The 72089-nt window shown below is 38.9% G+C and overlaps 1 protein-coding gene across 3 annotated transcripts; it reads right to left on the reverse strand.

The window, feature by feature from the left end:
* Window positions 1-4550: 4550 nt before the first annotated feature.
* Window positions 4551-47027, reverse strand: ERCC6 (ERCC excision repair 6, chromatin remodeling factor). 3 transcript variants are annotated; one of them, XM_009087324.4, is made up of 21 exons: window positions 46875-47027; window positions 45654-46087; window positions 43125-43245; window positions 41541-41649; window positions 39177-39903; window positions 31997-32122; window positions 28059-28217; window positions 24144-24279; window positions 19126-19296; window positions 18504-18680; window positions 17026-17142; window positions 15539-15634; window positions 13533-13751; window positions 12701-12811; window positions 12168-12287; window positions 11081-11175; window positions 9364-9509; window positions 8582-9277; window positions 7765-7966; window positions 7366-7444; window positions 4552-6939 (listed from the first exon to the last, which is right to left on the reverse strand). In XM_009087324.4, the coding sequence occupies exons 2-21, from the start codon at window positions 46082-46084 to the stop codon at window positions 6511-6513; spliced, it is 4467 nt and encodes a 1488-aa protein (XP_009085572.3). In that variant the 5' UTR covers window positions 46085-46087; window positions 46875-47027; the 3' UTR covers window positions 4552-6510. The 3 variants fall into 3 exon arrangements, with proteins under 3 accessions (XP_018766362.3, XP_009085572.3, XP_018766363.3); XM_018910818.3 differs by lacking the exon at window positions 46875-47027 and adding an exon at window positions 46629-46774; XM_018910817.3 differs by lacking the exon at window positions 46875-47027 and having other exon boundaries at window positions 4551-6939; window positions 45654-46210.
* Between the last annotated feature and the right edge of the window lie 25062 nt (window positions 47028-72089).

Below are 72089 nucleotides of genomic sequence, written 5' to 3' on the forward strand. Positions count from 1 at the left end.
CATTCCCGTCCCGCAGCCTGCGGAATGCCCGGGATCCCCGGCACATTCCCGTCCCACAGCCTGCGGAATTGCCGCTGGTGCGGCCCCGGTGTCGGGGGCTTGGCCGGGCTGCAGGACGGGGGCTGCAGCTCCCCAGGCTCAAACTCCGGCCCTGCAGCTGCCCAGGGGGAGGGGGCTTTAAAGACAGAGTCCGGGGTTCTTCTAGTGCAACAAGAACAGCCAGGCTTCGAAGTATTCAGGGATAGGGGCAGGAATACGCATTCTAACGAGCTATTTTAAGGCTCAACTATTTCTCAGAGTTAACTAGCTTTCAACAATTTGCCTTTTTTCCCACCCCTTGCTTGATGAAAGGGATTCCACACCCCCAAAGAAATACTAAAACGGAAAAACAACCCAAACTAACCAACCCTAGCCCTAAGGATCCTGCATAGTCGTCCTTTTCAAGGCAGTCTGGCAACTTACAGAGGAGCAAATCCTGATGGTTCGTGCAGCAGTGCCTGTTCTTCTTGTGCCACATTGCACTGTGTTCTCTTTCCAGGCAAGAAAGTACTGGGAGGTATTTTGTGGGGCAGATAAAAATGTCTACTGGCTCCTCTGCTTAGCCACAGGATGTTAGACAGGAGTATTTGCACTGAGCAACCAGATGGACCTATAGGATAATAAGGTGGGGACAAAGAGGCCACAGCTCCCCACAGTCCTGAATTTTTGCCTCATGAAGTGCAAAAGATGAGTGGAGGAAAATGAGAAGCAGTGATGAGTTAATCACACCAGTGTAAAGAGCACTGTTGCTGCACGTAAAGCTTCAGCCAACTTTGAACCTCAAAATTCTCCAGCTGTCTTTAAAGGGCTGCAGGTATCTCAGCTCATGACTAACAACAGTGCTGGATAAAATACTGCCCATTCAGCTACCTGCCTGAGAGCTTGGAAAAAGACTAGTAAGTCAGGAGAAGTCATCACTCCACTGTTTTTCAGTCAACCTAAAAAGCTTTGCTTCCACTCCACTGCTTCTTCACATTCTTATCCTCACAAACCCTACCCTGCCCTTGGGTCTCTTCATTTACTCCCAGTATCCTCTCTAGGCATATACCTTCATTTTTACTCTCATGGTGCTGCTTCCAGACATTAATGTCTGGGAACACATAGCTAGGGTTCCCAAAGAACCTTAATTCTGCCCCAGAGGCAAAGATTTATGAAAAAAATCCTCTCTGTTTAATATAAGCTGGGACTACAAACAACGAAATGCCTCTATCATAGTGCAACTGCAGAAATTTCAGCCCACAGTTAGCCAAATGTAACCCACTGAGTGCTGTGTTCTTTTATTTTCATATTTCTGATTAGGCAAACAACATAATGAAAGCCTCTCTCCCTATTCTTCTGTAAGACTGCATGACTCACCACTTATGTAAGCCTTATGCAGGAGTTGGTCATAGCTCCTCTGATGATTCTAAGTCCTGGTTTGTAATTAGTGCAAAGCTTCTACCTCCGTTTTCTGCACAATAAAAATAGGTTCTCTCAACTTAGGTGTTGTGAGCAGTGTGGCTTTGGGAGTCCAGGAAAAGCTGTGAATCTGTAGGGAACTATGATAGGTAGTTAACTGAAAATTTTAGGTGGATTCTCTGGAGTTCAGCATTGGCATTGCTTTCCCTTCTCTCTCAAATGACAGGATGAACAGCTTGTTGTGTCTGGACACTTCACAATCATCTGGCTCCCAGGTATAGTGTATGGGTAAGAATGGGGGTATTTATTGTATGGCCTGCCACATGGTCTTTGATGCCATTGTGGTGAATATAGCATAGCAATATTGAAAAAGTATGGTTATTGCATGGGTAGAACAGGCTTAACACAGCTGCCTGACACTTCCCATGTTTTCTGTGCTGGTTCTGTAGTTCCTAATTTAATGACTCACAACAGGTCTATTCTTTCTGGGGAAAAGAAGATTACTTTTCTGCTCTGTGAATGAAACAATGATCCTCTGCAGTCTCCCCTGTGTTTTCCAGGCAGGGAGCAAGAACATGAGGTGTTTCACTCAGTTCCATAGCAGCTTAGGCCCATTTAAAAAAAGAAAAAAAGAATGGCCCTTGCATGAAAGATGTCAGGCTCCTCTTTACCTTTAGTGGTAGGAGTAGTAGCAAAACCACACCCACCAGAACAAGTTCAGAATTACTAAGGAAAGCTTCATCTACTAAGTTTCAGCTGAAGGCACAGGACTGTACCACATCAGCAGTACTGTGTGAAGTAGGAGAGGTGACATCACCTCAGAGCCTAGAATAGCATTCCCGTGAGGGCTGGGTAGATGGAGAGAGCCACTGAGTTAGTAAGCATTTAGTATATTCAGCATTTAGTCTCAATGTTGGAACATGGACATTATAAATGGCCCTAAGTAGCAGAGTGTTTTTACCATGTATCTAATAGATAAATAAATATCTCTCCCAGAGAGATAAACTCCCAAGTGCAGACTTGCCAGCACATCCTGACTCCTGACATGTGCCGTATGCAAGGCCTTCAAAAACTGCACTCTCAGCAATTTTCTATGATAGTTTTGTGTAACTTAGAGCTGCTGGATTAATGATCTAGACAATAAAATACCATATTACCTGTTTTTCCAACCAGGACTTCTTTGTACTGTGCCATCATTTCTTGAAGCATTTTTGAAGGACCTGAAAGATGTATTGTTTCCCTCTTAAGACTGTATCCACCAGACGGAGAAACCAATGCAGGAATTAGAGTACCCAGAGGTTTATACCAGAAATTCCAGACATTCCTGTTCCTAAAAAGACCAAGCAGGTAGATTACTCCACATTTTAAATCAATCTCAGTGACTATGTTACCAAATGTAAAACACGAGGAAAAGTTAGGAAGAAATTTAGTAATTTCTTAGCCCATACATTGGAAACATGCCATATTTGGATAAAATTGCTATAGGGTCTCTTCATATTTAAATTTTCCACCATCTTTATATATCTTTTGAGAAGGCACAGCCACCAGCAGCACAAGAGGCATTGCATCATTTTTCCTTGCTGAATCACTGAGATACAGCTGTTCCACTGTTCCTTAACACCTCCTCCCTTCATGAGAGAAAACTGCTTAAACTGTAATGACTAGATTTTACATATGATCACGGCAGTATGCAAAAGGAATTCAATTTGGATATTATCCCACCAGTTTAATTATTAACCTACCCCGTTCCTTATTTTAAAAATAAAATTATTTTAGGAGAAAAAGAAAATAACAATTAAATTTGTTTCTTCTGTTATAGCCTATTGAAAGGCAGAGAATTGAAGCAGTAGAAGACAGCAACATTTAGCCAAGCTGAGCAATCTTGGAACCAAAAGCAAAGTTGACCTTATGACCTGAGTACAACTGTCTATAGGTGACTGTCACCTGAAGAAAAACTTGCAGATGTAAACCCCCACTTTTTTATAGCTTTATTTGGAAGGATGACGTTTATTATCTGCAGCAGCCTCAATTCTCCACATGGTGCAGCCCTTTGAGAAGAGGCTGAGCCACAGACAGAAGTTAGGCATTTAAAAGTACCATTTTTAATCACCATTTCTAACCAATCTGTCCATTCAGCAATTTACATTTCTTTTGTGGTGGGTCATTATAGACCAGAAAAGTCAAAGGCCTACAACCTTTAGCTAAGTCTTTTTTCCCTATATCAAAATTTAGTTCTATATCAGGGATGTGTTGGTTGGCAATACATCTTCAGCAAAAGGGTAAACACAGGAGAGTAAGCACTTGGAATAATGTAAAAGGAGGATGGGATAGAAGGACAAGGGATAACATCTTCATGAGCAAGAAGGTTTTTTTACCTCCCCCTTTACAAATATGGCTTGAAACCAGAAGGAACAATTATGATGTTTTAACTTCTGCTGTTAAAGTATCAATTCAGCATGTTTTACCTAAGCAGTGTTCACAGTTCCCACAACTGCTTACTGAGAAATCGAAGTTTCAGCTGTTTAGCTTTGTAGATTTTTATTCAACATCTAAATTTTGATTTTTCTTTATCCCCTCTTTTTACTGAGGTGAGAAAAAATATAAGAACACATGCATTCCACATGAGTGATTTTTGGAATCATGCACAAATAAAGTAGCAACTACCACCTACAGCACTGAGTACTTGGAAACTGAGACAGATAAAATACAAGATTTGTTTGACTATGTAACATTGTTAGTGAGGAACTGCTTCAGATATTCTGTGAAGACATGAAAGGAACTCACTTTTCACATGTAAAGCTAAACAAACAAAAATCAGATGTTTTATGGACTGAAATAATTTTTCTGAAATAACTACTACATTAAAATGTATAGTAGCTATATTATATTCTTGAAAAACTTTTACCTATAAATCAGTAACTCTTTAATCACATATGCTTTTGAGATCAACTACTTACAAATATTTTTTGAGTATTATATTAGTACTTCTTCAGTCCTTAAAGATTTTCAACAAATGCAAGTACTGGAAAAAAGCTAGTTAGGATGCATAATTTGAAATTGTATGGATAATGGAAATATAATTAAAGACAATATGAATCATTTGGTCAGTGCACAGCATACAGGAGAAGATGCCTCCCTGCCCACTTTTCCCAGTGCCCAATGACTTCTAGAACACACTTTTGTTTTTCCTTTTTTAATAAGTCCAAAAAAGCCAAGAATTTATAAAAAGTACATGCAAGTCTATTTACATTAACAAATCAAGAAGCTGCAAACTCTCCTTAGTATACAGGAATGATGTCTTTAAAATTGGAGTTTAAATTAAACAGGACACCAAAACTAACAGCTAAGGTAACAACAGCAGCTTTGCAGACTGCTGAATTCCTGGTTTGCTGCTGGAATAAGTAGAGATGGGGACATGGCACCTAAACCAATTCACAGTCTGTATAGATTTGAAGAAAACAGAAAATTGCTTTGTTTTTACTCTTCTTCTGATCCATTTCAAGTCATATCAACAGCAGTTGCACCCCAAGTTCCTTGTTTCACCTTTTTTTGAAAGAGGGAATGTAAGTGAATATAAATGGGATCAGAGAAGGAGATGTTAGGAGAAGTCCCATCTTCAAATGCTATTAGGAAAAGCCAAGAAGCACCACTTCTTGGAAAGCTCTACAGACCCTTTATCACTGAGCAAAAACAGGAGAAAAAGCCATTGGAAGTTTCTCTAAAAGGTTTTTTTTTTTTTTCACAAAAAGGAAGTTTGTATTCTTGTTTCACCATTCATCTTTGAATATTTGCACTTCCACTTAAAGTAAACAAGACAATTTCATAGTAAGCAAAAAAGCTAAAACTAGCTCAGCTTTCCATAGCTTAGGGATAGGAAGGACATTAGGCATATGTAACTATTCCTAGTTTAAGCCATACAGTAATTCACTGTTGCTGCGACAATGAGGTTTTCTTCTCAAAATCTGTCCACATTTTCCACTTTAAAATTTCCTTGTGTAGCACACGAGTACCTTGAAGACAGACCCAATGTTGTACTTGGATTTGCTACAAATAACTGGTATTAACCCAACTGTCAAGAAACTTTGTTTTCCCTACCCATAGAAAATGAATGACATGTAACTTCTATATATGCTCCAACTATACCCAAAAATGATTATGGTGAGTAAAACACAGTCGCACCCTTCCCCCTCTGACCAGCTAACACCCCAGTCTATATCAAGGTATAAAATTTTAAGTGGTAGGAGGTAACTGGCCATAAATCACAGTGAAACATATGAACATTTAGTAAGATTTCAATTATAAGTCCACAACCTGTGACAAACATAACAGTTATTGTTGCCTCAGTTGCAAGAAATACCGTAGAGCAAGCACTTGCCAGTGGTGTATGGCAATGTAACTGGATTGCTGATTATGGTGTTAATGGGTGCCCTGGAATTTAGTAAGTTTTCCATAATTATCAATTGTCAGTTAACTCAATATCCAGCTACACTTTCCATTTTTTGTGATTAAACCTTCATGGCATTAGAATTATTTCCCAAGTTAGTTAAACATTACAACAAAATTCTCACTACTGATGCAAGTTACAGAAAATTATTCTGATGCACTTGTCAGTACAAGTGAATCTCTCATGCTAACTAAAATCACCTCCCCTCTGCCCTTTTTTTTTGTGATGGCACACTGTGTGCCCTATGACCATTCAAGTAATAAACAGGAAATCAAGGAAGTAGTTTTGCAGAATTTCACAGAAATCAAAGTTTTACTATCCATGGCAACATCCATGGATCTTATTGTAATAAAAGGTCAGTATATGTTCTTCATCCCATTTATATTAAGATTTCTTTTGAAGAAAAGGTGCTGATAGTTAGTATTGTTTCATCTATGAGGTAGATGGCACTTTTATATAAATAGTATAAATCAGAAATTAAGTTAGCTTTAAGCCTGTAACAAGTCCTGCACCACTGACTGCATTCAGGAATACAAAATACTGCAAAATTTTCAAAGTCACACAGTGTTCCTCCTTTGAGAGGAGAATGGTGGTCAGCTGGACAGAGAGGTGCCTGCACTGATCAAGGGTCATCGGAATTCTGGCTTTAGCCTCCAGACCCCTTCCCCGTTTGGGCTCCTATGGAAGGTGCAGATATTGCGGAGCAGTTCTCTAAAGACACAGGAGTGCTCTGCAGGCAGCTTGGACTCAAACTCCTGCAGCAGCTCCCGAGTGCTCGCCTCGCCATCCACGCGGGCCTGGAAGGCCAGGAAGTTCCGCAGATCCACAAGCAGCTCATCGTATTCTGTCGAACCCTGGACTGGGGCGGGTGCTGGCTGATGATTCTCATCACCCTCATCCCTTGTCTGCTGTGGTAAAACAAGGTGGTTTCTTGCCCTCATACGAGCTAATAGAGATGAAGAGTCCAGAGCACTGGATGATGATTCTCCAGATCTTCCATTGAAGTGCTCACTGGAACTACACTTCCTTATATTTTGTTTCTTTATTGTATCTCCATCCTGCAAATAAAGACACAGACCATGGGGAGAACTGCATTTTGAGACCCACAGAATTTATTAAACAAAATCTGCCTGTTGTTTAGACTTAAATAACAAACACCACCACTCAGAACTTGGTCATCTGAAATATACCATTAAGAGGTAATGTATTCAGGTCTCAACTTTGGAACTTAAGAAGCAAAAAAAAGTTTTGCTGGTTTTGAGACAGATAAGCAAACAATGGTGCAATTTGTGACTGTTGTATCTAACTAGACTTCATCAAAACAAAAAAATCAAAGTTACAGGTAACTAAAAATTCTGGAATTTTTAGTTACCTGTAATCATACACAAATGCGTATGACATATCTAAGTCAGGTTTATTGCATAAATCATAACAATTTACATATATCAGGTATTGAAACAGAAATGTTAGCTTGTGCTTCTTACCTTGTGCTTCTTTGCAGGTGATGCACAAGTGGAATGAGAAGAAAGCAGCATGGAGTTTCTTTTTTGGCCAAACCGACTCCTAGAAACCCATGAAAGAATTAACTCCATGAAACATCCTTCTCAAAATGACTATGATGGTTTTTCAAAGACAGACTGGGTTTTTGTTTTAGGGTTTTCAAGAGCCCTAAAGCTCTCTCTTCTACTATGCAACAATAATGCTTTCTTTGTACTTCAGAATGGACTACCTATGCTTATAATATGCTTTCATGTCTATATTAAATATAAAACATGCACATGGCTGATACATATTACTGCAAATACTAAGACAAAAAAATGTCTATCTTTAATATCCTAAGCAACTCCTCTGTTTTTGGGAAGCAGAGTGAGAATGGAACTCACTTTATTCCTGATGGTGCACCTGAAAGACCACTGGTGCCTGTCCAGGTTGGCACACCAGAAGCAGCTCCTAAACATTGCTGACGAGAAAGTCTTAGGGCTCTCAAGGCATCCTGGGCCACTCTGCTCGCTTCTGCTTCCTCCAGCACATGATCTGCACTGGAAGCATCCATAATGGCATCATGCTTCATAACACTGTGTACCCCTAAAACCAGAGGATAAAAAAGGTGAAGGAGGACATCTCTTGATTTATGTGAAAGTCAAATATTCACTTTTTAAGTGAATGCCACAATTTTTCCTTCTTCAGGGTGATTATATTAAGCACATCTGTATAGTAATTTCTAATGAGAGAACTCCTTTCTTTATCAGTTAAGTAATCAATCTGACAGCAAATCACTTCTGGTGTGCTGATGAGGTCATTAGTCACAACAGACCTGGCAATTATGTGGGCAAATTGATCATTTCCATTGTTATGGACAGGACAGACAGAAGTGAAACCCTTGTGTAAATGAAGGTTGATTACATCCTGGAAATATCCAGGAGAAATACTGCATATACTTCTATATCCAGAAATGTGGATCTCTCTGAACAGTTTGTGCCAAGGTAACTAGCACATTTGTAACTGGAATTAAAGTCAACTGGAATTAAAATGAAATTATATTTAAATTATAAAATGAACATTTTAAGTTTCACTAAAGTAACAGAACAAATATGTTTTTTATTGTAGCTCTAACCATCAGAGTAACAGATCTGCTCTTTCCCTCATTTGCATAGGTTTTATATACCTCTGTTTAGTCAGCAGCCAAACAACAACTGTTACCTGATTTTTTAAAAAGTTTCTGCAAGACATAGTCATCATTCTTCTTTGAGTCTTGCTCTTCACTGTTCTCCCTTCTGTACTGCTTTTGTTTCACTAGATGAGGAATGCGCTTTCCTTCAAATTTGGCATCCTTGTGATGTTTCTTCTTAGACTTATCTCTGTGGCTCTCATGTGACAGTATATCCACCTTGTGCTTTGTTTTTGAGATACACTTAAAGTGATTATTATCAAATTGCCCATCTTCAGTTTTAGCATCCTGCTTTTCCCAAGAGCCAGCTGCATCACAAGTGAGGCTAAGATCTGTCCTGGCATCTGCATTAGCTGTACCACATCCCTCACCAGCCACCACGGCAGTCAGACCTTCTGCATTCTCTGCAGACCCTGCACTGCATGGCACTGACTGGGACATGCATTTGTCATCACTTTCCAAGCATTCCTCTTTGCTTTTATTGAATGAATTTGTATCAGCGGCACTTTGTGCATTATCTTTTGCGTAGATATTTTGGTCAAAGGCTTCCAAAGTTCCCTTGGTTTCCTCACTTGTCTCTATTGCTTTAGAAGAAGAATCTTTCATGTGTGTGGTGGAATAGGAATTGGAGGACTTCTTCTTGCGTGAGCTGCTTTCTGCAAGATGGACATCACATTTAGCAGTGCCATTAGCAGGTGGCTTTGGGACTTGAACATCTGAACCAGTACCTGAGGGATGAATAAAATTAGTATCCTTTTAACAAACAATTAAGACATTTTTTCTTCCAAACAAACAGGAAAAAAACCCCATGTACCTGCAAAAATTGCACTTGTTTCTGTCCCCTGAGACACATCTGGGCTGTTCAGAGTAAATAGTTCATAAAGATCATTTGATTTGAAGAAGCGATTTTGCTTAGGGTCTTTCAGCACTCTGTTTGTTAAAAATTGTTTGAAGATTTGTCTAAAAAAGAAAACAAATATTTGGTGCATGAAACAATGTCTAGCTATGTTTAAGTACTGAGTACAGTACTTAAACAGAAAACTATAAGCACAAACATTACCCTGCAGAACAATTAAGCAGTGGGAAGATGATGTTAGTTTCCAAAAGACCATCTTGAGTTAGTAACTTTCAAACAACCAAGTAAATTGTTAAACACAGGGATTTATTATTTTGCAACAACCCCATAACACAACAGGTAACCACTATCCTGAGATGTCCTATGAGGCATCCCTTAACTAAGCAATAAATAACTTCACAGCTAGAACTTTTTTGTTCATTAAAATTGAAAAGCTTGCATATGTAACAATAAAACAAACAGAAAGCTCCTGAAAGAAGAAACTACAGCTTGTTAAAATGACAACATTTTATGGGTTCAATTGATTGAAGGAATCAAAAGCAGCAGAGTAGCTCTGTCTGATGGTGATGACTGGATGACAGACACTGAAAAGGGGAATCAGACTTGTGGCTGAGAAGAAAAGAGCCTGCCTACAGAGGACCAAAAGGAACAAATCCGTACAAAGCTGCAAGAAATCTTCTAGTATTGGTAAAAGTGCTTCTGTGCCATGTCTGTAGTACATAGTGCCTACAGCAAAAGCTGTTTTATTCTGTACAAAAAGTACATCCCTAAATGGAACTGGAAATAGTTCTCTCAAACAGTTTTATCACACTTTTGGTTCTGCTGAGATTAAGCTGGGAAACTATTTTTAAATTCAGTGGTCAAAAAACTAAGTTTTCATTTCCAGGCAAGAAAACACAGGAAAATAGTAAGCATGGGCATTTCATTACTTAGAGCTTTTTGTTCTTCTGAATTTTCCAGGAGTGTATTTCAGTTCTGAAGAATGAAGTCTAGACACAGGATTCCCATGTACATTCATCTGGAATTCATGTGAGTGAAGCTAACTACTGAGAAAGCTGAACGGAAAAGCAAACCAAAAAGATTTTATTGATTTTGAAATACAAGCACTTCAAAGGCTTTAGCTACACTTTGGAATAAATAACATGAATATGACTGGTAGTTATTGGGATTTAATTCTTTCACTTTGGAATGAATTGGGAATAAAATCAAATTGGGTTTGCACAGTAGTAAATAGATCTATGTACCACATACATCTTGATACATCCCAAGGAGAATATAAAGAACTTGATGATTTGAATTTGCATTTCAGACTAGTTAAGTCTCATGTTTTGAATAAGGTGCTCACTGTTTTCTGTCTATGCCTCATACTATGTTTTACAGTGAATCCTGGATGTGCTGGACACAGCTGCTGGAACAGACTGATAAGGTACATTTAGCACATGGATCTCGCTGCTAGGGATGGAGGAGTACAGCTGGGAGTCTAGTATGAGAAAAGGTTCTCCATTCCTCAAAAGAAACTTTTAAAAGTTTTCCGTGATGTGCCCACCATGACCAAGGTGGGGGATTAGAAACAATGTGTGGACATGTACAGTTATGTCACTGTTACACCACCTTGGATTTGCTAGAAGCATTTTCCTGAGCATGCAGCTGTATCCAAGAAATCATTCTGACTGACCTGTGGTATATCTTCTCCTCAATAGTCCCTGCAGTGAGCAGCCTGTACACAGTCACCTCTTTCTTCTGGCCTATTCTCCAAGCACGTTCCCGAGCCTGGAACACAAAAGGTTTGGTTACCAGATATGAACCTCTCCAACATGTCTGACAGAGAGGTAATGACAACACTATTTCAAACTTAGTTTGGACATTTAACAAATATTTCTAGAGCATAGGATAATTAACTCAGCAGGAGAGGAAAAAGATCTCCAATTGTACCAAGAAATCTATGCAAAAATTATCAATACATTATGTTAAAATCAGAACTTTTACCTAGAGTATGTATTTTACATTGACTTATTCCTGAAGGAAATTTCCCAATAGAGTGTTAATACACACCTTTCCTTTGAACTTTTCTTCTTTAACTTAACTGAAATCTTTCCTACAAACATCTTGAACCAACCACTAATACAGAGCACTCTAAGTCAGACACCTGCAGATCTCAGAGCTTCATAGGATTTCTATAAAAAAAGCTTTTTCCTCTCAAACTTGTAAGCACCATATAACTGCTACATGATTTGATAAATCAGTCTTACCACACTGTGAGATAAGATGAGATAATGAACAACTTCTAAAAGCTTAGAGCAGCTCTCTAAGGTCACAGCTACATATCATTATCTAGTGAGAAAGCCAATTTGAGCAGCATCTGCTCTCCTCTTCTCACCCTGCATTATGACCACCAACAGTCCTGCTTGTTCAAGAGCCTGCACAGCTGTACTATCCCTTCAGAAACATCTGGTTTATTTATTTTAAAAACAGGCCATTTGAACTATTTGTTTGACTGCACTGTAACTGACTACATGAATCAACAATACTGAAGAGTGGTAAGGTGTAACAGCATATAGGGGATGTGGTGGGAACCACTTAAATTGGCTTTGCCACAATAGTAATCATAATGTGGAGCTGCATCCTAAGTAACCATTGCTGGGAACAGCAACTTAGGAAAGAGCAACAGAGTGCTTTAACACTGTTTGAGGAGATAAATGTAATTTCGTCTTCAGTTTTATTTCAACTCAGCTGGTAAACGGAATGTAATAAATCAAACTCACCTGTGTGTCTACACTAGGATTCCAGTCAGGATCATAAATAATAACCCGGTCAGCACCAACCAAGTTAACTCCAATGCCACCAACACGAGTTGTTAGAAGAAAAAGAAATATGGATTTGTCCTGTGACACAAGAGAGAATTTACTTAAGCAAGAATTAGCAAAATGTAACATTAAAAAAAAAATTTCCTGGATTATTTTATCAGCATTATAAGCAAAGATGCAAAGAAACACATTTCTTTGCTCATCTAGTATTTCTTTTGACAAATAAAAGTAGTCTGATCTAAATTTCGTTTATTGTTATCCAATAAAATTGCTTTTCCCCCTTCTCAAATGTTTTTCTTTCCTTAGCAGAAAACCCAACTTGTGTACGAAATAAGAGATTACTTTTTTCCCCTCTCTCACAAAGACAGGGGCTTCATTTCAGTTTTGTATCTCCAACCTGAAGAAGTGTATTTAAAAACAGAACAAAAAGGAATGGAAGAACTCAATCATACTCATTAATATGCATTCATGTGTGGGATGGAACATCTCACCTCATTGTATTTTGTTACAAGAGGCTGTCTGGAAGCTACTGCTGTGGTGCCATCCATCCTGAGGTAGGAATAGTTTCTGTATCTCACAAAGACTTCAAGTATCTGCATCATCTGTGGTGATGGAAAAGATTTAATGAAATCCAGATGTGAAGACTGAGCACCTGTATGATGAACCTGTAAGAATTTCTGGCACTAACTGCAGTGTCAATCAAACAAACAACGACAATGAAAAACTTGAAACACTTTCTTAAACGACAGAAAAACAACTTATAAAAATGGGGCAAAAAAATTTCACAGCTGAATGCAGTGGAATATTTGAGTTTGGTTTGGAAGTCTAGGGCCATAGCTTCAAGACAATTAAACAGGCTGGTGTGCAGCATCCCAAGGAAATCCACAGAAGGAAGACAAAACTGTGAGTACACAGGAAAAACAAAAGGTCACTGCCTGTGCCACTGTCCCAAAGGGAGCGATTCTGAGGATCAGAGGTGCACAGGAACTAGATAGAGCATGCAAAGTGACACCAACTGTGCCCTGGAACTACAGCAGGGACAGCCTGGTACCATGTGGGCACAACTGATAAAGCTTTGACCTAGTACATTGAAACCAGCCCACTGCCACATTGCTGCGTCATTTCAGTAAAGCTTACTGATTTTGGGAACTGGTCTCTGATTATTCCAAAGACATCAGTCATTTCAGTAACTTTTTCAGTAAGATATTGATTTTATGAGAAAGACACTACAAAAGGTGGTTCTACTTACAGGTTTTTTGGAACTCTCATACACGTTTTAAGTAATAGTAATAGCTAAAACTAAAAACAATTAGCTCATCTTACCTGTCTTGACTGAGTAAAAAACAGCACTCTGTGACCTTGCTTGTGCCATATTTTCAGCAAGGATTCTACCACTATCATTTTTCCAGAACGTTTCCAATATCCAAATTGATTTGGATCCTCTGTTTCAGCATCTGGCACACTCTTCAAAATTCTGGGACTATCAGCAACAAAGTCAGGGTGATTGCAAATCTTTCTCAAAGTTGATAGTCCTAAGAGAATCTAAAGAATACAAGAGAAAAATATTTCTATTTTCATGATGAATACTTGTCTATATGGCTTGTGGAAAAAAAATAAACAATAGATTAATTCACTCACCATCAATGTTTCTTTTTAAAAATGTTTCCATGCTAATACTTGCTTAAGGGAAAGTTTTAGGAAAAATCAGTACAAAAGAAAGTGATTGAAATTTTATGTACTTGTGAGCCTATTCTGGTGATAATGTTAAGGGAATTCTGCAACAATATCTGCACTAGTAAAACCAGTCCCTCCCTAGCTGTAAGGCCACGTTTTTCTCACTCAAAAGGAAAAATGCCACCAATTTGTTTCTTGAAATCATGAAATTATCATGTCTTTCCTTCCAACTTCTATCACATTAGCAGGTAACTTAAGACAGACCGTGAGGATAGTCAGTGTGCCCACCAGAATGCATGATAACAAAGAATAAATGAATTAACATATTTGAACACACATACAAAATAGAAATTACCACTTTTGATGCCACGTTAGGAGAGTTCTATTCAGTTATTCATTCAATAATATTACAAGTGTTATTTATACTTCTGAATATTCTGAAAAATGAACTAGCTTGAAACAGGGAATCCCTCAGTCTTTTAGCATTAAAACTGGATGAGCCTGACCATAATTTATGGTTTGTTTTTACAATGCTGTTTTTCAGCTGGGATTTGCTGTTGTCATCACAGAATATCTAATAAAAGCATTGGCATTTACTGTTCAAAATGTTCAGATCCCTAGTAAATACAATAGCCAATTTTGTAACATCTTTGGTAAATTTCTGCAGATAGTCTTGTACAAGCCATCTCTAAAAGAACAAGCTCCTTAAAGAAATTTTCACTGGGATAACTAAAATAGCTATGTACTTGAAAAAACTTGCCCACTGTACCTTTTTGAGATCTGGAAAACTAAAAAAAGTCAAAACAGTAATAAGATCAACGTATTCTGTGTATGGGACTGCAATACATATGGCCACGCTGACCATAACCACTGACTGGAGCCACTGGGCATGCAGCAAGAATGGATTTCACAGCTCACAAGACAAGAAAATACGGTGAATTAAACATTATAGCCAACACATAATACCTCCTACAAACAAGGGCTAAAATGGAAGGGAGACACATCCGTTGCATGCATAAAAACGTCAAACAAACCAGATGTGTGCAACGTAGGATTCACAGGGAATAGCAGATTCTACAGAGGTAGCAGCAGCAGCCAGCAACTGAAAATGTACCCCAATTATGCCTTTCACTTGGCCACAGCAATTTCAACATGTACATTGCGAGGATGGAGGCAGAAGATGTTGAGAAGTGACTAGTAAGACAGTAATAAGGATGTTTGCTTATTTGCTCTGCTTTCTGTTAATACTGTGACATCATGAACTATTGCATAACGAAGTTATTACACATGAATTGTACTCTCAGGAGTAACTGTGCTTTTCCTCTGCTTCACTTGGGGAATTAGTTAAAAGCATGAATACAGTTACCTACAACAGGTCATCCAAAAAGCCAGAATTTGTTGCCAAGATCACAAACATACTGTGAAGCTCATTCCATTCCTACTTTTATCTGGTCATGTCATTACATATAGATCACTAACTAAAATATATTTCATCTAACAGTTCTGCAAAAAAAAAAAAAGACAACTACAAAAACTGAATAGAGATCAGTGTGTTTGCTTCCCTTACTGCTCAGAATTCAGCTAGAAGAGTGCAAGGGCCAGTCCATGATTTTACCCATCAAACCCTACCCATCACTATCCATATTAATGCCCACCTGCATATCTCCATTGAGAATCTGGTAAACTTCTTTAGAGTTGATGTAATTTTGATAGATTTGACGCTGCTCCTCTGTCAAACGGCAAAAGAGGACCTACAAAACAAACCAACCACTCAAGCCCAACCTGTGGGAATTTTAGAATTTTACCATGTGCTACAATGAAAGTTCAGAGATGTGTGACATACAGAAATAATGTCAAAATATACTGCACAGAAATCACTAGAAATAAAAAAAAAAAATTAGAGAATGAACATGATGGTCAATATGAGTTTCATGAGGTTTTATGTGCTCTTTCCCAGTAGCTAGATCTTCCCCTCAAATCGCTTTAGTTTTGGAAGTGCTGCCATTTTCTAGTTTTAATGAGGTAACTGTGCAATGTTAGCATTCTCTCAAAGCTGTATATAGCAAACTCTTTCCACTGTGCATCTGTCACCTCCCTTACAACTTGCAAATTCTTAGAAGTTTAGCAGAGGTGGTCTGTCCTGTCTTTAGACCTTAAGCATGGAATATATTGATTTCTCAGGTGCTCTGATGGGCTAAAATTGAATATAATCACTTCTTTGCATCCTGCAAGGCACCCAATATTATGCTCTAAATCAAACTGATGTAGTGCCCTGTGACTGGCAAGAGCAAAAATCAAATTTGTTTAAACTGTCTATGATCACATTCTTTAGATTAAGGAGCCCAGACTCTTTACTATCTAGACACTTTAAAGTTGGTTAAAAATAGTATATAGAAATTAAAAAATTGGTTAAAAAAAGGCTGCATATACACAGTATGGCCTATTTGTTATTATGTACCTTTCAGCACTGTCTTACAAAGACTAACATGTCTACTTCTCTTTTAAAGTAAGCAGTCAAGAAAGGAGTCAGAACAGAACATAAATGCCTGAATCACTGAGACCTGAAGAAGAAGCTAATAATTACAAGTGAGTATTTCTCGGAATTTCAGTTAACCAATACTTTCAACCTCCTCTACTTTGAATGAAAATGTTTCCTAAAGAAACAGGCCACCTTGCAGTAAAGCATACAAGGCTAGTATATTGAGAATTTATTATAATGTATAGGCCAGCTAGCTTGCAATATGAAAAACTGCCAGCAAGTATTTCTGTATTATTTGCTGCCCAAATTAATCTTTCTAGGACAGGAAACAATGCTGAATTGTTTCCTGCTGTAGAAAAGGAAACAGACAGACAACTCATTTCAATGCACTTGAGACCCAAGGGGACAGCATTAAGTAGCCCTGGCTACACTTCATCTATCCTGTACTTTTTAGATAAGTGAACTCATACAGACCCTGCAAGACAGCAGTAATTTAATACTCAGTACAATGGTGAAAGAATATGAATCTTGAAAGCTCTACACCTTATCTTTAGTTAAACCACCATTTTATCTGCTACTAGCACAAATTACTTCCAAATTTTCATGAAAGACTGAGTTTTGGGGAGGAAGAGGACTCAGATCTAGTAGTGAAAACAGGCCAACCTGTTCATTTTTGTCTGGAAGTGAAAGGCTCATTTTTACATCAGCCTTCATTCTCCGCAGCAAGTAGGGGTTTATGGTGTCCCGTAACACACAGGCACATTTGTATGCAGTTTTTACCTGAAAAAAGGAAGAAAAGGCACAAGTTGTATTTTGGTTCTTGATATTAATTCTAGCAACTAGCAAAATTATATAATCAGCAACAGGAAAATCCTAAAAAATTAGATCATAAAAAATTTTTAAAATTAAAAAATAAATTAAGATAAAATAAAAAGAAAATAAATAAAATCTATAGTTATAAGTTCAACACAACATGAATTGCAATAAAATTCATGTTAGCAACAATAAAACTGAGTAAGACTTCCTCAGATACATCAGATTTTTCTTTAAAAGAGATCAAAAGTAAGATATTTAATTTAGAAACCAAAGAAAGAAGTGAGTATAAATCTGTACAAAACCAAGATCTTCATGAAAAAGTGCTAATACATATACTAAAGATCAAAAAAGAAGCCTGCAGCAATGATGGTTACCAGACAATAAGTGAAGATTGGTGCACACTTGAGACCTTTAAAAAAAATTGGTACAAGAAAATCCCCATGATCACAGAAACTAAAGGTCACTCTGGCCCTAAATGGAGTATACAGTTCTATAAGGGGTAGTGGATGTGTGAGATAGGTATTAACTGTAATAATGGCTAAAAATACCTTAATTTGTCTTAAAGTAAGACAAACAACATAATAAATTATTGATGTATAAAAACAATTGAAAGGCAAACTTAGGAAATTACTAATACTTATACAAGAGAAGTACTTAAACTTGAAAAGAAAATACAACTTCAGCAATGTGTGCATGGAAAAACATTACAATCAGCAGTTAAAAGGATACAAATTTAATAGCATTTATATGAAACTTAGTTGGCAGATTATGATGCAGACAATTTATTTGCTATCTAGTTAAAAACAGAAAAATATTTAAGCTGTCATCAATACTGAGAACCACAACTACAAAGATTAATAAACACTTATTCAAAATAATTTCCCAAGTAATTTTTTGCTTTCCAAATTAGTTTATCTACTTCCAGACTTCCAACACCTACTTTAGCTTTTTAAAATAAAAACTGTTTCTGGACTGGATTTAAGGATTCCACTTACTGCATAATTTGTCAAAGCTTGATAGCAAACAGGAAAGTTCTATTTAAATAGAACTTCCACTCCAATCTGTTTATCTTTATATCAAAGAATACTTTTAATGACTTAAACTTTAGGGCCTTTGACAAGAAAACCTTGTATATAAGGTGCACTCCTGTATAAATGAAACTGTCTCAGCTGAATGATTTTTTTTTACACAAGCAGCAGTAAAGCATACACACAGCTCTTTTTCTGGTTAGTGTCTAGAACAACAACATTAAGTACATTTAGAAGTACAACAGCAACAGCTGGAACGGTTTCCTTCAAGCAAAATAATATTTTGGATGCATTTACCTGGACAGGAGAGGCATTGCAATATCCTCCCATGGTTATTGGGACAGAAAACTGCTCCATGAACACAGGGAGGGTTCCCAATTTTCCTGGGAATATAAAGTCAAAGAGGGACCAGAGCTCCTTAAGGTTATTTTGCATAGGGGAGCCAGACAAGATGATTCGATGGGGTGTGCGGAACTATTAATAAAAACCACAAAACCAAAAGAAAGTTATTTTCATGGTTCCTGGTGTATCCTGCCTCCTACCTCAGAGGATATTCAACTTCACTATCAACAAATTCTCATGTCAAAATATATGGCCTCACACTCATGAAAAAAAACAGATTTCTGCAATACACTCTTCATAGACTGTTAGCAGAAAACTCACACCAGCAATCTGATATTTATCAGTACTGGCAAATTACTATGCAACTTAAAAGTTCTAATTTTTTTCCTCTGGAATACTTGTGTAAATTTACCCATGTAAATTCATTAAAAATGTTAAGTAAGTTAAATAGTCAAATACAGACCATTGTGATGTATGCTTTTATTCTTTATTAATGATCAAACATATATTTTTATGATAGGCTACTAGACATTGGAACCTCCCTCCAGAGCACTTGAATTTATTCTTTATTAAGTACCTGCTTGCATGCAAGTGTGACTGCAGCATTTGGATTTCGGATTTTGTGACCCTCATCCAGAATGACATAATGCCAATCATATGTGTGGATATTGTCCTGCATCAGACGAATGTACGAGTAAGATGTAATTAAAATCCCATGGCATGAAGCAATTTCATGAATTAGTTTCACCTAAAAAACAAAAGGTGAATGTTGTCAGTGGGACAGAATCCTCAGACCTACACACACAGAGATTTGCTATCCTAGGTGTGTATAAAAAGTATTATAAAAGCAGATCTATAATTTACTTTGCAAAGAAAATATGTATATGCAAGATTTTGATTATGTTACTCTTAGCTTATCTGTGAAAGAATGAAGTACTTGAATACTGTGTTATAATAAATCAGAATTTACCAAAAGCTAAGTCAGAAGGAAAAAGTGGTTTTTATTTTTAATTTTTTAAAGGCAATGTCTGAAAAAACAAACATTGGATTTGATTAAGGTAATGGGTTTCTTCAAGTTCTCCTAGATTCTCTTCACAAACCCAGCTTTGTGTACTGCAAGCAAGAATGTCAGAGGAAAATTAAACGAGTGAAATACTGAAAAATAAATACAAAAATCTATTTGTTTAATCCTAAATTCTGTCTAACCTTTCTCATTATAAGATTAACATAGTTGCTACCAATCTTCAAAGTCTGTGCTTCTCTTGTAAGCTTTAACCTTTCCCCAGGTTTTTACTAGCCTTTATAACTGCAAGTTATGTAGGGCAGGGACAGTCTATATCATTTTTGACAGTGCCAGGACTCATCTTTATTGCGGTTATACTCCATGCATAAATCCAGAAGACTTAAACAGCAGATGATGAGAAGGGAAAAACAAAAAGTACAATCACCATTAAATCTGCTAAAGTAAAGACAAACCCCTTATTACTAGAAGTGCCTTTTAATTAAAACACAACCCACAAAAAACAATTAAAAACCAAACAAAAGGGAAAAACCCATGTCAAAAACTCAGATGGTGTCAATATCCATGACCTTTTACTGTAAAATTAATTACCCACACACACCCCAAGAATCAAAAAAGTCTTTTAACTGTTCAAGAATATCTGCTTTCTGATTATCATCTCCTGATAAAATCACAACACATTATTTAATGTTGGTATCACGAGTCTCAAGAGAATATGTAATCTTTAGAGTAATTTGTATTACAGACAGAGGAGGATTTCTCTGCAGGTGTGGACATCCAAAGCTCAATTCTACCTGGTACATTATCCACAGTCTGCAACTTTTCTCAAGTCTCAGCAATGGTCTGTCATAGAATATTGTAGACATCACTACCCAAACACTTAAGACAAATCATCTCGGGTGATTTAAAATTAAAAGCTTGTAAAATATGTAACCTCTCCTAATTTTTGCAATTAATAGGGTATGTCTGCAATTAGCCTGACTTACAGAATGCTACACTCTTGTCATTAAAAGATGTTTTATGAAAGTGCTGCTGTTATTATGGAGGCTCAAGAGACCAATCCCTCCTAGAGGGCAAACAGTGGACTCGTAGAAAACAACAGCCATAAATCACGCTGTCAGGTAGCAGAGAGAACAGAAGTGAAACACAGGCACATGAAGGCCATTCATTGTAAACACACCAAGGCAGAATCCTAGTCAGGATTTACTGAACCTGTAATTAATTAAAGTTTCCTTCAAGCTAAATTTTTAATAAACAAGGATTTGTGCTGACAATGAAGAAACAGAACAACACAATTTTATCAACTCACACTACAACACTTACTAAGTCTCATTTTACTGCATTGGGTACCTTTTCAAGGTTGTCTTCACTTTAAGTGCAGTTCTTGGAATAATTCTTAATATTTTAAAACATGCTAATGGGTCTTTTATATATATATATATATATATATATATACACACACCTAATTTTGAAATTCTGCACTCTGGCCTTTCTCTGATGCTAATGAATAGAGGAACATGTGAGCACATAGATCAATTATGAGCATTTTTGCTCAGCACAGTACTTCAGGCCTTTATAGTTCAGGGACAGTATTTTCTCCCAAACTGGGTGGTAAGTTGATGGTGTTGCCTTGTCTTCACTAGAGCACATGAGAAATACAAAGACTGGATGAATTTTGGCAAGCACCATTTTTTACAGCTAAAAGGTTCATGATTTATTCTAAGGACAACATATCTCTAAGCAAATGTTTTTTTTTTCCTTTTTGTACCTCAATGTACCTACTAGTTTATTTCTGAAGGTAAAAAATAGGACAATTTTTGGGACTGATGTTTACAGAGGTAAGCTTTTTTATTTTTTGATAGTATTTAAAAATATTTAAGAGGACCTGAAATCAGAACTCTTATGTATTGTTATTAAAAATGGTAATTTTCTTAGATCAAAATGTGTATGTTAAAACTGAACTTAAAGACATAGATTACTGATAACTACAAAATTTACTAAACATTCAGATATCTTTGAGGCAAGCATAAAGTTAGAGATAGTATCCAGTCACTTATCCAACCATATATCACTTGTGACACAAAAGTGCATTCTTCAGCAGGCTTATCACCATCTCATAACCAACCACTAGGCTTGGGGATCCATAAATTCAACATATAAAACCTCTTTATTCTTTCCCTGCCCCAACAAAAAAACCTAAATGGCACCACGAAGAGGCTTCAAAAGAACACATTATAATGTTTAATAATGTAAAAGTTGCAATAAAAAGAGCTAAAACACTTATTACATATTTAACAAGAATGCTACTTCTTGGATCATGACACTAATTTTATCTGAGTTTGGTCCTTAAGTCAGAAATAGAGCCTTTGGCTAAAACACAGGTTCCATATGCTATCATGCTAGTAACTGTAACCTCTGAAATTGACTTTTTTACGTGTAGATTATGTACTCTACTGTGAGGCTAGAAGGTCTAAAATTTTCCATCTGTAAAGTCATCTTTAAGTAGATGGTTTCACAGCTGCAAGCATCATGAACTTGACAATGACTTTATAGGGCTGCATTCTGTGTCCTGCATTTGACCAGAATAAGGGAATGCAAAGTTACACATTTACAAACAGTATGTGACTAACATCAGAAGGAACTGTTAACCTCAGTGATAGCTCTTCCAAAGATTAGGAAATTAAAAGTTCAGACCTGAATTTAAAAAATAACAGCCTCCTTCCATTTGTGGTACGTTAAACACGATAACCCAAGTTCACAGTGCCTCTTACATTCTATGATTTACAAATGCTCATGTGCCAACAAAAATCTTAAAACAACAGGACAAACCATAGTAGGAGATTAATAGCATAAGATAGCACTTCAGGACATTTAGCCACAAATGCTATACCTTGTTCAAACTGAAAGCTGACTTCACAGGGGAAGACTATTCTTACTTGAATCTGGTTCCACCTACTGCTCCAACTTAAGCCCATTTATCATCCTAAAAGAGCTAAATAATCTTCTGCAACCACAAATAATAATGATAATTTTTAAAAAGAGCAAGATTTGTAGTACTCATCCCTGGATGAGTACTACAAAGTTAAGATATGCAAAAGTGGTTTTCTGCAATGCCATAGATTAACAGCAGATGGAATTGCTGTAAGATCAAACTGAAGTATTCATAATGTATTTTGAAAAGAAGTCCTAGGCAGGTGTAAATCACCTGTCCTGTATTTTATGTGATATATTTTCAGTGTACAAGTGTTACTTATGCTAATTTATTAGTAGCAAACTTTTTACTGCAGGTATAAGGGGAAGTAAAACAGGAAAGTTGCTTTTTTCCTCTTACTTTAGCTTGCTCTTCTCTAAATAAGAGGCATCTAGGAAAAGGACGTGCATGTGGTTAAGACCTTCTCAGTGACACCTGTTTAAAGCACTGTTACAGCTCTTAGAAGATAAAGCATTAGGTTCAGTTCACTAAATCTGCTCCAAAGTGCTTACATCTTTAATTTTAAGTTGTTGAATATGCATTTGAGGGATGACAGTGGGAAGGTGAAATCTTGAAAACCTTACTAGTCCTGCAGATGGAAAAATTTGAGTCAGTCTGTCAAGTCCATTAATTAAGAAACAGCCCAAAATAAGCACACATGATTTAATTTACGAAGACATGTGACCGTGTTATTGAGGTCAACAGACTTTTAGGGCTTGAAAACACACCAAGTTAATTGAACAACAGGAAGCTATTAGCACATTACAGTGTGCTACTCCTTTTTTGCTAGGTACTCTAACTACATCAATTACTTCAGAATATGTTTAATCAAGTGCAATTAAGTATCACATAATCTTAATGTTATTACAAGAAATTCAATAAATATTTAAAGAGAAATTTAGAAATGCTTTGCTGAATCCTGAAAACTCATTTAGACATCTGAAATATGCTGGGGAAAATAAAAATTGAAGTTTTCCTTGTTTTGTTCCTGCAAGGTATCAAAGTTTCAGACTTCATACAAGTCAGACTTTCCAACTTAAGAAACAGACTAAGAACATGCATATGAAGAGATGATCAAAGAAAACTGAAAGACAGAAAGGGCAATGCTTGAAACAAGGTAAACTAACAAAGTTACTCTGTCATTAAAGAAAATGAGACTGAGTGATACCAACTGACAGCAACCAACTGAAATTACCCATGAATGCAAAACACATTAGATATCAGATCAATGACATAGTGATGCAAAGAAATGCAAGAAGAGAATTCCCAAGTTCTACAAGCATTTATCTGGTGTACAAGCAGTCTAGTCAAACTCCTAGCATGGACTACAGCACAAGGAAAACTCAAGCAAGAAACCTGTTACTATGTTTAATTTGTTCAGGCAATACAAGTCTTCATCATAATAAACATGTATTCTATGTCAAACCCCTTTTAGTCCAGTTTACTATGAAATCTATACAAGACAATGAACTTTTAGTTATTTTAATACATTCACAAAAAGTTCTTTCCTACACAGAAGCATTAAGCAAGGGGATTTTTTTTTTTTGCTAGTGACAAAAAAAAGAAAGGCCTCAAGAATTACAAAATGAACGTCAATCATTACCTTACTCTTTGTATAAGAACCAGTTTCATGGAGCACAGCAACTCTAAATGGAGGCCACCAAGTGTGGAATTCTTTTACCCACTGATGCAACACAGTAGCTGGACAGACAATCACTGTTGGACCCAATCCCTGGTACCTAAAATAGAGTATTCAAGGAAAAAACCCTTGATGTGAAATAAATAAACTGTATTAAGTGGCTCATTAAAATACACACATATTAAAATGACATACTTTACGGTTTAAGTGGAATATGAGAGCTATGGAAATTAATTGGCAATTTGTTTTCCTGGAAGTCTGTTTTTTAAAGGAAGATGAAGAGGGTACTGCTAAAAGAATCCCCTCATTGAACAGTTAATGGATACATCTATCAAGCTAAACAGGAATAGAAAAGCTCCAAACAGTAAGGCATAAGGGAACTTCCTCCTGTGATATTACAAATCAAGTTTTAGTGACTGCTGTTTCTATAAGCGAAAAGAAATCATTAACAAGCAATTATTTTATTACTTCTATTATACAGAATGTGTAGCTAGAGTCTCACAAATGAACTTACACACAGGTGTTCTGCTTCATGTTGGTAATATACTGTACTCTCATCACCATAGTTTATTGATAAGACAAGGACTCTGAAGTGGCAGACTATATCATCCATTGATGTTGAGATCTGAGCTTGGCTCAAATTGTCTCATAAGTTTCTTATTCGTAATTATATTACTGTTTCTGAGAATTACTAAAGAGGTCTGAAACAAAGTCTTTCTGCATATGAAGTTCAGAACTGCCCCTAAAGTTACGAAGGGAAAAATCCCTTGCACACCAGCCAAATAAAAAATACTACTCCCACAAATAAATACCCAAAACCCCTGTAAGAAATATATTAAGTGGTGGTAACTAGAAGTTATTTTTCAAATATATTTGCTCTTTAAAAAATTGAAAAAATGACTCTGCAAACAAAGGCAATAGCTTCAGTTATCATACACTGATCTGTGTCCATGTACTATACAAGTGACACTAAAACAACAATGCAAAAGATCACAGTATACATTCAAGATAACACACTGATAGCAATAAAGGATTTCTCAGACACCAGCAACACCCTGCTTAAAAAAAACCCAAACTCCTTAACATCTTCAGAAACTGCAGACATGAAGAAATAATATTCTTTATTAAAAGCTTATACATATGCAGAACAACAACCTGGACATTGCTTATTATTAACAAATATGATAACAAACTTTATATGTTCTAATTAAAAAACTCCCTGCAATCCAAAGGGAAGTAAGAACTTAGAGACATGAAAAATAACTTCAACTATGCTACAAATCCAAATAATCACTGCTATTGCTCTTAAAAATATCTACAGCAGAAAAGCCAACTTTCCCAGAACTAGTTTCTTACTCTTCATGGGTAGTAACAAAATACATCTGTTTATTCCCCTGGTCTGTATTCACACAAGTTTACATAAGGTTTATCCAGATTCTTCCCCCCTCAGCTTACACAAAGAGTTCACACCTCCTTGGATCAATTTTCAGAAACTCCACTCCCTCTCTGCTTGGCTATGTGAAAACTCTTCTGTGTCTAGTCTGACTCTACCAACTTTCCACTAGCCAACATTTTATTATTCTCCGGAGAGCTTTTATTTATTTATATTAAAGAGTCATCTAGCTCCTTCCAGTCTGAGCTGTTCCACAAAACAAAACAAATCATATACTTCTGCTTGCTACATTTAGGAGGCATCCTTCATTCTTTTAATCACTGCAACACTGTAAGATCTGCTCTGCTGCCTATCCAATTTATATTTGTTTTCCTTGAACAAAGGTGACACTTAAAACATTCAAAACCAAAGTCTTACTAGTGCCTTGTACCAAGATAATAATATTGCCCTGTTCTTACTCCAAATATATTGCCATATTGTATTCTGTCCCTTTTTCACAGCTGCATTGTACTAATAGCTTATGGTCAATGTCATATTTGGTCAATATATCCAAATCTCTTTCTTCTATTGCTTCTGGTTTATAAAGCCAAAATTCACAAGAATCCTTTATTTATTGTTATTTAATTGGATGCAATTGGGATTGCATGTAAGTTACAAGTCCTGCAACTTACTACCAAGAAACAGCAGACTGTACTCATGCTGTATTTATAATCTTTAAACACTCAAAAAGTTAGCACAGGAAAACATGTTTCATGATAACCAAATGTTGCCAAGGACTGGCAAATCATGTTTTCAAGCTGAAACAATAACTAAACCCTAGAGAAAATAAGAGAACAGGGCAGCAAGAACAACACACTTTTTCCAGGGCAATGGATTTTTATTTACCTAAGCATCATGGAAATTAATCTCTGCCACTCAAAGTAGAGATTGAGCTGTTTATGTTTATGTCTCAGTATCCTGAAGAGCACAGATGGGTAAATAATCAGTGTATAAACTTTCTGTCAGTTTCTTATCTGATGTTTCAAATAAATGAAGACAAGTCTGTAGCGAAAGGTTTTTGTTACACACCAAGGTAAGGAAACCCAAGCTAGGCTGGAAGACACTGACAGTGCTGACCACACAGCTTTGCCCCCTCTTAGTGCTGGCCTTGTCTGGCTAAGACTGTCTGCCTTACAGCATCACAGACATAAAATCAGAGCAAGCTTCAGCAACATATTAAGCCTTGTTTCCTCCCATGGAATTACTGTCGTGACGGACTCAATGACATGCACCAGCCAAAACATGAAACTCAACACAAGATAGAAACAGCACTGCAGCTTAGCTGGGCAAATTGATTTTGGCCTTTTCAAACTTTTATTGTAGTTTTGCACTATTTAACAGTGCCAAGAGATGTCCTTGAAGGATTTCCATCAACTCAGTGGTCTCCCAAGTGGGGTAGGGAATATAAAATAATCTGTACAATAGCATCCTTAACTAGGCAGCCATATTAAAGTAAATCAGCTGGCCTCAGTGAAGGACCTATGGAGTTTATTTTTATATTAAGACTATAGTAGGAAGCAACTAAAGAGAATATATGAATATTTTCTCTTTAAAGCATTATTTTACAATTCATGTACAAGCTAAACATAATTTAAACATACCTCTATATAAAGGCAATTGTTTGTTTAGTACAGTACTATGATAGTTGCTAAATTTAATGTAGCTATTTACATCAGGTAAACAGGCCAACAGAAGTAGAAAAATCAAGTACTATTCATGTGTGAGTCTGCAATTCTGAGGACACAAACAAGTATCTTGCCAGTAATTCCACATATGAAGAAGAAATTTTAAAGCATTGTTCATAAGAAAAAAAAAAATGAAATACCTTGTTAGAAAGGTCAGTCATACTAGCATATGTTTTGAAAAGCAGCAACAACAAAAAAGCAAAAGCAGATGGAAATTCCTCTGCATAAGTTACTGGTTTTACTCTTACTACTAATTTTTGGCATGGATAATTCCCTGACCATCAGAAACTCTAACTTTCATTGCAAATCAGCTTGTTACTTCCTGTAAAACATTTACCTGGTGGCTTGCCAGAACAAATATTTTAATGTAAAATTTAATAAATGGAACTAAAGGTATTACATCTAATTTAAAATTCCATATTGTGTAAACTATTGATATTAATGTAATTGAGTTTGTAAACAATCCATTTGTGGAAGGTAACCTTAGACACTATATTGACCCAAAATATCTAGCGTGGCTCATCTGCAAAATGAAGCATCAATGCCTGGAATTCATTAAAAGTGTTACATGTTTAATTTTTCCTGCCCTACAGCTCCATTGTCTCGTAAAATTTTTCCTTTGATGTCCCCCACTAAAAGAATTAAAGGAATATTGTAATTGAAATGTCATTAATAATTCACAGGACCCTCCTCCACCAGTAATACATCTGATGAAATATTAATTGAGCTCCACAGACTGACAGTCTGCAGAGAAGCACTTGCCTGTAATTTGAACCACGAGTCCTCATATTGCTGTAGCTCAGACCTGCCAAGAAGGCAATTATCTGAATGGTCTTGCCCAATCCCATCTCATCTCCCAGAATTCCTCCTGCCTGCTGGCAGTGCAATTCCCAAAGCCACCTAACACCTGTCTGCTGGTACCTAAAACAAGGAAAAAGAAGATGGCAAATGTTTGATAATACAGATCATAACAGAAAGTACTCATGAATTAATCATTTGGCAAGGTTCTCATACCAGTTACTGTAACATGCTGGATGTGTGTTTTACATGAGTGCTGTATTTACTAGGTCATACATTTTTGATGCACTCAGACATTACATGTGACTTTTGTTCTTTATGCAACACTAAAACATTTCTAATTAAACTGACAGTCATTGTAATTAGAGGGTATTTTATTTCATATATATTTAAAGTGCTAAAAGCAACTTCGAAAGTTACTCTAATGAAGCATTATCTTTTCTGAAAAGACAAGATGCAAGGGTCTAGTAAATAATATTATTTGGAACATACTCCTTGAGCTGAAGGAAAAGGTTGACTTTTAAAGGGTATAGACTTCATACTCTGCTACAAAAACTGATCACATCTGCCAAATCATGCTTTTTTTAAACATAAATTTATTTAATACATTTAGTCTCTTTCAATGAAGAAAAAAACCCAAAACTAAGCAATAGAAACTATTGCAGTGCAGGGATACAGCAGAGCAGGGAAGTTTCTCCTCCCAGTCCCTTCACTGGAAATAGTACAAGCAACAATGTAAAATACATTCCACTTAAAAGAAGCAGACTAGAAAGCAAGATTTATGACAGCAAGCTAAAAAAGGTTAAGATAAGATGCTGGGCTGAGAATCACTTTAGGACTTACCTTTTTATAACAACATGAAACAGTGAGACCAGTAGGAATAACATATCATGTGGGGGGGTTAAATTGAAAACAAAAGAAATAAATGAAAAACCATACCTTTAAATCACATTAAAAAAACCAAACATGTTTCAGCATGTTACCAGTGCCTTGTAACTTACAGGAAAAAAAAGGTTACTGATAATTTTCTTGATGGCGTGCATTTCTGGAGTGCAAAGCACAGCAAAGAACAAAACACTTTTTTAAAATAGGGGTCATTCATTTTAGGTGATTTCTTGTGTGCATTTTGAAATCCTGTTTCCATCCTTGAACAAATGATATTTAGGACTACTGACAGCTAATGACACTAGTGTCTACAAAGTACTATTAAAAATCAATTTGTGATGAGTTTGGTATGGATTTAGAGAATGCTAAATGGAGACAAACAAATGGCTTGAGTAGTTAAAAAAAGATGATCAAAGAACACATCTAATGGTTCAGACATCACACTATCTGCTGGTGTCTCAAAAGCATTATGCCACGAAGCCCTTAAGAAACCCTTTTATTAGAAATTAATTCACCTTAAAATGCAGCAATCTATAAAACAACTATGAAATGGCTTGCAGGATTAGCTATAATTGGATTAAGATGCTATCATTACGACATTTTATGAAGCATCTTCTGAAAAACATTAAAGAATTGAAAATAACCCTAATTCCAGTCAGAAGGTGCTCCCCCAGACAAATGTTCAGCATGTCTCTTCAGAAGACAACCATTCAATAACTTCCTAATATAAACTTGTATTATTTTTAGGATTACATACAGAGCTTTAAATTAGATGAATTTATAAACATATTTCTCCCTCTCCTACCTTGTCCTGAGAAAGTTTCGCAGCAGATAATTAAGCTTGTGAAAAATTCTACTTCATCGTTATATAAAAGCATGAAAGAGACAGGTGCTGTCCTCGTATGATCATATGAGCATGCAATGTAACTATTCAAAAGTTAAAAGAACACATATTCCTCCATTTTTGTGGTTATATGGAAAGACAATTCTTTTCAACCTTACACTTTAATCACTTTTATTGCACTAATTTTTTTTTTTTATTCCAAAAAATTCTAGAAGTAAATAAAAGTGCTGCTGGCCTTCCAAAATAGTTACATTGTATTGTATTTCACATGAGCAATCATGCCCTGATGCATCCTTCAAAACTCACCACAGCAGATACCAGAGTTCCCCTGCATAGTTGCAGAGACAAAATTGTGTTTCAGATTTATCAGGGAAATCACACACTGGAAGCAAACAGTGATGAAGGCTGGTTTTGGTTTTTTTTTCTAGAGAAAGCATTCTTGCAGGCTTATGCAGATGGAAAAAGGCAACGTTTGCAGGTCTGCTAAGTTTTGCTCCACAGCAGCATCCATGTTATTCCTGATCAATATTTAGCAAAGCAGAAAAGTGTGCATGGAAGAAACAGACTGTCCACTTTAACAGGCTTACCAAAGAACAAACCTGAGAGTCTCCCATTTCCAACATGAGCTAACTTTGGAATTTAACTATGCAGGAAGATTACTTAAAGTACATGCTATACATGTCTTTGGGCCAATATACTTCCCTGTTTTGTACTAAACTTGCTCAGAACTCCACAGTTTAATGCCTATTGACTATGGGCTTTCCTACACTGGAGATTTCAGCATTTAAGTTCCAAGTCAGACAAATCATTCATCGCAATTGATCTTTCTAACCACTTAGGAAGTTTTGCCAACTGACTCATGCTTGCAGGGATACCCTTCATTAGTGAGGCTTGCATCTTCAAGATTAATTTTTAGTGACTGCTCTATTTCATTTCCCTTCGGGTTGCTCAGACCACACATCCGTCCTCAAGATGAATACTTGTGCAGTACCTTCACATAAACAACTGGAGACCACATATTGGCTCTGCATGGTCCCAGCAACCAAGGCATTAATTCAATCCCATTTCAGAGCTAGTGCTTTCCTTCTGAGGACTACAGGACAACAGTAATAATTTCTCTGAGGTCACGACTAAGTGGTTCTCTTGGAAGGGATACCACACACACCCATTATAAACCAGGGCTTTCTACTAGAATAAGATTTCAAGAGAGTTTGCTTTCAAGAGAAGAGAAGATTTTCCTGCTGAGTGAAATGTTGCCAACAAAACTGATTTCAAGCCCATTATGCATGAAATTTAAGAGAGAGAGATTATGGATAAAATTAACTGGTTAGCTGCTAACTTGTAGTTTTGTTTTGGTTTTTTTTTTTTCTTTTTTGAGAAAAACTTGAAAGCATCACTGGGCACTATATTTTAAAAAACTGAAACAGAAAACACTTATGTTGAAATCTGTAATTAAGCACAAAATAACTAAAGAATGAGTTGCAGAGTGTTTTCCACGTACCAGAGGAATTAAGAATTAACTCTCTATATCTGAAAATTTTACCTGGCAAAATATTCAAGATTATTTTATAATATGAATTACAGTTACTTTGAAAAGACTTTCAAGTAGCTACTTAAAGAAAAAGTTATCCATATTTTCTACTGGCAGAAAATTTCACTCCGCTCAATCAGAGAAACACTGTATTTCTTGTTTTCTTTTATCACATCTTACCATCATCTTATGTTTCAAAGTAAAATTATTCTACCACTCCACACCTGAATTAGGAGCAAGCATATATCAATAAAAGAATGCATTTATACAAATAGACAAGAAGAGCTTCTCAATTCATAGTTTAGCTAATACACATTTACAATATTCACATCAGCCAGTTATCACCTTCACACATAATTGCATTTTGTGCTCACAATAAATTTATTTCTTTGAAGTTTGATCCTGAATTTTTTTTTAAAGAAAGAATCATATTGAAACAATTGAAACAAAAGTTGAGGCATCATTCACTGAAGCAAAAGTTACAGCAAAGTCATCTGGAACTTACTATTACTACTATTATTATTAACAGCATACAGTATTACTACTAATATTACAGTATTATTACTAATATTACAGTATTACTACTAATATTATTAACAGCATACAGTAACATCAGATTGAAATAAAGTACACAATACATACTTAAAAAGCTTTTTGAAGAGAAATCCTGGTACTTTGAAACCCTCTTCAAATTCAACGTCACTTTCTTCAGAAAGTTCCTCAGCTGTTTGATGTTCTTTATCCTTCAAACGTTCTTTTTGCCACTTCCTAAGGTAACACAAGGAATCAACATTCAAGTATAACATGTAAAAGATTCTGCATGAAAATGACACTGAATTTTGATCAAGTAAAAAACCCAAAAAGACCACATAATCTGATGTCATGATTTAAAATAGCAATCCTTTGGAGGAGAGAATTATGCAAGTAAATGCTTGAAATGTCTGATATATTAAGGTGTATCAGAAAAGGTACATGTTTTATAGCTAGTTAAAATTTTCTGATTTTCTATGGCAAAAATACTAATAGAATGGAACCAAGAGCTAATAGCACCAAAAAGCCTGGCAACTTAAAACTGCTGTATCTCCCTCCCCTTAACCTCCCCTCTGCCAAAATATTGATAAAGTTTAGGTGTTCCAAAGCTATTTTATTAATTTAATCGAACACTTGAATTTAACTTCCTTCCCGTAGAGAAAAGTAAAGCAGTGTATAATCTTACACAGAAGACTCAGTTGAAAACATCACCACCTTCAGGGTGACATGCTCTAAACCTGTAACGCAGTCGTTATTAAGAGAATGAGTTTTATGAGGTTTTGGAATTGCAGTGTGATTTGTGGTTTGCAGCCTCAACTTATTTGGACTCCAGGCATCTTAGAGAATTACCTTCCTATCCTATCATTCCCCCACTGCTGAGAAAGTACCAAAGGATCTTCAACATTCCAACAAAACGATGCACTTGTGTGCCAGTGACCTGAACCCATCTGCCTCTAAAGGTAAAGTGTACTCTAGCTGGCTCTGTACTCAACCAACAGTACTTCACTGACAATTTGGCATTTGCTGGAATTCTCTCCTCAAAGTGCCATTTACTGCAGGCACACTGAATGTGGTGGATAAAGTGACAAAATCCCTACAGAAACTGGCAAGGCACACAACAGATTAAAACATCCATAAGATACTGTTCTGAATGCAGTGCAAAAGCAAACTTCCACTTAATGGTCTCTGCATATCTGGCAAATTTAAGAATGCTTGTGTTAGGAACAAGAGAGCAGGGAAGAAGTTCAGCACTTCACATCCAAGCAATACAATCATACACTCCTTCTCTTAAAAGAAAGCTGATTGTGTGAGGTTTCTAGATGGAGTTTTCAGCAGTACCTTTTGAGAAAATACTTCAAGTCTGTCTTTATGGAACCACTCATGAACTTGGTATTGCTCTATTAACTCAAAATAAACACCACCATCTCCAAATACATAAGTTCCAATCACTGCCAAGAATGAAAGCACTGAAAAACTGACAACACAATGCTGGTCAGGTTTAGACAGCCAGTTTCACTGAAGCATATTTTGATCTCTTAAGTCAAGATACCTTCAAAAGCAAAAATAATGATGGGGGGAAAAAAAGAATATCCAGGGAAAAAAACAGATGAACAAAGACAGCCATCCGTTGCTGTTTAAAACTGATGATTTGCTAATGTTTATAAAGGAGTCTTGTAATTTCATTACATTAAATCAAGAATCTAGCTAAGTAGTCAAAAAGAACTCACTAAAAACACATGAAGTGTCAGTGTTTTCCTCTTTTATAAACCTATCCTAACAAGAATGGAAATCTCTACCTTAGACTAGCAGTCTGCTAAATTGCAAAATTACACTTATGGTCTGCAGTCTAGCATCTATATGATACATTCTGGAGTCATAGCATAAGAATGCATTTATGTTTCTTTCAGTACTACAATGTTATGCTATCAGGCACAGAGGGTCTTACTTTTCTGAGTTCCAGAAAAAGAAATTCAAATCGACAAATTCTGATAGGCATTGCTTCAGACTGGAACTGAGTCTGCCACAGCTTGATTATTTCATCTGACTGGGTTATGACAGGACTCAAACCAAGGAAGGAAACTCCTACTTACCACATTAAAATCAAAACAACTACAGATTACAAAGCTTATAAAGAGACATGTATAAGAGACATGTAGAGACATTGTAGGTAAGCAATTCATGATAAACCCAAACAGGGCAATAATTTGCACAAGAATTTGATATTAATTTTGTACTCCAACACGAATCACCACCAGCCAGCACAGGGGTAGAAGCCTCCCCTGGGAAGGAGCAGATTGCCCTCTAGTGTGCATTGGGAAAAGTGATCCAGAAAAGAACCAAGAGTTAACTCGAAGCTGTCACGGAATTTAGGTACTTCACCTCCATATAGCTAGGACCATTTCTTCAAGAAGTGCGACCGACATTGGGATTTCTCCTAAACTTATACATGGAAAATACATAGAATTTGAACCAATAAACCCTCTACTTAATTTTCCTAAAAAAACATTTCCCTTTTCTATGCTCTGTTACTTCACTGAAGTACTACATCTCTTCCAAGTATCTAGAGGTTTTTAGCCATCAATTACCAGTTTAAAGAAATAGCAGCAACTTGTTATCACAAATAACTTTCAAAGTTTGAGGAACCTATTCAGTTTCTGAAAGGCTGTGAACTTAATGTAACAAACACCATTAAGCTATTCTACAGTGAAATATCATTATTTTATGTAGAAAAGTGTAAATAGCCAAATGGTTGAAGCTGTGGAAGGACAAACACTATTTCCAAGACCAGGTCAGCCTGTTGGCTAATCTGGTCTTGTACCTTTCCCTGGAAGTCAGACTTTGGAGGGAGAAATAGTGGTCATCATCTTTGACTTAAATACATAGTAACTTACTGCTCATTTGGTCAACAAATTCTTTACAAACATCAGTTAAACATCATTAGTATGCCTAAACAATCAGAAAACACAGGTTTTACTATATTACCAAAGTCTCTTTAAAAAACAGAAGAATGACCTTTGAGAAATCTGTCTTATATTGTCCATTGTCACTGACATAAATGTAATTTTATCCCTGAAAGTGAAGTATGAAAGCCATATATCAAACAATTAAATTTCTTCTTAATATAAGAATATATTCAGATACTAAACCCATTTCACACTTATTGCAATACCCTAGAAAGAAATTCTGCACCCAAAACAGTAATGAGCACAATTTAACTTTTTTTTTTTTTTTAAATGCAGTCAGGAACCAAGCTGAGTATTTAATATAGTTTGCATTTGTGAAGCACAATATGTTTTATATTTTATACAGCTAAGAATCCCTTACAGATTATTCTAATTTGCTAAATTGACGCATTCAGTATTGCTTTTTTGATCTAACTTTTTATGGTCTATATGGGTGGATTTAATTGGTATGTCCTAACAGATGAAACATATGCATTTAGTACCACAAGCCTCCATAAGTAAATTAAGACTGATGTAGACAATTACACACTTGAGTTTAGAATGAAAGGTGTACTCAGTGAGTGAGAGAAAATATATCTTCATTTGTGTCCTGGCTTTGTCACTTAAAAGAGCAGTAAGAATGCTTTAAGAAAGTATCTTTCAGGAAAGGTAGTATTTAATCCTTTGACTTATTGCTTTGAAACACAGAGGTTCAGGAACTCAGATACATCAATGAAAGCTAGCACATGAAAACCAATTTAATTTAACACAATTTTTTTCTTTATGAATCAACTGCTCTGTGTACTGACAGTCAAAACTTCCTGCTACTCAACTGCCTTGATATCACTAGAGAGACAAGAAAAGAAGCAGCTTTCCCAGCTTTGCCTCTGTGCACTTGATGGCAATAGAAGTCAAACAACTGTATTTAACAAACTATACAGAATACACAAGAAAACACAGATACAGCACTGATCTCCCACAATATGACCTGTAATTCCTTCCTTGAAGCAGCAGGCAGATACATACTGACAACTGGCATGGGAAGAATGTACTTCAGACTGCTAAGGTTTATTATGACTCCAAGCTATTACCTTATACTGACACCATTCTGATGTCAATAATGTAATGTATTACCTACATATAAGCAGAAAAAATTACTTTATACTTATGCTTGGCATTTTAATATATGTAAAGGAAAACTTTAAGTAATTTAAACAAAATCTTGATACTTTGTGGTTTCCATATCTGCAAAGCTTGAGAGTAATACAAAAAAAAAAAGTAGCAGTTTTCTTGTTGAGAAAAAACAAAAAAAGTTCTATTTTCTACACATTTAGTAGGCATTCAAGGTTACTATTGTTTTGTGCTTCTTGGTAAAAGAAGTTGAAAAACAGGTTTTCATCTTTTCCATAGTCTTCAAATAAACTGATTGTGCCATGACCTGATGTGCTGGTTTTGGATGAAGTAAGTTAATTTTCTTCACAGTGGCTGGTATGGGGCTGTGTTTTGGATTTGTACTGCACACAGGGCTGATAACAGAGATGTTGTTGTCACTGCTGAGCAAGGCTCACACAGAGCCAAGGCCTTTTTGTGCTGCCATGCTGGAGGAGGCTGGGGGGAGACACAGCCAGGACAGGTGACCCCAACTGACCGAAGGGCTGTTCCAGAGCAGATGGCATCATGCTCAGTTCATAATTGGGGGAACAAGGAGGAAGGGGGGAACATTTGTAGTGATGGAGTTTGTCTTCCCAAGTTAGTTAGCTGAGATGGTGCCCTGCTCTCCTGGGGATGGCTGAACACCTGCCTGCCAATGGGAAGTAGTGAAATAATTCCTTGGTTTGCTTTGCCTGCATGTGTGGCTTTTGCCTTCCCTATTAACCTGCCTTTCTCTCAGCCCAGGAGTTTTCCAGCTTTTACCCTTCTGATCCTCCCCTGGTGGGGACTGAGTGGCTGTGGGGGGCCTGGCTGCTGGCTGGGTTAAACCATGACATCTGAGCATTCCACTGGATAGGAGGGGACAGGTTTTGATCACACCAGCTCCAATTTTGAACATTTCTAGATGAAGATGGTCACTACTGAGTATGACACAGACACTGGTAACATACCTGTTAATGGGGATCAAGTCTCTGAGACATTCCAGTACCATCATAGAGACCGACTACACCTAAGCCTCTGGGTTCAGCTGGCAATAGCCAGTATGGATAGCTGGGAATGACAATGCACTAATTTTCAGTGAATATCTGAATTACCTATAGGTGCATGACAGTATCCTATTGACCTTACTCTCCACAAACCTGATGTTCCCTGGTACTGTTCACTATTCTAGCAAGCTATGATTTCACCTTAGGCATTGACCTTTCAGAACAGAAGATTTTGTTCATCTGCACGTCTACACAGCAACTTGGATCCAGTAACAGTAACTAGAAAAAGGCAAGACCCGCCCAAGGGAAAAAAAATCTGAAATTCCTGATAGCCTAAGCTGATTCTGCATAGCTAAATTTTACTTTTTCATGTTCCATTGCTCACACCTTGCTTTGAGTGACAAGGCCAAGCGCTGGAAGCAGCCGTCAGAAGGACAGGCTGCTCTCCTGCCTGACATTTCCTACAGAAAACAGCTCCTATTCTGACAACAGTCTCTTGTTCTAGAGATGCTCCACAGTCATGCAGTTAGCTAATTATCCTGCTTTAACAACATCAATGTAGTTTCCCCTTGACACAGACTCCCTCTTGAAGTCCCATCTCTGAAAAGTTTTAATGTAAAGGAAACTCATTTTCAGTCTCTAAGAGTGTAGGACTGAATTCATTGCCAAGCACAAGACTAGATGTTCAGAAGAATAAAGTAATCCTGAAGGACTTTCCTCTGCCTCTCTCACGGGTAAAATATACCATAATCTCACACATTCGTTTGCATTCAAAAGTAAAACTGACATGAAACAAGATATAAATGTAAGCAAATGACAGCATTTCTATAGCATTCTTAATATGTTTCTTAATTCACTACATTTTATTTTCTCATGGCATTTCCCATAATGAAGATTACCTGGGGGTGTCAGCATAAAAACATCAATGTGGACAGCTGCAGCTTAACAGCCACAATAACTGTAGCTATGAAATTTTTAAGAGATGTAGTGTTTTGGTAGCAATTACAGTTATTGATATTTCTAAAATTCATTTAGGCTTTTATTGTAACTTCAGTAACCAAAAGAAATGTAGTCTATGATATGACTTTGCTAAGGATAAATTGTCACAATCTTAACGTTATTAAAAAACGTTTTTGAATGAATTTAAACTGTGAGTCATATTAAAACTTTCAATCAAAATAAATTACTCTTGATGAAAACACTGAATTAAAAATGATTTAATATTGGTCTACTTTAAATGTGAAGAATACAGTTTTATTCAATAAACCAGTAAATATTTTACCGATTAAGAACAATTAGATTTCTTAATGCATCCCAGAGAAAATACATATTTTGACCCTTTGGACATTGTTCAGATTAGCCTCTTGCCAAAATTTTTATTCAAGAGCAATAAACTATGCCTTACTTTTCAAAAGCAACACCATGGGTTTGCAAATGTATTGCCTTATATCAGTTCCTAATCTGCCTTTGTAACCTAGGATGTGAAAGTGAAGTTGAGCTCTTTCTACATGAGACTTTCTCCAACTGAGAGCACTTTTGCTACCAGAAGATATCTCTTCCTCCACAGCAACCCAGGCTCTCACCACAGGAGAGATGGTGTTTATACCTCTACTTCTTGATATTCTCTGACACAGCACCATTTAAATCCATAGGATTTTATATTTCCATAGAAGTGTAAAATTTGAGCTTCTTAAGCATTAATGAAGTTCCAATGCTAGGCTTTATCACTACATCAATCAACATTCACTGAGTGTCCTAATACGTGTTCTTCCTCTCACTCTAAAGAAGCTGATTTCAAGTTCCATGATTTTTTAGAGGACTATGTAACTACCTGAAGGATGTTCAGTAAAGGTACCTAATTAAAAGTACACATGCCATCAACAAGCTGAAGTTTATTATACAAAGCTCAACCCTTATACTAGAAAAGAGACAACATGCCTGTGATCACCAACACGTAGGTTGTACAAATTTCATAAATCACAGATTAGCACAGGTGATCCACAAATAAGGACCTACAACAAGAAGAAAAGTTCAACAGCAAAGTTGTTGTAATTAAGCTCCATGTTTGAATCCTTCTGAAAGGCTACCTACGATCTTTCTGACTATCTTATTTCCCTTACTTCAACACACTCCCTAGCAGTCTATTATAGCTATTGTCCTTTGCATGTTCAACATACTAATTTATTATTAACAAAAATGTCTAGGACTAACCTTAGTCTTTGTTTATAATAATCCACATCTCCATCATCTCTCCATCGTCTCACTTTGTGCTTCCCTGGTGAATGCTCCTCTTCCTCAGAGCTTGGAACATAGTCAGCATCATTTTCAGTTTCTTTAAAACCCTTCTTCACCAAATGTTTTCTTTTTCTTGATAAACTCTTAAGTTCATAATCAGAATCATTCTCAGCAAGAGAAGATGCCTGCTCTTCTTCCTCTTCTACTGCTTCTGGATCAAAGAGCTCCTCATCAGGTACATACTCAGACTCCCCACTATCATCCTCTTGCTCATGCCTGCACTTCTTGGCCTCAAGATATTTCTGTTCCTTTGGAATCCTGGCCTTTGAATGAATATGAAGGGCATGCTTCTGAAGCTCTCTCAAGTGTTTTTTTAAACGCTTATCTGTTTTTGAGAGGGCTTTACCAGTTTTCTCCTTTGTGGCAGCTGCAGGAGCCACACACTGAACATTTTTAGCTTGTTCTTTCTTCTTTGCTCTTTTGTGACGGGATAACTTCTTTCTTTCAAATGACAGCTTAGCCTGGTCTGCTAAGTACTTCTCAAAATCAGATGCTTCATTTAGCCTTAACTGTCGTGCCTTCCTCTCTGGCTTCTGAGGTATTTTAGTTCCAAATGGAGTCATCTGACCAGTTCGGATGAGCTCTGCCCACTCTGTTTCCTGAGCAGGCATAAGCATACTGCCAAGGGATGATGGACCAGGTTCTGCAACAAAAGTCAGAACATACAGCATGGCTTTAATACCTTCTGTGTAGCTAAAGCACAGGAACGAGGGTGTTACACATACTATCAAAATTTCTGAAACAACACACAGCAGCAAGAACTACTATAAAATTACAATTCCCAATGATACATGAACTCTACTGTACCACCTATGTTGTCAATTGTCAACATGTCACCATGTTCAGAACGGGAAACTACTGTGTTCCCATCTGCAGCAACACTGCCCATTTCAATTTTATTATTGATTTTTCAGTCCTACTCAAAAGCTTGAAATTTGACACTTTGATTACCACACCACAACAAACAAAAATCTCACAAAACACAGATTGTCCTACCATCTGCTTCAAAGAACCCAACGAGAAGACAACAAACAATAAAATGAAACCAAAAAACCCAAAACCTGTCTTCCCAGCCAACAATACTTATATGAAGATGATGACTTTTAAAGTCAGATTGGCTGCACAGCACTCTGCCATAAAAGAGCACTTTTAGGTGCACTTACTATACACAAACTGCTGTTTGAAACCAAAGAAAAAGAAAAGCTCTCAAATTCAGGAAGCTGAAGGGGAATTCTGCCCTGAAATCTATTACTAGGACCCAGAATTTCAAAGTAAGTCTATGAGGATTGCCAGCACAGCTTTAAATGTCCCATTTTAAAGCACGGTATCTATCATATGTTTAATGAGTAATGACAGTGCACCAGGCATGAAAACCTCTCCATCTCCACCCCTTCCTACTGGAACTGCTCAATTTCTTCTGTTGGGCTCCACTCACTCTTAGTTACATTTCAACACACTGGATCCCTGAGCTTTGCTGCATGAGCCCTCCAAAGAAAATAGGATTTAAGATGCTTTTCTACTGAGAAAAGTTAACCGAGGCTTTGACTCCTTTAAGTGTTGTTGAATCAGGAGAGAAGCATGAGCTGTACAAGATGGAAATCTACTCCAGCCACATGTGCAAGGGTCAAACAGCACAAAGAGTTTTTTCACCTCTGCAAATAACAATATAACCCACAGGTGACGTGCAGGCACCAATGGGATCCAAACTTGCCCTGCCAAATACTGCAGGCTATTGACTGTGGTCAAGCTTAGTCTGCAGAGAGCAGAGAGAAAGAACACCTAGCAAAACACTGAGGCAATATATATTCTGGAAAAAAATTTACTTTTAAAAATCACACTGCAGCCTGAAAAGAAGAGCACCTCCCTCTTCCATTTCTAGTGATACTTCCCAACAGTAAGAAAAACCAATTTTGTTAATGCTGATTGATTGCATCCAGCATATAAAATGTAATTCAATCATGATGTTAGTCATCTTTATCAAATTAGCTGTGGAAAAAAAGTTAGGATTTCCAATTTATTAAGCCCAATACTCTAATGTGCCTCAGCCAACCCTACACAGCTGAACACAGATTAACATCCATTTTTTAAAACTTCCCACATGAATATGCCAAGATTGGCAAATCTGCAGGTGTACAGAATAAGTGTTCTTAACTCTCTTTGAAAGCCAGCCACTGAAATTTATTTCCTTACTGGCAAAAATCTTACAAAATACATTCAAACAAAAAAAAAAAAAAGGCATTACAAAGTAGAACAGAATTTTCAGCCTTTTCCTACACATACCTTCATCTTCCTCATATTCAATCTCATTTGTTTCATCAGTAAAGTCTGTGAAACCAAGTATTCCTTGAAGACGTTTTTGTTTTGCTTTTATCTTCTTCAGCTGTTGCTCCTTCAACAAGAATTATGTAAGTAATTTAATTTTTAGTCTGCTTTATAAATTTGCTAACATTTTAAACAACATTTAAATCAATATATTTACAGTATTTTCAAGCAGAATCTCATATTCAAATATTTACAGTATCACATGTGAGAAAAAAAGTGCAAAAAAAGCATCACCATAATACTGTAGGGCTCCAACCTACAGGAGCCACAATTTTGGGTGTATGATTATCTTCCTATATGTGTACAGTAAGATCAGGCTGTTTAACACACAAAATTCATGTGCACACTGCTAACTATCCTTTGTGAAACAAAACATTCCAACAAGTAAAACAAAGACACAGGCAATGTAACCTTCACATTTGCATGTGAATGTTACATTCCTCCATGCTTTGGAAGTATTTCCTTACCTAGAAAAGCACATACTTCAGTAAAAATCAAATCCATTGCAAAATTCAGGTTATTAGGACCACTTTTATGGCTTAGGATTTTCAAAAGATTTTTTTCTTTCACTTCAAAGATGGCTAACAACAAACTTGCAAGGAGGTCTGAACTTCCCCTGCAACTAACACTTGTGTCAATCTCTTCAAGTAGTATGAAAACTTGCAGAATAGTGATCCTTCTTTAACAGCAAGTCTGGTTTAATGCATTTCTTCCTACTATTTCCAGCTACATTTTTCTAGTCCTTTGCCACTGCTCTGTTCTGGCCCATCACTTTCTTAACTGGCTAAATTATAAGCACTATATTATCAGGGTTTCTGAAATTATCAAGGTAAAAAACTGCAAGTGAATGAGTCAGCGGCAAATGACCTAAGACTGGCCTTCTGAGGGCAAAGGACACTAAGTTTCACAGTCAGGTTTAGCATTAAAGAAAGTATTGGGGTGAACTTCCAGCAGACAATGAGCTGATCAAGGTGCTGCATTCCTGAGTAGTGGAAATTTCTTTCCTGTTCACAGCTGTAAAGGTCTATTGCCTACATTACCCTGATGCCTGCTGGATTGCTTTACAACTCCCTTAACTCTCTGCTCTGCCAGAAAAAAGCTGCAGCAGTTTTTGACAAAGCAATGAGTTAAAGGGGCTCACAGAGAGAAACTATGTGTACTGACAATGAAAAAGGGTTAAGGAAAAGAACACAGGGAAGGAATAACCATGAGACCTGATATTAAGTTAAACTACTGAATCATGCCCTAACAAGGCTCGGTCAATTCTCCAAATACTCCTATGAGGGTTTTAATTAAATTAATGCAAATCAATCTCCTGAACTGGAAGATTGGAACTTCAGTTTTATATCTTGTTCCAAAACTCAGATTATAAAAAAAAATTCAGCACTTTAAGTTCTTTAAATTAGTATGAAACCATCTCAAAGGAAAGGAACAGCAATTCTAGACAGACTCTGAACTATATAATTAAGAATTACATAACAAAAGCCAAACCTTACGTACAAACTCAGTATTGTTAACAGGACATTACTGCAATCCAATTACCTTGTTATATTTTTGCCGTTTTACAGAATCTAGTTTTCTGTTAATATTTTTGTTGTCAGCAGCTTGAGGTGAAAGTTCCTCAATAATTTTATTTATATGTCTCAGAGATGTTGCACATGATCTGAAAAAAATAATAAGACTGTAATGAATTGGTAAATTCTAGATAGAAAAAAAGCACACTGTCGATTCTGAAAATTTAAGAATTTCAGGAGATTTAATGTAAGACTTAAAAAGGTCTAAAGGCAAGGTTCTGAATAAGCATAACATATTTAAACAACACTAGAAAGACTAACACTTAAAGTTGTACATCATAAAATATTTTCAAACTAAATTTTGGTAATAGTAAAATTGCAGAAGAATGTGAACTGACAACCACTGTAGTATTTACTACTCAAAAGTTACAAGTTTAATGATGACAAACAAGAGTGGTTGTTTTCATTATTCAAGGTAAACAAAACAACCCAAGAATTGAAATAGTTTTAACGGTTTGATGCCATTATAAAAGGAAACTCGTATTTTCAAGCTTTTATGCAGAAAGTAGATTACAAGACAAAAATGCAATTTTATGAGACAGACTAGTTCAAAGAATTAAGAGCACATCAACATTAAACTTCTCCTGTTCACGCACTATCATTTTTCATGTTTCCATATAAAATATGAAATTCAAGTAGAACTACATGCTACAACTTAATGTTGCTGCTGTTGAATTCATTTGCAAGGAAGAAGGAAGTGTCCCACCATCAAAAGCAAGAAGCCTAGGTTTGTTAATTCATATATCAGAATACTTCATAAGGATACACAAATGAGAATCTCAAGGCATTATGAAAAAAGTCAAAGACAACTGTTCACAAGACCTGCAAAGGTCTTGTGAACATCCCCTGTATGCAAAGAAAAGCAGTAAGGAAGTCTCCTCCACTGCCAGGGAGGAAATTTTTGGGCCCCATTCAGCTCTAATCTGAACTCTACCACTGTTATCCTTCCTAGGAGATGTATTCTACCAGCTCCCCAGCAATTACTGCCATCCCCACTTCCCCATTCTCTTTTAACATTTTTGAACCATCCCGTTTATTCTCACTCTCCAGTTGTGCTGCTTGCAGTACACTCTCCTCCTGCACATCTCCTAATTTTGGCTCTTGCTTCCTTGGCCCTGGAGTCTCTTGAAACTCTTTTCTTCCATAAAACTTTAATTAACAGGACTTTGTAATTTACACAGGATTTAACTTCAAACATCTTTAGTCTCCTTTTTCTGCTTAAATCTGTGTGTAAATTATAGAATAATGTGGCTTCCACCATGAACTCTGTGCTAACTACTCAAAAAACACTTTTTCCCTGATTTTTTCTCTAGTCATGCATTCCTGTACTACAGGATTTTAAGGAATTATATTACCCTTTACTCATGTCAGTTAGTCCCTCTGCTCAAAGTCAGCTACACCTGTTAATTTTAACAAAATTCAACTTTCAGATTCTCACATTACATTTTATGCTGACAAGATTCTGCAAATCTGCATAAACCATTTGCATTCCCTCATGTAAATCTTGTTTTACGACTTGGAGGGAAAGGTAAAAATAGAGGGATAAGAAAAATCATAGGATGCTTCTGAAAGAAGAACGGGAGAACACAAACTAATTAACAGTGCTGTGCATCACTCTTTCAATAACCACATACTCTAACTGTAATGGTTATGCTGCTCCATTCTTTCTCTCAGTAACACCTTACTCATTATGTTCTTCTGCTCCATAACACCTGAAATTAGATTTCAGCGCTGCAAACTTACTTAACTTCACATCTCCACTCCCAAGCTGGAAAAGTAATGAAGTACATACAATTGAGACCTACAGCACTCTTGAGCACTAAAAAAACCACTATTAATGCAATACAGTGAAACATACACTGGTAGAATAATTCACCTGCAACAGTTCACACAGTAACTCTACAATGAGACTAGAAACAGAAAGGGAGATCAAAATTTGAAAGATTACTGGCTCCTATTCCTCAAAGTCTTCTACTATCAATAGCATCAGTGGTACTTAAGCATTTGATTCCTCTGAGGTATCATTAAGCACTTCTTACAAACACTTGTGCTAAGGCTGTTTTGGCTCTAGGACATTCATGAGATGGAGTCATCCAAGTTACAGAAGGAACATAACTCAAAGAAGATGACCCCAGAAAACATAGAGAATTGAGGAAGTGACACTTTTTCTGACTGTAGCTTTGAATAACAGAGTATAATGGCATTCTCCACTGCCCAGAAAACAGATGTATCTTAGTGAGGTAGGAGACAAAGCAGAAAAAGGAGGTGCACTCTACACTGCTGCCTTGATGCATGACTAGATTAGTCAAATAAGGGCAATGAAGCATTGTCTAACGTGAAAAATATTTTCTTCATTTTTAAAAGGTGACTGCAAAAGTATGGGTGATCAAGCACTTTCAAAACATCTTTTCCTCTTTAAGATTTTAAAAACAGGAGACACCAAGTCTCATTAGATTGTCAGCAGCAGAAAAAAACAGTAATAAAAACCACAATTTACCTCAAATCCTCCAGTACTGATTCATACTCTTTTGATGCATTAGCTACTTTTGCTGCTTTAGTCGCTTCATTAATTGCATTATCTACTTGCTGAAGAACTCCTTGCTCCAACACATCCTGGTCATAGACATCAACTCCTAAATCTTTGAGCTCAGCAGCATGTGCACTACATGAGACAGACTGAATCTGCTGCCTGTTGATCTGTAAAAGGGGATGTCCTCTTCTGGGCACCTCCAAAGGAACAGCCATGGAAGTGGAAGCTTGGCAGTCAGAGTTGGGAACTCCCATACTATTACCCACACCACTGTCACAAATGCCATTTTCCTGTTCAGCTCCCAAGTCCTCATCATTATGTAGGCAATCATTGCTTGAAGTAGTGGCAGACTCTGGTTCTTGGATACTGTCTGGGGGGTGACTCTTGTGTGCTGGCATCCTCTGCTCAAAGGCAACAAAGAAGAAGCACATTATCATAAGAACATCCACACATACAAAGCTCCTCATGAAGACTGTGCCCCCCTCAAAAGTAAGCAAGCCAATAAGCATGTTTATAATAAATTCTTGTTTCAAAACACCTGGTTGACTACTTCTCCATCAGTCCTCCCTGCAGAGGCATCTCCACACCAACTTTCCAATCAAAAGAGTGACCAAAACCTCTCAGAGACAACTATGTTTAACCCTCCTGGAAGACACTGATATGAAGACAAATAAGACAACATGTAAAAATTACTCCCCTTGCCAGACAGTGGACTCAGTCTTGTATGTAAACAGTCATGCTCCAGAAGACTGTGACATAACAAAAACATATACAACTTAATATACCCCAACCACAAAAATACAACTTTTGGAAACAGGTTAAGACTTGCCATTGAAAGCACCAGGGAGTGTAGTAGGCCGTAAGCTTTAGTTTGACAATTCAGCTTTAAAGTGGAGCATAAAGCACCTCTTTTCTCAGGAAATCAATGCTGGACTGACTTACTAAGGCAAGCCTGCAGCTGGTACGGTTCAGCAACCTCTCCTAGCACGGCAGCCCATGGATCTCAGTCCCACCTCACGTTTTCCTCCCACCCGCTCGGAACATGTCGGCACAGGGACTGGTCCTTAATTCAGGCAGCAGGTACCGCACCACGCCCGGCCCGGCCCGGCCCGCCCGCCCCGCAGAGCCCCGGGGCCTCTGCCCTGCCTGCACCAAGCGGGGCTGGGGCAGACGCGGTGCTTCACCCACCTCTGTGTGCGAGCGAGCGCTGGGCAAAGCGCGGCTGGGACGGGCAGGCGCGGGGTTCCGGCTGCGCCGGGCTGTGCCCGAGCCGCGCCCCGCAGCGCAGCGGGAGCGGCACCGCCGGGCCGGGCCGGGCCGCGCTGCTGCCACCGGCACGGATCCGGCACCGCGCCTGCGCATGCGCAGCACCGCGCCGCCCCGCGCGTCACTTCCGCAGCGGCGGGGATGGCGCCCATTCGGGCCCGGTCGGGGCCTCCGTGGGCTGAGCTGGTGACGGGAGCAGAAACCAAATCTGTTCCGCGGGTCCTGCCGCTTCCTCTGCCTGTTTACCCTTTCAGCCTTCTGCCTCCCCATTCAGCGTCCTGAAACTCCCGCATCCAGCTCCCTCCTTCGGGCAGCAGAACTGAGTTTACTTGCTGGCAGCCTTGGTCCAACTGTGAGAGGATAAATGTATAGCAGAACACATAGATAGTAATAAATAATTCCCAATAATATTGATGGCTTTTTCCCGGCTTTATTCTGAGCTACAGTTTCAGGTCCTTGACGTTCTTTCTTTTCCATTATTTTGTTACTGCCTTGTAATGTCTGTGAGTCTTGGGAAATCACAGAATGGGTTTACCTGGACCTGAAAGGTCATCGTGCAAATAAAGCAGTGCTACATTGATAAACATTTCTTTGCTTCCTTTGCTCTGAAATACACTGTTACTGCAAATATCTTGTAGTATTTGGTGACTACAATGAGGAAACTTCTAAATCTTTACTGGCATGTTCTAAGTAGAAAGAATGATGCTCTGTAACTGCTGAAACAATTTAAAATGTGAAGTGCAAAGTCTTTCAGCAGGTTGAGAAAGGCAGCAACCAGGGACATTTAAGGACAGAGTAATGTCAAGCTGCTGTCAAAACTTAACTGTGGAGGGGCATGAAGGGGTAGACTCAGTTTTCTAGAAACTGATTACTGAAGGTCAAAAGATAAGTTGTCCTGGAAGCAGAAAAAAAGGCTTTGTATATTATTAGTTAGGAGAGAAGTTTTCAAATGACAGGCTGCTTTTTTCCTAAAGGAGGAAATGGAAGGTTTCCCTACATGTTAGCAGACTTCTATGGGTTAAGAGATCATTAATGTCAGAGATGGTCACTACTAAGATTGGAAGAAGGGCTATAATCCAGCATTAAATATTATTGCATCAAAGCAGGTACATGCCAAACAAAACAGTTCTGCTGTATCCTGGCTGTGACTCCAAGGATCCCAGGCAGAGACTTGCTGATAAAGATCCCTATTGTGCTCTGTATATAAGGGCACACATGGGACTGAAAATGGTCTTCTTGGGGGTGTTCTGAAACCATGATGTAAATATGTGGGAGTTCCTTTCGGCAGCTCCTGTCCAGGAAACACCACAGACTCTGGGAATGATGTGTCAGTAAAAAGCAAATTGTACAGGGAGGCTGGGCAAACAGGGTCAGGCCCACAGACCGTGTGCATGGAGGCTGTCTGACTGGGGTCTGCCAAACCAGATCCTCCAGCAGCTGAAAATCTCTATGGCTCCATTAAAGTCAGAGCAGGGAGAGATCCCATAGGCCTTTAAAGCTTGTTCTGTGGTGGTCCATCCTTGGTGCATTTGCAATACTGTGCTTTTCTTTAACTTTCCAACCTCGACACAGTGTTACCCAAGCTGGGGAGATCTGCCCTGTCCCTCTGTTTTCAGCCTCACCTATTGTCTGGAACCGTCTAATATAAGGCTTTAAAAGTACAAAATCTGGATTATATACAGAATATCTTTGAAGTTATATTTTCAGTGCAGTCATTTTCACATAGAAAATTAATTTCCAATGAACCAAAAGTTCTGGTTTTGGCTACATACATATATAGCTTCTGATATTTTCACATAGCATGTATGCATGCGTGTTTATCTTTTGCTGAAGTATATAATTGCATTTATGTTCATTTTGTTTTCCTTTTTTTTATTTTTTGGTGTGTAGATGCCTGCTTGCTGCAGTGCAGCTACTCTGCTAAACCACTGGCAGTGTGGTTTCATGGGCAGGACAAGTTCTGCTTGTTTGATTAGCTTTTTTTTAATGTTGTAACATAGCCACAGTCTTCACCCCCCCTGTATGCAAGCATTAGTGATGACAACTGTTGCTGGAGCTGGTTTTGGCAAGTTTTGATATGCAAATATTAGGCTCTTTTACTTGAACTAGCAGGACTGGGAAGTTAAAGGGTGTCTTCCCTTACTGTCAGCCTTGTGGGGTTTCTGGGAAGGATCCTGGCAGACCATGTGAAACAGCAGCTCAGACCTCAGCTGTTGGATCTGGAGGGATGTGAAAAAAACTCAAACAGACCCCAAGGAAGATTAAATAGAATAACAGCTTGGAAAGGAAGCAATTTGTTTCTGTGACTCTGAATTGGGTAATGAAAACTTAGGTTCTGTAAATTATGGTCAGTGATCAGGGGGTAAGGGGCAGTGATTTAATTTTTAGTCTGTTATTTTTTCAGTTTCCTGCTCTGAAGTTATCCCTGTAACTATGATGATAAACATATCCCAGGGATGCACCCAGTATAACCAGTAACAACCTACCATGTCTAAGTGCTGGTTCTTAGCAGGAGATGATCCTCTCAAGCCCTTTGTGCTGGACAGCCTGGCTGTGCTGTTAAGGGTGTGACCTGCTGGCAGCTGGCCAAATCCTCATTCTTGCTTTTCAAATAGGCCTGTCCTCCACAGATTTTGGTATGTATTTTGCCAAACTGGAGGCTAAGGAAGGACTTTGTGATAGAATATATTTATGGATTTTGTTCTGCGGAAATGCTGTATGTGGGCTACGACTGATCACAATGGAGTAAGCACACAGAAAGGCTTGGACTGGGTGTCTAAGGAAAAAACTAATCCAAACCAGTACATTTTCAGAGTTAAGTGACTGTGGGATTTGAGCATCTTTGAGCTCTCATCACGTCAGTATTTACATGCATTAAGGTGACCTGAGATGGCTGAGCCTCAGGCTCAGCTCAGCTCATGACTGCCACTTTTCTTTGTGGAGCAGTCCCAGTGGATGCAGTGCTTTGCTAAATATTTAAAGATGTTCCCTTGTCCCAAAGTGCTTAGGCCGAAGATTTTAATTTATTCATAGACCCTAGGCCCAGACAGGACCATTAGATCATTCTTTCTGGCCTCCTGTGTGGCACTCAAAAATACTCAGTAACTTCTACATCAGGCCTGAGTCTTGGAGACAAGGTGGCACAGATGGCTTGCCAGGATATCACATTTTTATTTAAATTCACTGAACAGTAGAAAATCCACTGCATGACTTGGTAGATTGTCCTAGGGGGCTGATCTTTCTAGCTATCTTTCATGTATCCTGAAACATGCTAGCTTTTAAAAAAGAAAGTCATGTGCTTAAAAGAGAGGCTGGTCTGTTAAACACTGAGGAAGGAAAGACTTCAATGTAATTTTAGAATAAGCCGCAACTTTGTAAAATCTTGAGGCTGAATGTCAGAAGAATAAACTTTCCCTTACCTGCTTAGACTTCTGAAATGGCATGGACACCAGAGGTTTCACCTAAAACTTCACTAAACAGTTATGTGCTTCCCTGTGCTATAGCTGTTCCTAGAAATACTGCTTTTGTGGCTGAGCTGATCAGCTGGCTACACTTGTCCTGCCTGAGGCCAGCTTAGAAGCCAAAAATCCAACACTATTTTAGAGGGGTCAGTCAGGTATGGAGTGTCCTAGTGCCCACAGGCAGCAGTGTTCTGCTGGAAAAACAGATGGCAGTACCAGATTTTAATGCATATCAGTTTAGCTTCTCTATTTTTCAGTATTTTCCCGATGAAGCATCAACTGTGGGTCTGAGCCAGCACCCTAGGAGATTTCTGTGCTGGTGGTGAAAATGCTATACTCTGAGGCACACTAATACTTTTAAAACAAAATGCCAAAACTGTGAAGTTGTGATGAAAATAGATAATAAATGATTTAAAGGCTGCATTACTTCTCAGGAGGGCACAGAATTGCTGGCAGCATTGGCAGAAATGGGAATTCCATCCACAGTAATAAAGCATCTGTATCTCTTTGTACCAACGAGTTGAGTGGCAAGTATCTCTCAGAGCCATGGCAGTGTAATAAAGCTAATATATCAACCTAAGAGATGCTAAGCTCTTTGAAAATAATTGTGTAGTTGGCAAGCAATAACTGCTACTCTTTATATTGCAGAGAAATAAAATTGGGTTTTTTTCTTCCCTCACTCTCCCTGCTGTGGTGCATTTAAGAAATTAAATGCAGAAATCTACTCCTAATGCACTGCTAGGTTAGAAAACTAATGATTGCAAATGGGAACAAATTCCAGAAGTGAAAGCTTCTCCCACTGCTTTTCTCTGGTTAGATTGCTCACCTTTTTTATTTCCCACAAATATTGCTAGACAACAGCCCACATGTAAGCAAGTTCTTGATAATACCAATCTTTTAGGAAAGCTCCATGTTTGTGGTTATTTGGGCTGCATTTTTCTCCAAAGGAATTAAAAAGTGACTTTCTAAGTGACTTTCTAGGTGAAAGCCTTTTTCTGAGCTTGCAGCCAGATCATTGCTTCTCGTGTGTCTTTGCTATACATCTTTCATAGGTGTGTGTGCACAACGTTTTTAAGGCCCTGTATAAAAACGAGAAATAAATTATAGGAGTTTTAAGAACTGAGTAAGCAGGTAATAGGCTGTTGGCATCAATTTTCTGCAGGCAAAGAGGGAAGACAAACCTGGATGTTTATTGGCTTCTCAAACCAGCCTTTCACATATTGCATACTTTGTAGCTGTTCACTGAAAAGCTTAGGACAAGGCTCTGGCTCTTGCATCCCAGAGCCAGGATCTTCTACTGCTGTCTTACCCAGGCAGCCAAAGGCTGCTGCTTTCCACCTGCTGTCCACTTGTCTAGGTCTCCTTGCAATGACTACTGGCACCAGTGATGCTCCCCAAAGCTCCTGGCAGTCCTGCTCAGCCTGTGTTTGAACTGTCGATGGTGCCAGGAAGAGAAGCATAACAAATATTTGAGTACTTGAAAATCTTTCACCTCCTCAAAAACTGGGCTGTCAGAGACCCGGTGGTAGCCACCTGCTGGCTCTAACACTAGAGGGAGGCATCGCCTAAAAGAAATCACAAAATAGCACAATTTAGAACAATTTATATGTCTTGGAAGGGAACAAACCACTGATTTCTTTTTAAAGCCTCTGTTTTTATTGGAATACATTATGGGAGGCCTCATTTGTTGCTGAGAACGCTCTTGGCCAGAGTGAAATCCAACCCTCCTGATGAGGTAGGCAGATTCAGCCTGTGCTGCTGTGCTTTGTCTCAGCTGGGGTCTCCTGGGACAGCACTCTACTCCAGGCCTGGAGGTAGTGCAGCCTCCATAAATAGCCCATCGCTGAATTGTTGTGTGAGCAGATTTCAAAGAGTAAAGAATTATACCAAAGGATAAAGAAGTGTGTTGTTTTAGTTGAGGCTGACACACTCAAACCGATTTTGCTGTCTGGCCTCAGTTTGTACTCAGGGCAGAGGTCAGGAAAATGAAATGTTGGTGCTTCACTCTGTATTCATTTCTCCCTAATTTCAAGCCTATAAGCAAAATAATAGGGACTGACTTAATAGTGGTGGCTATGTAGGAATGGTTGCTGTCCCTGAAGAGGTTTTTCCTCTCCCTCTTTATTACCTTGTCCTGTTGCAGCATGGATCCTGTGCAATGAAAATGGGAGGTAGTGCACATCTCCCTGGTTCATGATAGACTTCAGTGCCTGTAAACTGCATTTTTGTACATTGCACAAAAAGACCACAGAAGAATGGGAATAGTTATTTGTGGGCTCCACAGCAGCTGACAGCAACTCAGAGTTGTATAAAGCATATATTATACTGAGCAGAGAGCTAAAAAGGAAAGTAGGGTAAAGGAAAGGGCCCAGAAGCTCTGTGTATCCTCCCCAAATCTTTCAATGAGTCCTGTTCAGTGGAGATGCTTATTTATTCTCCTAGAATTTTATCTGCCTTGACTCAGTTGATGAGCACAACTACACCTAAAAGGCAAAGGTGGAAAAAGTGGTCTGAGGTAGTCTTTCCCAACAGGTAGGAGGGAATGAAACACTGCTGAAGGAGCAAGAGAGGCAGAGCTGAGTTGTGCAGGTGGGGATGGAAACAGTAAAAAAGTAGATGTTTAGATGGGGACCAGAGAGGAAGCAACAGATTTGAAGAGTGAGGGAAGTCCTGTTTTGAAGTCTAGGAGCCAGAATTAATTTCTGAGCAGGACACTGGACTGAGATACGTAGGTGGCTGCTTTGGGTGAACTTAAATCTTTGCATTTTGAGGTGTAGCACATGTGCTAAGGAGTTCAGATTCTCAAAGAGCACTGAGATGGAGGTCTTGAGAGACAGGTCTATTGTCAGAAGGTGCTCAGAAGACACTTCAAATGGATGACAGGAATTTAAAATAATAATAAAAAGTGTAAATTACAGATGTAAAGACTCTGTTTAGAGTTACTGAAGCTGTTCCATGAATTTATCCTTTAACAAGCTCCAGGCCTCTTGTCCTTTTTGGCAACTCCTAAAGTGTCCTGAGTCTTTGTTGGACTAGGACTTGGTACTCTGTTCCTATTGCATCATGCTGCTCCATCTCAGCCCTAGACTGCTTCTAATAAAGGAACTTTCACAGTGTCTGTCTGCAGTTTCATTCTGTTGAATCCCTTAGATACCTCATCATCTGTGTTCCTCACCAAAGGCCTTGAGATATGGTTTGTTAAACAGCTAAAAGAAAATTGCATTGTGAAAGCCGCTGATGTAGTTCCTTTTGCCTTTCAGAACATAATCCAGCAGATTTGTACTTATTATAGCAGATCCCTGTTTAGAGCAAGGAAGATTTCTCAAGGTGCTGTTTAAAACTTCCTGGTTTGTGCTGCAAATTGTTAATCAGTCCATGACAGCATAAATAAAATTAGAGGGTTTAATTAAAACTAATGAATGAGTGAATGGAGAATACACAGCATGTTTCACTTGTAGTGAACTGGTGCTGTGAATAATTAAAATGTCACAGAGTAGGAGATGTTTTAGTAAAATTGTTAGAGCTGAAAAATAGAGGCCCCCACACTTTGGTAGTTTGGGAAGGTTTTGCTCTTTAAATTGTTGAAATACATTTATATAAGTTAGGGGAAAATAAAAAGATATATACAACTCTGGTTTTTATTAGGATGGAGTCTAAGTTGGAAGCTTGGTGCCAAACGAACCCTACTGCCTTTTGGATAGGTTTGCATGTCTCTGAAGATCTAACTATGTTCATACCATATTAATCCTACCACCATATCACCCAGGGGATTAGTTTCCTCTTTTGACTCATCTGTGACTCTATTCTTGCAAAGTAAACTTATTATTATAGGCTATTATATTGTTGTTACTTGTTAATGTTCCATCTACTCAAATCATAAACATTCTTTTGATTTAAACCCAAACCTGAACCACAGGCTGAGCTGGATTTGCCTCTGGCTCAGATTTGGTTTATATGACGTGGTCAGATATCAGGCCAAGAAAATAATTTTAACTGGACTGTTTTAAATAGATCCAGGGGGCATTAGGTGAGAATTAGAAAGACTGAATCAGAAAAGCTGATCAGACTGTCATAAAGCTTGGGATCACATGCTAGACCCTGAGTATAAATTCTCAGAATAGTATGAAAACATCTTTCATCTTTCTGCTTTACAGTGGCTTGCTGTTGCCTGTGGTACGATGGACTTTACCACCCCTCTGTGACTTATTCTGGGGTTGGTGCTCTCCTTCACATCTCTGGACTCTTCCCCAGATCTATTCTGCTGACCCCATGACATCTTCTTAGGCAAGGAGCCTTTTGGAACATGAAATAGGATCTGGATAAATGTTCTGGCTGCTGACATTGCTGATGAAATAGTAATGCAGCCTGCTTTCTGTGTCAGAATGACCCAAGGTGAGCACCAGCGAGGGACCTTACTCAGTGCAGGGGCTTCGCTGTGTGTGTTGGGAGATTTAAAAAGTACCATGCTTCCATCAAATGCCTCTAGAGGCTGTGATCTAATAATGGTAAGCAGTACTAGATCTGAGTTAGACTGGGGTGAAAAGACAAAAATCATCCTTGAGGTATCTATGCTGTTGTATAATCCTAGCTCTGTACCATGAAATTTCTTACAATGGATGAATAAATATAGAGAATTTCCATCAATTAAGCCTGGTAGGTCAAGATGATAAGAGCAGTGCAAGCTTCCAAGTGGCACTATGGAAGTGTCTTCCATGTCTGGACTGGCTATGCAAAGCCTCACTACTAACAATATACACAATATATTCCTTCTCAGTGCTTGGCTGCCTGTTTAGCAGAAGATCAGACCAGATTATGACAATGGTCCCCCTGAGCCTTTAAAATTTATAAAGGAAGAAGTAGACTTTGCCAGGAACTCAAATGATTTCCTAGTGTTATATGAGGTATCATTTAAAAGTATGGCATGACTCTAACCTGTTCACCATTGCCCTAATGTTTTGGCATTAGGAGTCATATGGAAAAAGGAGTCTCAAAAATCAGAAGAAAAGATTTTGAAGAATATGGTGGGTTTTTAGTTAAAAGATTTTTTTCCCAGATATGTTTTTGGGCTATTTTGGTCCAAAATTCAAATATTTTGGAAGTAGAGCATTGATTGACTAAGAAAAAACGTAATTCTCCCTGCATATCACTTTGTGTTTGAGTTGAGGGAAATTGCACTAAAGAAAATGTGGGCCTTTCAATTATGCTCTAAATCCCAAATATCTGTACATTGTCAAAACAGACTAGATTTTCTTTTATGGCTCTGGCTATAGCACTAAGAGCCTTGGTTACTTGGTTTAAAAAAATAAAAATTAATAACCAACAATTTGAGTTAATTAGGTATGCTCAATTCCTCTCATAAATTATACTGATTTATGTGAGTTCTTCAACTTTAATGGTTACATTAATAACTCACTTTAAATTAACAATAATCACAAGAGCAATTGAGAAAATATCTTCTCACTGGTTACTTTAAGATTCAGTTTCAATTAAAGTGTTTGGTACTCTTTTTCAATCAACCAGGGCTTGGATCCTGCTCCTAGTGACATCACTGTAAATCTGGGGTTAGGTTTTTATAAAGTTAATGGCATTACTCCAGATTTACATAGATCTTGCCAAAAGCAAAATAGAGTCCATCAACTAAAGCATTCCCTTATCTTCAAAGGGAATTGGTTTCATCTGTAATAAAATATCTTAGGGCAGCCTAGGCTAAGCCTTGTTATTTGGCTTCACTGAGCTGCTTTGTGTGAATGAACGTTTTTTATATTTGAGTCTAAAAGGTTGAAATCCATAAGCAACCTTCCCTAGACTACCCCAGAGCAGATCCAGGCTCTACAGAGCCTCTACTAAGATGCTTTTCATTATGACAATATGAAGTTAAGGTTGCAAAAGTTTGTTGGGCTTTTCAGAGGAACACGTGTAAAAGCTTGTACTTCCTAAATTCCAGAGGCTGACAGATATGATCAGAATGTAGCTAGAAACAGGCAGACATGAGTTGTTTGGGACTCTGTCCATGCTGGTCTGTTTTTTTGCAAGGGATGGTTCTAATTAGCTATATTCTCTTGCTGATTATATCAAACAATTTTTTTTTCCCAAATATAGATCAATCAGTTACCTTACTGGTTTATTTTCTTAGTTTTCAAGTGCTCAAAAGGCAGAGAGCTTCAGATCAAAATTCCTCAATGACTAGTCCTCTGTTTTTAACTTAGGTTTGTTGAGTTGAATGCTTGCTATGGTGTAGGGTGCACAGTGTATGCTTTTGGAATGTAGGAGCCCTGGCTTGTATTTTTCCACATGGTTGGGCAGCAATGTAGATACTTGTTTAAGTATCTCCAAAAGGTATTGCTATGCTTTCCTTCAGGACACAGTAGGAACTGTGAGCCAATAAGTCCTGCATTAAAATATATGTTCTTGCTCAATCTATTCAGTATGTTGGAACACTTCTTCCCCTTCTTCATGTCTTGCTGCAAGAATAAGACAAAAGTAGATCAAGAATTGGTTCACAGACTCCAAGTTTTTTTTTCTAGTGGAAGCTTTTCCTCCTTTCCCTGTATGGGAATGTTGGCATGGTGCAGCTTTTCCCTCACGGTCAGGTAGGATGTGTGACACTCCTGGAAATGTCTGTCTTGCTGTGTATCAGTGTAGGGAGCATTGGTCCTCCCAGAACTGCTGGGTGAGAGTAGATGGCTGCACCATGCAGTGCACTGTCAGGCTGGAGAAAAGGTGCTGGGGGTAGGCTGCTGGCACAGCACAACCTTGGCAGTGTTCAGTGTGCTTTCCAGATGAGCAGGCTGAGCAAGCACAGCTAGGAACTCATAGCTCCTGCATCAGAAGGAAGCTTGCAAGAATTTTCTCAATGTATACATGAACAGCCATGCAATGAAGAGGAGAGTATTCCTTTGGTTGTGTGGGATCCACCTATCATTGTTAGGGAAACCTTGGTGTTCTCTGAATATTTTGGTTAAAGATGTGCTTCTCTCTGTAAAGTTGCTGGGAACAACATTCATTTATAACTGGAAGTATTATGACAATGTCAAACCCCAAAATTTAGACTAAATATTAAAAAACTTAATGAAAGCTAAATTTATTACAGTTAAGTCAGCCTAAAGAAACATCAGAAGGCCTGTAGCATGGTTACATACAAGCATGATTACCCAAACCTGAGGGAATAACATGTGAGGAATAATCTTAGATTCTTGTTTCTGAAAGATAGAGAAAAAGAACAGTAAGGAAAGTAAAACACTGGGGCAGAGGTCGATAGGAGTTCAGATATCTCCATCCTTAGTATGTAATTGGAATTGCTCCTGTTGCACCTTGTGTGTTGCTGCTCATAGTATTAATCTGATTTCAGACTGTTTATGCCAGCAGGCCGTGGAGTCATGCAGCTGTGAATCAACTCCAATAACTAGAGTAGGATCAATACCTAATTCTATAAAGAAATCCTCTTAAAAAGGGCATGAGACCAAAGCTGGAATTAATAGAGTCTTCCAGTGTACACCTCTAATTGCACATGAGAGAGTTGTCAGAATCCCTGATACAATTTACACTGCCTCAAAAACACAAACCTCAGCAAGTACAGAAAGTGAAAGCACTTTTGGAATGATCTGTGCTAGAGTGATTCCCTCCACAATAGGCCTAAGCTAACCAAAACTGATGCTTTTTATACAAATGATTATAAATAGAAGCCAAAATTTTGTCAGACCAATAGTGCAAACTTAACATATTGGCCCCTTGGTGTCATTTGAAGAAAATTAATGCAGGGGGCCAAAGAGACAGAGTCTGCAATATGTAATGCTCCAGAGACATAGCTGAGATTTTGTTCCTAGTGTAGCAGAAATAAATGCTCTTGGCAAGTCATAGGGGAGGAATAAGACGTGCATAAGTAAGATTAATCAGTAAAGCCAGCATCTATCTCATGAGTCATATCTGACATCAAAAGGGCCAAGGTTGTTGCATGTAAATTTGTGCTACTACAGGAAAGGAAAATAACAAAGAATCTCTTGTGCAAATTGTGCTGTAGATTTGTATAACTGGGAAGCACGAGAGAGAATGGGGGCAGGGGAAGGAGTGGGGGCTTCTCTTTCCTCTTTCAGTAGAAAACTAAGTGTGAAATCATGGCCAAGTAAAGTCACTGAGAGTGCTGCTGTGGCTTTTACAGGGTCAGGTCCTGCACATGGTTTGTATGTACTGGGTTACAGTGGAAGGGCAGAATTTCTCAGCCTTTTCTTAGGTAAACTCTCAGAAGGAATGAAAACAGGCCAAAGAGCCTCTCTCTGCTGAAGATGCTAGACCTGTTAAATCAGAGGTGAGAGAATTTTTCCTCAGTGAAGGTCAAATAGGTTTTTGTGAGCCACTCTTGTGTGTCTGAATAATTAGGGGCTGGGGAGAAAGAAGCAGAGTGTGCCTGAGTGTGCAGTTGTGGCCCCCAGGCTGCAGATTCCCAGCTCACCTCCCTTTCCCCTAGTGTGTGCAGAAGTGACCTGATGCAGAAGTGCCTCTTTTGTGTGCTCTGTGAGCAGTTTGTGCTGCTTTGCCTCCCCTTGCAGCAAACCACTCTGCTAGCTGTCTGCCCTTTCTGCAAGGACAGGGAGGTGTGAGGGATGGAAAACAGGATTCTGAAGCATTGTTCTCTGTTTCACTCCTAGATTCCCTGGCACAGTTAAACTTTGTGATGGACTAGACATGTTTGTGCTCTGCATCAAGGACAACTCTCAGCCAGGTCCAGAAGAAAGCACATCAGCAGAACCAAAAGCCAAAAGAACCAAATATTCTTTCAGCAAATGAGACAGAGATGTCTAGTCTTGCTTTTTTAAAAGATTATGTTGAATGGGACAGATACAAGGTCTTCATCTGTTTACTGCTTTTTTTCCCAGTGGTTCCTTCCCCTTCAGTTTACTGGGTCTTACTTTCAGAGCTTAGGGAGATTGTCAGGCACAAGCCAGCCTCACTGGTAATAAGAAAGGGGGCACTGGTAATAAGAAAGGGGGCTTTCAGCATGGAAGAGATGACTGCCAGTCAATGGAGGGACTGCACTTCCTCCTGGAGAATCACATTTTGGGCTTCTGCCCAGATCATGCAGCTCAGTGGTGCTCCCACAAGGGCCCAAGCCTTCAAGGCACAATCTGGCTCTATTGCTTTTGTGACAGTTGTTGTTTAGGCAGATTCCCCCAGGACTGAAAGGAGAGAACTCCTGTGCTGAAAACACTTGTGTCTGTCCAGATTGAGCTAAAGTGGGCTCTGCCATTAAGGTTTGTAATGGTTTATATCCTTGGGGAAATGATTGCAGGGTTCAGGACATGGAGGAACAAAGGCTGGCCAAGCAGTTGAAGTGGCCACATGGGCATTAAGTGTGGGGAATGCAGGGCACCAGGGCAGCAGGGTAGGTGGATAGGGGTCCCCATTGCATTTATATGATATGTAAAGCACTTTGGAAGAACGTTTGTTGCTGCAGTATCAAAAACAAGCTGTTAAGATGGACTTTTGTCTTGCTCTCTCTGATATAATGCTGATATAATGTTCCTCTCTGGCAGAGGGAAGTCTTAACACTTCAGGGCATTTTCCCTTTTTGTTCAAATACATTTTTCACTTGCCAGTTTCCCCAGAAAAGGAAAACAAAGCAGAACCTTAATACAGTTTAGAGATCGATTACTGCACAGACAAAATAGGATTCAATGGAAGAAAATCAGAAGGGGATATTTGAAAACATACCACCACAAACTCATCATGTAAAGCATTTCAAAAGGGTTTTGGATACTGATGCCAATAAGGAAGAAGCCATCACCCACATGGTCCTACAAGACGGGGAAGAGCTGGAAGGTGCAGCAGGGCTGGCAGATGAGCCAGTGGTAGTGCCAGCAGGCTGAGCAGCCCCAGGCAGCTGGCCAGCCTGAGCCTGGGAGCCTGCTCATGGTTTGGCTGTGGCAGAGTGCCAGGCTTGCTCCCTGCATGTGCATTTACAAGGAACCAGTGCCCAGTTTACTTGGATACAAGGGGATGCTTTGTGAGCACTGCACCCAAACTGGCATGCAGATAGAGAGCTTTATAAAAGCAGCAAGCCTTAAGGAGAGCTCTTGTGTGTGTGGGAGCTGTTGGTGTAGGAATGTGCTAGCTGTCTACTGCTCACTTATTCATTTTGAGTATTTTAAATAGAAAATGCAGACAAGAGGGACTGGCTGCCAAATGCATTGCTAGATAAAAGATGTAAAGATGGAGTTAAGGTGAGGTTGTGTATCAGTCATTTAAAGGTTAAAATCACGCTGTAATTGGCTATGCAGCTCCAGGAACTTCTGAATACACATTATATTGGCAAGACAACCTGTCATGTTAAGAACATGCAGTTAAAGCTTTTTTGTCTTCTAGTAATGAGGATGAAAACATGATAAATATGGTAGGTCTGGATTGAAAAATCACCATCGCCCAGCCCAGCCCTGCCAAGTTGTGAAAAGAAAGTCCCACTCATATGGTTAACACATGGATTTGTGCAGTGAAGGGACCTGTTAGATACCCTGAAGTTTATTTCTTAGTCTTTGTAGAGCCACTCTGTGCTGCATGGAGGAATAAATGGATGAGTGTGAGTGCTGATAAACTTTCCTGCTCCTGGAGTCCCTGCATAGTGCAAGTGCCGTGGGATGGAGTACTTGCCCTGGGTTAGAAAGTTCAGTGACTTTTGCCTCCCTGTTTTCTGGTCTAGCTTTGTGTTGTCTCATAGCAGAGACATCCTCTGCTCTGCAGCTGTCATAACACTTGCAAGCCACCCACTCTTCACAGGAGCAATTACATGTAACCCAACCCCTTGCTGTGTGTGCAAGCTGATCTCTCCCACTGCCCTAGCTCCAGAATCCCTTTGTTTTGCAGCTCTGTCACCTCTGTAGCAATCACAGCGGACCAGCTTCATTATTTTCCAATTTGTGCTTCGAGCTCTGAGACCTCAGACCTGCTGGCCTTCTCCCAGTGGAGTTCCACTTAGGCAGCTTAGACAGGGTGCTTTTTGCTGGACATTCCCTTGCCTGCCTCTTTTGGAGTAACTTACAGGCTGATTTATCTTTCTCCTAATTGTGTCAAGTTATTTGCAGCCATAACTTTTGCTTCTGATTTGTCTCCTCTCTACCCCATAGCAAAAATTTGCCATAGAGTTTACCTTATTTGTGCTGATTTATTTTAACACTGGTTGCAATTTAGCATGATTTGTTTTTCCATTCCTGCACTGCCACATCCCCTACTGTGCTCTGTGCCGGTTTGAATGGGGATTGCAGGGAGAGCCCTGACAAAAGAGGACCTCTCTCTCCTATGAAATCCAGTTTTGTATTGTTTCCTGTGCTTTTAAATTAGGAAATTTGCTAGGGTGGGCAGGCCTTTGGGGCTGCAGTTGTTGCCACTGTCAGATTTACTTTCTCATCCAGTGTTTGATTTGAGCTGAGATGTTCTGATTGGTTGGTGTTTGGTGGTTCTAAAGTTTGACATTTGTACCCACTCCAAAATTAGCACCCCTCCTGAAAAAAAATAAAAAATTTAAAAAACTCCAAACACAACTATTAACAGATTTCTTTCTAGAAAAAATATATATTAAGTATTTATGATTGACAGCTGTTCTGTTTCTCTGGAAAATTCCATTTTAGCTCAAACCAAAACACAGTCTGTACTGGTTATTTAATTCGTTGATATCACAGATAGTTAATTAACAATTATGGCTGATAAGTTATATTTTTTCAACTTTGTACAGCTTCTGCAAAAAGTCTTTGGAAAACTACTGGAACTGGAAATGCTCCAGGGAGCACATGTGATAGAAGTGGTTCGCCTGTGACTCACAGGAGGAGCTGCTCGGGCAGTTCAGAGCCTTTCTCATGTCCAGTCAGGACCTGAATCACTGGCTTAGCTCTGGGAAACTGATCTTGGTTACCTGCAGCAGTGTCTTTACTTGGTTACCTGCAGCTGTGTGTGCCTCTCTGATGTTTCTACCACAGCAAGGTCCCTCTGACTTTGCTGGAGGTGGACCCTGAGTGAGACCTTTCAACCTATTTGGCTTCTAATGAGCTTTTCCGGGAGAGTGCCAGTGCCACGGGGTTTGGTGGTGGCCTGGGTCAGCCTCCCTGGGCAAAAGGACAGCATTAATTTAATTTTTATGTGTTCATGGTGTTTCTAATAAACACAACTGGTCATTAGACAAAAGGTAGTGAAAAGGTACTTAAGATTTCTTTCCTGTTTGTGTGGCCAAAAATGTTAGCCAGCTCTAATGAAAGTGTTCCCCAGGGAGATGTGTTTTGCAGTTAATAGTAGGATTCATAGGCCAGTCCTTGAAGTCTAAACTTGGGCATCTAAACAGAGATAACCTAAAGATAAGACCAGCTTGGAGTAGGAATACTCAGAAACATCATTCTGCAGTCAGAAATACTTTCTGAATAAACCCCATCTATGGGTCTGCTGACAGTGTCGCAGAAATAAGGCAGAGATGTAAGCTGACCCTCTCCTGCCCCTTCTGTGCAGTGACACCCAGGACAATGCTGCTGTGTGCACGGGGAGAAAGAGGCTGAAGGGCTGATGGATTTGCTCTGTGCCATGCTCAGACAACCACCAGGTGCCAGTTTAACGCTGGTTTCACCAGTGTGGATGCTGCTCATTTGTGGGATGCACTTTTGGATGGGGATCAGTGGTTGTCTAAAGCCAAATCAGAAAACACAGGTAGCTTAGCTGTGCCATGAAATCACCAGACCAGGAGGTCACTGGTGGGGAGGAAAATGGCAGTGAAATAAAGAACTGGGACGGCTGTACTGTCCTCCCCTCAGCAGCTGGCCCTTGGGTCTCATTCGTTCAAGCCAGAATTTCTGTCGGGCACGTGGAAGAGCTGTCCCCGGGCGGGTCTCTGTGATTGCGATGGTTGGAGTCCCTCTCCCCGCAGGGCTGCGGTGCAGAGCCGGGAGCTGCCTTCGGTTTGATTCTAAAAAGCGAAGGATTGGCAATCCAGCCATCCTTCTGGCCAATAGATGGTGCTCTCCATCTGATTTTCTGTCTTGAGTTGGCGTCTGGCAACAGTTTCAAGCAAGTCCTTTCTTATTGTTAACTCCAGTAAATCTTTTCTGGGCTGGGTTGAACTTCCCAATTATGAAACTCAGAGCAGGCTTTTGGAAACTCTTCAGAACAGGCCTGATTGACTAGGCAGATTTTTTTCCATTTGCAATTAAGATTTTATATAAACTTAAACAATGGTGAAACAACAAAACGCATCGTGCTGCATGCAGAGTGTGCTGCTGGCAGCCTGACAGCTTGTGACTCCCAAATTATACAGTGATGACCCAGAGCCAAATAGGAGCAGAGCATGTTCATAAACATGCTATCAGCTAGGAACACAGCATGCTTTGAAACTCTCTGAAGCCTTGAATAATCACATTGTGACCAACTAATACAACCAGGTGGAGGTAGATCAGAGCAGGATAGCTCCCTCCTGGCACTTGGGACCCTTGTATTGGAGAGAGTTTCCCAGCTGATTGAAGCTACCTGGCAGCTGTGCTGTGGGTGAACAGGATGCTCTTGTGCACCCCTCTGCTGCTGAGTGAGTGTTTGCAGTTGTTATGCAACTGCTTCTCAGTTTTAGCTTATTTTTTAAAGTTTTCTTTGATGGTATTTTGTTTAACATACTTTTGTTGAGAACTGTGTGTCTCTTGCTCTTGACCCTGGTTGTGTCATCCTTTCTTGCTACTTCTGCCAACTCTACTGTTTGTTGGGTCCATCTGTGTCCTGATTCAATTCACTAATGTTGGTAAAATTATCAGTGGAGAGTGTCAGCAGCATCCTTTCACTCTTTCAGCCACAATGAGCCCGGGAATCAGTTTAGTTTGTTGAGGGAACTGCTGTCAGAACCTTCAGGAATGATGTTCACCCTGAGGTTGACAGCAGAACTCCACCTGACATGGAGGCCATAGGAGCAGTCCCTGGATTCTAGTTTTGCACATGGTTGTGTGACACAGCTCAGGTGTAGGTTTTGTGCCTCCTTGGTGTTAAGCATACCAATATGTTCTTCAAACAGCTAACTGTTGTCTGTGTATGTCATCCTTAGGAAAGGAACATTTTAAAGGACTCACAGCTGCTTATGGGAGGGCAGTGTATGACAAGGGAGCGATGCATTGCTTCAAAGACATTGCTCTGCAAATGCTTCATCTGAGATTAACTCCCCAGCTGTCTCTTGATTTACTTATAATCAAGGGCATGTGAGCTGCAACTTCCTTCCTTTGCTCTTCCTTGTCAGAAGGACCTGTTTAATGCAAACCTAGGAAGCATGACAGGACATTTCTTAATGCATTGCTGGTGGTTTATGTGGACAGCATTCCCTTGAGTCATTCTGCTGGAGATGGGAGCATATCCTCCTGTGGTAGCTCAGGAGAAAGTATCCAATGTGTCCAATCTGGCAGGAGTTTTGTATTAACTCCCCTTCCCCCAAAAGTGTTATCACAACCATCTAATGCGATTTTATGGATATAAAATCTTCCCCTGATTACTGAACTGAAGGGAACATGACAGCAATTTGTTCCAGTTAATAACCAGGAGGCTTAACTTGAAATAAGTTGGAATGAAAGCAAGATTAAACCAGATGCAGAGAGAACAGAGTTGCAAATTATTGAAGAAATGCTTGAAGTTTCTTGTGCAGATTTTTCCTAAAAACTAATGTATTTTGAGAGTGCTCTTCAAATCCATGGTGCTTGCTTCTTCCACAGTGAAAGCACAGTTATGCACTGCTGAGAACAGGGAACAGCCTTGCTTTGAACAGCATGTGTGGGAGCACATGGTGGTGGTTGGATTGCACCATTATATTTCTGGAATGAACTTTTCAGTGGCTGTTATAAACCAGATTAACACACACTGCCTCTTTCTGTCCCCCTCCCCAACTCAAGAGTCAATAAGGAATTGTCAGTCTTGGGTTTTGCAAGATGGTTTCTGGTTCTTGTAGCTTGTGTTAAATTATGAACTCAGGTGAAGCACATATTTATACCTTAGTTTCCATATATTTGCAAAAGTAGTAGATCACAAGGAAATCCAATAATTATTCTTGATTTTTTTTCTCCGGGATGTTGTCTACGTGTTTTCATGGCCAGAACCTGGTTACTTGGTGATGTCCTAGAAGTAATTTGAATGATTCAAGGACCAAGAATATGAGTTTATTGAGATGAAGAGGGGAAATTTTCAACACTGTCAAGTCTTGCTTGTGTTATGGTTTCCATCTTAGGGAGCATCAGTAACATATCCTGGAAGAATCTAAAGCCCAGATCCTTGCTAAGGACAAAGCCTGCTCTTGGTGCAATTGCACGTTAGGCTTTCCATTAAGTGCAGCTGTGCATTGGCCTGAGGCACGAGCCTGGTCACTACCTAGAATCAAGAGAATCTGGGGAGGCTCAGATCATCTGTTCAGAGGCAGATGTTAACAGCAGTGTGTAGGTCCAGAAGCCAGAGGGTGTTGACAGCTGACTTGGGGTTGCATCTAACAGCAGAATTTTTCTAAAGTATTGGATTGTTGCCAGAAAGGGAACCCCAGCTCTGGTTGTCCTAGCAGCACATGAGACCAGTGCTTAGCTCTGTGTATATTTGCTGTTACCTCACAAGTTCACTGGTGCTGCTGTTCTGTGTCAGAAATCTTAATACATCCCAGAGCACCCCATCAGTGTCTGGGTACTGGAGGCTGTGTGTCCACTTTGCAATGTTTATTTCTGTGAAGCTGAGTGGGTGGGAGCCATAAGAAAGAGGCTTCACTGAAATCAGGGTGGTTTTATGTTTTTCTGACATGCTTCTTTCTCCTGTCTAATTCAATAGTCTAAAAGCTCCTCTCACTGGAATATGGTTTGGGAGGCATGGGGGCACATCCATCTTCTCATGAACCTCAGTCTTGACAGAAATTCACATGATGGCTGACACAGACTGGCCAAGAAGGCTACAGAACTCTGCCTTCCAGAAAGCTGTGTATAAGCAATAACAATAAATAAACAATTCTGTTTTCTGCCACTGCATCTCCATTTAGGGTAATGTAGCTGCTTGTTTTGCCAGCCCAACCACAATTTGTCCTGGTGGGATCTAGCCAGCATATAGCATTCCTGATCTCCATGGATTCTGCTAGCTCAGATCCTGTCTCAACTCACAAGGTTTGATTGCTATCAACAGATTCAGACATTTTGTTTAATCATAAATTTTTTTTGCTTGACAGGTAGGAATGGCCAGGATTACTTGGCTGCTATGGATCTTCCATTTGCCAATTACTTGGATGAATTATAGATATTAGTAAGCCTGGAAAAGCAATTTCTTTCTTCCAGCTCATTAAACCATTTAGCCTTGCATTACTCTCCAGTTCACATCATATGTATAATAATATGACCATCTCTATTTGTCAAGAGTTAAACTTTTACTGAAACACAAACCAACCAAGGCTTATTCACCATTAGCAGTAAGGGCTATTGTATTTATTCAACAGGAGGAACATAAATCTAGGTGGAAAAGCTTTAGGAATGCTGTGGGAAAAGAGCTTTTACAGTAAGGCCACCTTCTACTGTACATTTGAAGTGGTAGCTCAAAAATAGGTATCAAACAAAAGGAATTCACTGTCTCTCAGATCATTAGCAGTCCCAGCTGCTCCAGGCAAGGCCATGAGTAGAAGTGTGATCTTTTCAGTCATGGAGTGGCTGTTTCTGCGGCTCCCTGTGCAGCATGGAGTGCAGGAAAAGACAGGGAGGTAGAAAGTAAAAGAGACATGGCATTTATCTGTGGGCATTTTGTGTGGTGGGGGAGACATTTTCTGCAGTGTGTGTTTAATGGCTATTGAGTGATGCATGCTGTGAAAGTGGTTTTCAGAAAGCTTAATGGATTACAGATTCTGCAGTAGTCCTGAAGATTTGTTTCCTGAAATTATATTTTCCCTACTTTGGCCATCCACACTTTGGGAAAGAAACCAAAAGATTTTTAATATTGCTAAGAAGCTATCCATGCACATAGGAAATGAAATTTGTTAGTGGGATTTGCCTGTTGTGATAAGAATGGCCTCATTCAAAGAGGTATGGTAATTCTGTGGCTCATTTGATGAAATTGTTATTCTCTTTTCCTTTGGTCTGCCTCAGCTGGGGCACTCTGAGCATCAAAAAAACCAAGTACATTCACTTGGTAGCCTTTGCTGCAGTTGTACTTCAAAGTAGTTTGGAAATCATTCTGCATGAGAGCTTGTATTTAAGGTAGAGTTGAGAGCAGAAATAAAATGTGAGTGACCTGCAGTTGAGAGCAGATTGAGATGAGAACTGTGTCCAGGGAAAGGTCTCTGCTATGGACATCTGTGAGACAAGCAGAGACTATCGAGTGTCCTGAACTGTTGAGGGAGTCTGTGCTCTCCTTCAGTACAGTGACTCAGATTAGTGCTGGATGCAGAAACCATCAGGGAAGTATAAAGAAATGGTCAATCATGTATCCTAGCTATGCTTTAGAGAGGCAATTAGATAGGGAAGGATGAGGGAAGGTGCAGCTCAGAGTGCCTCTAGTTCAAGCAATGAAGAGACAGCTGGCAGGTTAGTGTGGTCTGTTGGAGAAAAGGGGAGTGTGAGGAACTGAGTAGATCCAGGGAATATTTTGAAATGTAATGCTTCTTCTTGATTCCCGCCATGCTTCCCTCCTCTTCCCCAGGGTCAATTCTACTGGCACTGTTTTCCAACAGAAAATCTAAAGTTCAAGAAAACTACATTTTCCAACAGTAGGATACTGATTAGGTGCCACAGTGGCCCATCTGCCTCTGCAACTTGACCCAAAAACCAGAGGCAGAGTTTCCAGTGTCACTGTAATTTTTTTGGCTCAAGATCAACGTTTCTCTTCCTTTTTTAAAAGGGGAACAGACCGTTGTTCAAGAGGCAGCAACTAAGTCACCAGCCTTGTCTTTTTACATTCATTCCAGCATCCATGGAAAGCATTGCCTGACCCAGCTCCATGGTGGCTGAAAAAATACAGAGGCTTCTTTAAGTACAGAATGTGGTGTCTCATATATTTCAAGCTGCAGTTTTTCTGGTACAACAGAAATACTCTGTGGGGACAAGTAAGCTGTGTAATTTTTAAGTAAGATTAATCAATGTCCTTTGCTCCTACTCACTGAGCCATTCTTCACCTTCAGAAACACCACGCGGTCGCAATCTGCTCCTCAATCCATCCCGTGGCTGGCTCATGACAAGTCCCCAAACCTGCAGTACATCACTAGCTCTGGCAGCGTGTGGGTAAACATCCTCTGAGAAACTAAAGCATGGGGCTGAAGGAAATGCCCTGAGTTTTTGTTGCTGGGAGAACCAGAGAGCTGATTAATCTTCCATTTCCTACATGGAGAAGTGGTCAGCTGTGACCCAGTGTTACTGTCATCTGGAAGATTTGAGACTGTTTGCTAAGTCTGGAGTCTGAACTGGAAGTTCAGAAAGGAATACTATGCAAACTGGCTTTAGCAAGAGTGGAATTAGGACAGCTGAACTGCAGCTCCTAGATCAGAGGATGCCAGATGGGAATGTAGCTCTTCTCTGCAGCTGCCTTCATGGTATCTACAGCCTGACCTCTGGGAGAGGACCTTGGCTAATATGTATGAGATGTCTGGGAATTCAAGAGTATCAGAAAGGCCAGGCAGGCCTGGCTGAAGTGTTGCCAGTGATGGTAGTAGGGTGGCTTCTGTCTCAATCACTTGGAGAGGTGTCCTGCCTGATTTAACTTCACAATGTGATGTTCAGAAAAAAATATAGTTTTGAGTGAGAGAGCTGGACATGCTTTAGACCTAGGTTTGTGAGATCAGTAGTTTCTACTGCCACATGTTTGCACCTGCCTGGCATGGAGTAACCACTCAAGACTTGCTAGAGGTTGCAGAGGCCAGAAGCTGCTGGGAAGGCTCTGAGCTGCCCTGGGTGGTGCTGTGAGAGCCAGGCATGCATGTGCTCACGCACACATGCTGGCCAGCATGCAGCAGAGGTTCCCAAAGGGCTGAGCAAAAAATAACCTGAAAAAGGAAACGGTGTTGTTGAGAATATTTTCAGAATGCAAAATAAACTCTGATCCAAGAGAAGGTATTGCTTTGGAAGGAAGCCAGACAGCAAATAGAGCCGTGACCTGCAATGACCAGAGCTTCTCTCTTCTGATCCTGCCTGCCTTCTGGCCTTCTCAGGGAGTGCAGTACTGATTAAAGAGAAGCCCAGCCTGTTCTCTTCTTATTTATCCCTACAGTGAGAAGATCGGATGGTCAGGATACTGGGGCTGAGCAGTGTCTTGGCTTGGTGAATAAAAATCAAAAAAAAAAATCCCACCCTGCACTTATAAGCTTCCTCTTGTAGGGGGGAAGGAAGAATGCTGTAGAAAAATGTGCTCACTGAACAAGAGCAAAGTATGTAAGATCTGTCACTTCTCCAAATACAAATTCACTGTACTCATTCAAGGATATGCTTATTTCAGTAAGAAAGAGCCGTTTTTATTAAATTACAAAGAAAATTATCTTGAAGAAATTATCTTTAAGATTCACAGAAAAGGGGAAGTGTTGCAGGATTCATTCAGGATTTTTTCTTTGGAGTAAACCAGACTGTAAATATTATGTAAACAACTTCAATCTGCTCATGCTGCTGCACTCAAAGCAATGATGTGTCCTTGTAAACAGACTGATGCACCATTCTTTGTGGTCAATGGGATTCTTCCTCTTGATTGAACAAGGCTTAGACAATATCTTAGCTCTTTTAATTAAGAGTGCAGGGGGAAAAAGACATGATAAAAACCACCTCATTGGAAGCAATTAACTTGGTGGAAAACTACAACACTCTAGTAGCACATCTCAGCCCCTTGAATTGCTTGAAGAGACTCCATCTGAAGTCATAAACAGTGCTCTCTCTGAACCAGCAGTATTGCAGGTATGATGGAGCCTGTTCTGTCTGTCTGAGCCACTCCCCTACTGCTCTTCTGAAGGGTGGCCTTCACTGGAGAACATCCATCTTCCACAAAACTTAATACTCCTTGGCCTTCAGTTGTGCCCAGTAGTGGGTGCTCCATTCTCCAAAGCTTTTAGAGTTGTCTCTCCAGTTCTCGATCACTGGAAGGAATGGGAGGTAACTTTTCAGAAAGCCTGGACTTGGGCTTGCATATTTCAGCTTTGACTGGCCTTTGCACCTCCAGAAAGATCTCATGAGCAGGACAGGGCTGTACCTGGTGGTCAGAGAGGGAGTTACTTCTACTTCTTGTAGTAGAGTTCCTTGAGTTACTCCTACTACTTCTTTGTAGTTAGGAAGGGTGGTGGAAGTACTTCTAGTGAGTATATGAAACAGTTGTTCTGATAAGACACCTTTAGAAAAAATAATCTCAACATGAGCAGTTTTGTCTTGATGACAGCACAGGTGGGTCAGGCAGTGTTTTGTTATCTGTGTTCTGGGAGTTAATGGAGTCAGTGACTTCAGAGCCCTGACAAACAGCACACACCCAATTTTATTGGAACTAATTAGCCACCAGTGCAGCAGTGTGTTCAAAATTATGTATTCCTCTCACTCAAAGAGCTGCCCTTGTTTCACATCTGTGTCTGATTATGCCTCTTGAACTCTAAGGCAGCTGTCTTACAGGTTCATTTTCTGTAGGAACTCAGGAAATTACTCAGGAAAGCCACTGACACTACCTACCACTTACTGCCAGATCCCTTTCACTCCTCATGAGAAGAAGCCTATTACTGGGACCTGCTGGCATGCAGCGTGGTCCAGGGCAGCCTAGCAATTAGAGTGGAATTTGTAAAGAGTGATTGCAAGAGCCTCTCAATGTTACCAATTGATGTGTGTTCTTTTGGCTTATGGAGGAGTCTCCAAAGATTCTGGCCCTTCCCTCCCACTGACAAATAACAAGGGATTCTACAAATCACATTGAGATCACAATGGGATTGATTAGGTGTAAGGGAGATAATATATGAAGGAGGATGTAAAGTGATACTTGCTTGCAGATCATTAGTATAGTGAGGGACTTGATAGCTGTAATATTGACTCAAAATGTTGGCATTGGTTTTTCTGCATGAAGCAGCCTTTGAAATACTGCAAAAATGGCTGCTTCTCTTTTTATTCCATTTTAATATAGGAAAAGATAAGTGACTTGGAACAACTGAAACCTGAAACTCATTCGTTGTCTGGTTATTTTCTTGATAAAAATGAATTGAAGGACAAAAAGTGATTTCTTGTGTGCTTTGCAAGAAATATACAGTAATTTCTTCCAAAGGGCATGTAGCCCACCAGAGTTGACTTGAATGAGAATTTAGGGCTTCTGATGGTGTAATTTTAATTTTCAGTGTAATGCTTTAGGCTATGATTTCATCTGATTTCAATGCTAAGCAAGAGTCAATCATGCCAAAACTTGTATAGCAAGCAGACAAGAACAGGTGTTTCTTGAAATGGTGTTGGTTTATTGAGATATTTTATTCATTAAATCAATGTCCCACCAAAGTTCTACAGTCACTGTGCTACTGAAGTTGCTTGGTGGTGGTTTAAACCACTAAATTCTTGTTTTTCTGGTTAAAAGAAACAATTTTTTTTAAGCATAGCATTGTCTGTTTGTACATCTTTAGTGCAATACAACACTTGCCAAATAAGCTTTGGTAACTTTTCTCATGTGTTTTCTTCTTGATTTTGGCACGCTGTAGCTATGACAATGCTCTGTGATTCAGAAGAGAAACAGCACTCTGGCAGTGTAACCC

This window comes from Serinus canaria, chromosome 6 (assembly GCF_022539315.1).
Source record: "Serinus canaria isolate serCan28SL12 chromosome 6, serCan2020, whole genome shotgun sequence".
Classification (NCBI taxonomy): domain Eukaryota; kingdom Metazoa; phylum Chordata; class Aves; order Passeriformes; family Fringillidae; genus Serinus; species Serinus canaria.

Excerpts from the sequence above, each read along its gene's own strand:
- ERCC6 (XM_018910817.3), bottom strand. The coding sequence starts at position 46,195 with ATGCTTATTGGCTTGCTTACTTTTGAGGGGGGCACAGTCTTCATGAGG. Across the intron at positions 39,904-41,540 it reads TGAATATGAGGAAGATGAAG|AACCTGGTCCATCATCCCTT; the intron begins GTATGTGTAGGA and ends CTTTTGTTGCAG. Across the intron at positions 18,681-19,125 it reads TCACACTTGCATGCAAGCAG|TTCCGCACACCCCATCGAAT; the intron begins GTACTTAATAAA and ends TTTTATTAATAG.